The sequence below is a fragment of the Rhinatrema bivittatum genome, chromosome 2 (genome assembly GCF_901001135.1).
Source record: "Rhinatrema bivittatum chromosome 2, aRhiBiv1.1, whole genome shotgun sequence".
Classification (NCBI taxonomy): Eukaryota; Metazoa; Chordata; class Amphibia; order Gymnophiona; family Rhinatrematidae; genus Rhinatrema; species Rhinatrema bivittatum.
The window spans coordinates 62,669,711-62,741,799 of NC_042616.1; the positions used below are offsets into that span (position 1 = coordinate 62,669,711).

The 72,089-nt window shown below is 43.7% G+C and overlaps 1 protein-coding gene across 1 annotated transcript; it reads right to left on the bottom strand.

The window, feature by feature from the left end:
- Positions 1–3,619: 3,619 nt before the first annotated feature.
- LOC115086024 (myosin light chain 1, cardiac muscle-like) lies at positions 3,620–53,187 on the bottom strand. The gene is made up of 3 exons (XM_029592605.1): positions 52,976–53,187; positions 30,511–30,538; positions 3,620–3,774 (listed from the first exon to the last, which is right to left on the bottom strand). Exons 1-3 carry the CDS (start codon positions 53,084–53,086, stop codon positions 3,620–3,622), a joined length of 294 nt encoding a protein of 97 aa, XP_029448465.1. The 5' UTR covers positions 53,087–53,187.
- Positions 53,188–72,089: the final 18,902 nt, after the last annotated feature.

The window sequence follows — 72,089 nt, forward strand, 5'->3', positions numbered from 1 at the left end:
GATCCTCCAACACAGCAGCAATGGCCGCTGTGTTGAAGGCCTCTGGCCCTGCCCCCGCCCCATCCCAGGGCTTTACACGTGTCGCCGGGCCTTTTTTAAATAAGCCCAGTGCGTGTAGGGCTTTTAAAATCTGGCCCCTTGTTTTGAAAATTCACCTTTAATTGTGCATCAAATCCAGATGCCTTGCTGAGAAAACTCATAATATACATAATGTAGTGTAAAAACATTGGAAAGCTTAACTGGGTCCAATGGCATCATTTTGGAGAGTAACTAGAATTTAAAATAAAGCTATATGCGGCAAACCATGAAGCAAAGTGACCTTCCTCCTCAAGAAGACCTGCCTAGCTATCACAGAACACTGCAGAATATCACAGGAGAATTCCTGGAATGAATATTCACATCCATTCTATCACTCATTTTCTGTATATCTCTTGAGTGAGTTTTTCATCTTCCTATGGCCTAGTTTACCACATTGTAATTGGGTAATAACTTTTCCCTTTCCTTCTTTGCAAGCTGAACACCAGATATGTACTTCTATGGCACACTTCCTAGAGGTGATTGTCTTTTTCTGATGAACTAGAATCCTGCGATGATGGCCCTATATTAATCCAAATTATCATTATGATTATTTTATTACTTTGGAATTTACTCATATTATTATTGCACCTTGAGATGAAGAACATTAGAACACAAATGTGTTAGATAAAATATATGAAACAAATATTTTCCAGTTGTAGGGATCCTGTCAGCACCTTATTAGAGTATAGTTAGGAAATAGTGTGGGAAGAGACATGATGGTAACCTTGTGGGTTTGCAGCTCTCCCATGTGGAAGCAAGCAATGTGTGTGTGTCTCTAGTTCATAAAGCCAGATCACCATTTTACTTTGTGGATTCCCTGTTTTCAGTTGTTGAGGTAACATGCCTTGGCTGTCCTCTGAATTTTCTAATGTTTGAGTTTATGCCTCCATAGCTTTTTATTTGGATGGGAATTTCCTTCCACCCTCCCAATATACTCTTACTTACATTACTTACATTATTTAAGTTAGGAGTACCCAGTAACTTGGAACTCAGTTAACTTAATTTAATTTCTGCTCTATAATTCAATGGGTCAATGGGAGAGTTTCCCTTCAGCAAGAGGAATCTGAGATCATCAAGATTCAAGCGTAAGGAGATACCAGATGTTCTTCCACTGTATGCAAAAAAAAAAAAAAAAAGAATTTTACCTTCTATAAATACTGACCTCAGAGGGACATAGACTTTATAATAATGGATGTTGACATGTAAGTCTCAGCAGAGAAAGACAAGAAGGAACTTTGACCAGTACAACCAGACTGCCCAGCTTATAAGATATGCTTATTTGATTTAGGAGCTTTAAGCTTCTTACCTCAAATAATGAAGTAAGCTGAGAAAACCAAGTATGCCTGAAGACAAGAAATATCTAATCCAAGAAGGGGGCTCACAGAAGAACTCAAAACAACAACTCACCAGAGCAGTGAAACAGCCTATCCAAGGACAGCATGATGCGGGAACAGTGACTTCCCCACCATGAGAAAGAGAGAGAGGAGTCAGCAATCTGAAATGAAGAGAAGCGCTGACTCTGCTGGTCAAGAGTTTACCGGACTGGACAGTACTAGACCCTGCTCTGGAATCACCACATAGCAGGAGCAGATAGCCCCCCCTCTCCCCCCCCCCCCCCCAGATGGGAGAGGGAAGCAGCATTCTGAAATGAAGAAATGACCCCTTTTTGTGCATTGATTAACTATGCATATACTTTTGCATATTCATGTCCTGACTGTTAAAAAGCTGCAGGGGAGAGAGACTTGGGGAGGCAGCTGGTGGAGAGAGTCAATAAATGATGATGTGGAGGCATCAACCCTGCCACTCCCTGTGTCGAAGTAGTAGAGGATTGGGGATGTCTGCTGAGATTGGAGAAAGGAAAGTCCTGGCTGATATCTGGAGGCCTGTTGAAGCCAGAGGTGGCCCCAGAGCTGAGAGATACCTCCTCAGCCCAGCGAGTACCAGGACCAAGGAAGCAAGCTCTTTCCCTTGAGACAGTCCCCGAGATCTCCAACCAGTGACTGTTCTAGAGGTAAACAAAAGGGAATCTCTGAAAGTTGGGTGGGGCTTACAAGCTAGTTATCTTTATTAATGCTCTTAGCAGGCTAAGATCTAGCATGTTTCAATTCACTAATGATGCAGAGCTTTATTTAGTAAAAACTGATGCAAAATAGGAAGGACTTTAGAGACATGTACTGTTTATTTTATTCTAAATGCTAATCCTACAAAGTATGACAAATAAAAGTCTAATTCTGTGGATAAAACACATAGACTTTCCTGAACTATTTGGATTGTGTAGGTATAGGAGGTAATAACGAGAACTGTCTGTAGCACTGCTGGCGCGATAGGGATGGGGGAAGGGGAAGCGAGGAACACAGTAGCAGATAGGTTCCCAAACCTCTAATGCCACTTATACAAGGAGAAGGATGACTTCAAGCCATCTAGTTGAGAGGAAGAAGGAGAAAGGGAAGAGAGGAGAGGAGATGGATCTCATCCAAGGTCCATCTACATCTACTGGAGATTTGGAGGAGCAGAAAGGTATTACTCTGATAATTAAAAGGAGATGAGGAGAAGGACTTGTGCCATTCAGGTACAGTTAGGAATTTAAAGAGAGAGAAGGAGGCAACATGGAGGAGGTAGAAAATAAATGTATAAAATGAATTTCATTTTTAATACTTCACCAACATGGGGAGGGAAGTCATTAACGTGCCCTGTATCCCATGGAAGGGAAGAAATGAATAACTTAAAGAAACGAATCAATTGGCAATAACATCATGGGCTTTATTAAAGACAATAAGAAGTCACAAATTTATTTGGAAACATTTGTACCATCTAAAAATAAATCAATCAGTTATCAAGATATAAAGTTTTAAGTTGTTTATCTCGTTACTACTCACTATCAGTAAAGAGAAATGTTGGAAACCCCCAAAACTCTCATGTGTTTCCTTGAATAATGACCTTAATGCACCCCTATGCTTTTAACATCACTGTAGTGATCAAAAACTTTAAATTGGGAATTAACAGAAAATGCAATGTAAAGGGCCTCAAAAGAGATCTTTCCCACTGAGCTGGAAACCCTGGAAAATGACATCTCCTGGCATAATGACAGTTCATCTAAAATATAAATGTGAGATGTGACCTCTGGAACTAACATGCGGGTTCAGCTGTCACAGGGGATATTCAGTAAAATATTTTTGTTAAAATGAAACTTTTAGAATATCCAGGCAGGATATGTTGGAAATAAGACCTTTTCAAACCACCTATCTGAAACTAAGCTTATAAATGTGTAACTTTGTTAGTCTTTCCCCCTGCTGTGTCTGAAAATATTAGTGTGGTTCATGTGGTATGCTATTTCCAGCTAAAAGAGAAGCAATATGTAACATTTTTTCAGATCATGTTATTACTACATGCTTTAACATCTAGAGTCATCTTTAAGATCAACATAATTCTGACATGTTCCCATATTTTTTAAACCATGCGCTTTCCACTGGTTGAAATTCCTAAAAAACAAGTCTGTTTGCAAACCACCATATTTCTGGAAGAGTGTCATTAAAAACATGGACTAACCTTCTGGTCTGGGCCTGCCAAGGACTTTCAGAACTTCGGCATTGGTTGGATTTTGTCCCAGAGCCCTCAAGACATCGCCACACTGTGCGTAGGTGATTTTTAGCTCATTCTTTGGGGTCCGATCAAAGAGGGAAAAGGCTTCCTTGAACTCTGGCAGAAAGAAAAACAGAGGCAAATACTGATGTGCACACTTCGTAGCTGATTCTTAAACCATTTAACTTCCTGCTCTAATGCAGCTTCATATGAATACCTGTTTGAAAATCATTTTTGCTAGGAATGGAAAGATTATTCAAAAACATATTTTGTCATCAACCAAATGTACAGAGTACAGGGGTGTCTGCAAATTTTTATTTATTTAAAAAAAAAATAAATCTTATATTCCGCAACTTCCAGAAACAAATTCTATCCAATGCATACATTTGAGAGAGACTGAAAGACCGAGAAGCCTTAATGTTGTTTTGAAATGCACTGAAAGAAAACCTGTAATTCTAAGAATAAAGTAATTAAAATGGAAAAAAAAAAAGTTGTTTGGCTAATTAACCGTAACAAGAGGCAAAGTTTGTTCTATATCTGTGCATTAAGCCATATGTGACCTAATTTGTTTCCTGGCTCATGCTCCTAGACTTTCCTTGGATCTGATCTCTCGTTGGAAAAAAGGAACTGGTAAGGTAAAGCATGTTCTAAAGAAGACAAAGGGGTCTGAAAAACAACACAACGTGGTGTAAAGAGAAAATCTCAAAAACTAGTATCGGAACTGCAGTGATAACGCTGTAAATTTCAGTCTGCTGTCTCTTGCCCTCTACAGGGCTCAAGCAGTGCAAGTTCCCAAAACACTTTGAAACACTGCAGAGCATACAAAAGTCTAAAACTGTACCTAACAACTCTCAACAAAAAAACTCGACAAGGGTGCTCCCGCTTACAAAATCGCCCTACACTGCTAGCATTTTAACAACTCCTTTATCTTCATCGGGGACAAGTAAATGTGCATCCTTCCATAGTATCACTCGATCTCACATTTTCAAGTCATGGAGTGAGTTCAATACGTGAGCTCAGACGATACTAAGGAGGATGTGTGCCTGTTATAAAATTCCCTCACGTACGTGGCAGAAACCTGACTTAGGCTGCTGAGCACACACAAGCTTAAAATTAGGTGCATATATATATACACGTGCCTGGGCTACTTTATAACATGCCTGGGTAGGCACGTGCTGACATACGCACGGATATGTGCATCCGCATGCCCCCTTTGAAAGTTACTGTCTAATACCTTAATATGCATGTTAAAATGGTCCGGAAAGATGTTTGCATGAGTGTGCTAAAATTAGGATGTCCATACATGTAAATGAAAAGTTGTCATATGCAAATGACACAGCCAAAGAATATGTTTGAGGGAAATCTTACGCAAGTAAGGGATATCTCTCTGAACCTAATTCTTGGAACTGTTCTCTCTCTCTCTGAACTAACATGGAGTAGGAAGCAAAATAATCTGAGATGCTTGACAATGTTAATTTTCAAAGCCTGGACCTTGGCTTACTAAACTGTCTGTGTCGCATAACAGGCACAGCACCAGCTATTTTCATTAAGTCTTCTAAAAACAACCCACCCTATCAGAAACTGTGTCCTTATCTATAAGACATCTCTAGCAGTCAGGTGTTGTGTCCATCTGACCACAAGTTAAACTGACTTGTAGGAGAGAAAAAAACCCCAATGATTTGAACCAATCATATTGTTCATCTTGTAACCTATTAATTTGCCTTAATGAAACTGACTAATGCAAAGTGAGGCCTTTGAAAAGAGAACATTTGACCATAGAAAGTCTCCTAATACTGGTTCCATTTTCTCTGACTGCCACCTTGCTCAGCTGTACAAGACTGTTGCTGCTCTAGTTGAATGTCACAGATGCTGATCTTAAAGAAACACAGACTAGAGTTTCCTGACTGCTTCTACTATGGTCTGAAAGATTGCTCTAATCTATAACAGGGATTAGTAAACCTGTAATATCTTTGAACTGACAAGATTTTATTTAAGTGATTTAAGTGCCCATTTAGGCATGGTGAAATGTGGAAATTATCTACCATATAAATGGGCTTGGACCGATGTGCCGCAAATGCGCAGTAGAGAGCAGCTCTACTGCGCATGCGCAAGAGCTCGTCGATCAGAGGGGAGCCCAGCAGACGGCTGTCTTGGAAACGGCGAGCAGGAGCAGCAGCGGCAGTACAGAAGGTCTCCGGGGGGGTCTCTCTCTCTCGCGCGGGGAGAAGCAGCAGCACAGACACAGAAATGGGAGGTCGCCATGAGTCTCTCTCTCACGCGCGCGCCTCATCACCGAGCCCGGTGGAGCCGGGTGATGAGGTGCGTGCGAGAGAGAGACTCCCGGCGACCTCCAATGGAGGAGCAGCGGCGGCAGCACAGAAGGTCTCCGGGGGGGGTCTCTCTTGCGCGCGGGGAGAAGCAGCGGCGGCGGCACAGATACAGAAATGGGAGGTCGCCGGGAGTCTCTCTCTTGCAAGCCAGGTGGAGCGTCGCGCGCGCGCGAGATCCCCGGAGACCTCCCATTTCTGTGTCTGTGCCGCCGTCGCTGCTTCTCCCTGCACGTGAGAGAGAGACCCCCCCCCCCCGGAGACCTCCAATGGAGGAGCAGCGGCGGCGGTTAAGTGTCAGGCGGGCCAGAGAGAAGAAGAGGGAGTGGAGGAGGGCTGGGAGAGGGAAGGGGTTGTGGAGGAAGTGGGAGGGGAAGGAAGAGGATGTAAGTGGGGAGGGTAAAGTTGTGGAATACAGAAAAAGGGAGTGGAGGAGGGCTGAGGGAGAGGGAAGGGGTTGAGGAGGTGGGAGGGATAGGGAAGATGAGAAGGGATGGAAGGAAGAGGATGTAAGTGGGAAGGGTAAAGTGGAATACAGAAAAAGGGAGTGGAGGAGGGCTGAGGGAGAGGGAAGGGGTTGAGGTGGGAGGGGAAGGAAAGGGAAGATGAGAAGGGACGGAAGGAAGAGGATGTGAGTAAGTGGGGAGGGTAAAGTTGTGGAGTACAGAAAAAGGGAGTGAAGGAGGGCTGAGGGAGAGGAGAGAAGGGGAAGGAAAGGGAAGGTGAGAGGGGAAGGAAAAGGGAAGAGGATATGACTGAACAAGTGGGAAGGGTAAGAAGTTCTGGAGAAGAGAAAAAGAGTGGAGGAGGAGGGCTGGGTGAGGGAAGGGGTTGTGGAGGAGGTGGGAGGGGAATGAAGGAAAAGGGAAGTTGTGGAGAACAGAGCGGCTCTAACCATGCCGGTCTGAACGATGGAATCTCGCCCGTTTTAACGGGCTTAACGGCTAGTATATATATATATATATACAGTATATGTATGCTGTATTCAAACAATTGCTATATTAATCTGTTAGGTTTAATGGCTAAAAGCCCTAATTAAAATCTCTAATGTTTGATAAATTGAATTAATTCTTGTTCTAAATATAATGAAATCTGATCTATGACTGAGGAACAATTCTCAATACTGCAGTTACTCCAAATTCCATAAATGCAGTCACACCATAGTCTTCTCAAACAAAACAGTTACACATCAAAAAGGCTTCTTCAAGCACTGCTCCGCAACTCACAATGTGGATGGCTCAGACCATCCAGAGAGGGATGCAAACAAATTGTTAGTTAATTTATCTTGATTGATTGCATTTCTTCCATATGCAAATTGGAGCAATGTATAATTTATAAAATAGGTTAATAACAATAAAAGCATATAAAATAAACCAATTACAGTAGGTTAACCAACATAATTTAATTAGGTTAAAAATTTAGGTTTATTATTTAAATAGAACATAGTGCTCAACAAAAAATAATCGCACAGAAAGTGGTGGAGAAAAGCTAGCGGGTGTATGCTTGTGCAAAAACGTAGTGTTATTAAAAACTCACTGAAATTTGAGAAGTCTTTACATAGATGCAAAGTAAGGGGAAGTGAAATTCCAAGGCCATGGGGCTGGGTAGGAGACGTTCGAGTTCTTTCTAGGCTTATTGCTGTCCTTGCTGTTGTAGGTCAGTCCAAAGAGCACGCCAGGGGTTGTGAGGCTTCTATCTGAACAGCGGTTTTTGAAGGGGCACAGCCCCAAGCACTATCTAGTCACAAAAGCAGGGGGCTTCTTTCTAGGGAGACAAGAAGTTAGCCAGTGGACCCCCCCCCCCCCCCAGTTCTTCCCCCAAATATAAAATAAAAGTTTTCACAAGGTACCATCAAGATAGGAGGGACATGGAAGTGGGAAAGAGAAAGACACAAAAGAAGTAGGTGACGAAGAGGACTCACCAACACACTCTAAAGCATTAAAAAAAATAAATCCACCTTTATTTCTCCATGACAAAGCAATACGTTATTAGAGGACAAAGGTTTCCTGTGAAATTCCCATTCTTTACATGGGGAGGGGAGGGGCACTTTTCAGATTGATAATTATGATTCCCATAACAGGGATATTGTGATACTGGACTATAAACTTTGCAGGAAGGACCTAGTTGGCAGAAAAAAAGGGAGCAGTAATAGATTCTGTTTAAAAATGATTAAACAAATAAAATACAAGGGGGAAGGAAGGAGGCACTATATGTTAACTTGGAAAGACGAGGTGACACTTCCATTAATAGCTTGGTAATGTACAGATCTTCAGTACTGCCAAGAAAATTAGAGAGTGAATTAATCAAAGACAGAAATAGGACAACAGTGAAGAGACAGGTGTTGCTGGTGGGAGATTTTAACCTCACCTACACAAAAAAAGGAGATGCAGAACGAGTATATAGTCCAAAAGTTAAATGGTATTATCAAATATCTTCTTTATAACTTTGTAAATGGCTACTCCAAAAGCTCAATACAGTGTAGAACAGTCATCAACCAGGTCCCTCGACATTGACCGTGTTTCGCCCAGAGCTGCGTCAAGAAGGACTAACAAAGTGTTTAATTTCAACCACTGAAAATAAAACAAAAAGTTACATATAAAGTATAATGGACTGTATCAAAAGGGCAAGATTACACATTGCGCCGGGACACATACCTTAACAGATAGTCCATATTTAAGTCAAGGGAGAGCGCGCAGCACTAGCAGACGCACCAATTTAAAGGGATAAATTTTGGTGCGAAACACTGCACCAATAGAACAGCACCAACACAGAACAAGTAAACCAATCAAAAAGAACCATACAGAAAAAATGTTAAATGAAACATTCTATCTCATTATTGAGTCCCTTAGGAGATAGACAATCTGATTTGAAAATCCATTTTTATTCCCTGCATATCAAGATTTCTGAGAAGTTACCCCCCGCCATGGGGGGGGGGGGGGGAACAACATCAATTACCAAAAATGTAAGATCGGCTTCTGTTTTCATAAAACAACCAATCACAATACCTTGCTAAAATATGATACTCATCACCCCTCTCATTTAAGAATGAATATACCTATGGCATAGCTATTCAGACTTTATTGCCTTTGGTCATCCAAATCAGATTTTTTTGTTCCAAGCTAAGCAGATGATATCCCGGTTTAAAGAGAGAAGGTACCCTCGCCAGGTACTTCAGAAGGCTTTTAAATGTGCTCGTTTTGTAAATCGGGATCTTTTGTTTTCCCTCAAACTCGGTCTTCTGAAAGATGTATAAATTGCATTTTGCCATTCTCTACTCACACTCAGGATCTTACGACCATTATCAGCCATCATTGGTCCATTTTAGCACTATATAAATGTTTTGACTTTCCTCTGAGATTTACTTTTCGACGGGGCCGTAATCTTAGGGATATACTGGTTCATTCCAAACTTAATGACACTGTTTCCTTAAATTCTTCTATTCCCTCCAGTTTTTTACCCTGTGGACACTGTTCAGTGGGTCCCCATGCCCTTCCCAGTACCATATTTAAACATCCTGTTTTACAGCAGTCTTACAATCTTACGTTTTCTACAACTTGTGCTTCGTGGGGAGTCATCTAAGTGATCATTTGCCCATGTCCTAAATTGTATGTGGGCAAAACCACCCGGTCGGTAAGGACTAGGATCATTGAACATCGGTCTAATATTCGGACCGGCCGAGAAACAATGCCCTTGGTTCCCCATTGGGCTTCTTTTGCACATACAGAAGCCGATCTTAAGTTTTTGGTAATTGATGTTGTTCCCCCCCCATCGTGGGGGGGGGGGGGTGGTAACTTCTCAGAAATCTTGATATGAAGGGAACAAAAATGGATTTTCAAATCGGATTGTCTATCTCCTAAGGGACTCAATAATGAGATAGAATAGTTTTGTTTCATTTAACATTTTTTCTGTATGGTTCTTTTTGATTGGTTTACTTGTTCTGTGTTGGTGGTGTTCTATTGGTGCAGTGTTTCGTGCCAAAATTTATCCCTTTAAATTGGTGCTTCTGCTAGTGCTGCCCGCTCTCCCTTGACTCAAATATGGACTATCTATTAAGGTATATGTCCCGGCGCAATGTGTAATCTTGCCCTTTTGATACAGTCCATTATACTTTATATGTAACTTTTTGTTTTAGTTTCAGTGGTTGAAATTATACACTTTGTTAGTCCCTCCCGATGCAGCTCTGGGCGAAACACGGTCCATGTCGAGGGACCTGGTTGATGACTATTCTACACTGTATTGAGCTTTTGGAGTAGCCGCTTACAAAGTAATAAAGAAGATATTTGATAATACCATTTAAGTTTTGGACTGTATACTCGTTCTGCATCTCCTTTTTTTGTGTGGATGATTGTTTGGAGTGCAGCTTTTTCTACTGTATTGTTGTTGGGAGATTTTAACCTACCAGATTTTGATTGCTGTATCCGATATTCAGAAATGATTAGATATAGAAAGATTCTGGTGTTGTGGGCGTGAACCCTTGGACCGAGGGGAGTTGATGCAACCTGCAGGGAGGAGCCCTGCAGGTCACCATCATCAGCTCATGGAGCTGGCTGTGGCAGAGGCCCAGTTAGAGCTTCTTCTATACCATCCCTCGTTCCTCTTAGGTTGAGCCCTTGGGTGCTGAGGCCAGCCAGTCTTAGGTGGGGGCCTTTGATGAAGAACTGGAGGTCCATGGAGATGATTGAGTCACAAGCCAGGGTCCAGGGCAGGCTAGTTATAGGTGTAGTCAGAGACAAGCAGTGGTCAAGGCAGCCAGTGTTCAGGCATGGTCATGAGTCAGGCAGTGGTCAGTGGCAGGTAGAGATCATATGTTGTCAAGTTTCAGGGCTGAAGTCAAAACCAGAGATCCATACGAGGAAAGGCAGGCTGGATAGGCAGGCAGGGAGGAGAGGAGCTGCACAGGTGGGCAGGAGAAGACAATGAAGACAGTGACAAACTGAGAACTGACCACGAGATGAAGACTCGACAAAGAACTGAAGATTGATCACAGGACAAAGACAAACACCAGGAACTCAGGAGTAAAAGACCAGGAACACAGGAATAAAGACCAGGAATGCAGGAATTAAGACCAGGAATGAAGACAAGGAATGCTGAGGCAACAGTAGTTGACTATTGCTGAAGCAAGAAGAAGCTGCTGAAGTGGCATTTTATAGGCCTTTGCTGGTGATATCATTAGGCACTTCCGGCATTTTCCCACTGCAGGCCCTTTAAGAGGAGCAACGTCGGGCATGCGTGCACCTTAGGAGAGGCCCAGGGAAACAGCAGCATCGGAGGCAGGCTGAGCATGACAGCCTGCCACACATCCATTCGGGGGTCTTCACTGGAGTCGAGGGTGTCGCTTCGGCCTTGGAACTGGAGGTAAGTACAGTGGTCCACAGGCCTGCCCTTGAACTGGAAACGCAACATCTGGACTATCACCGAGGTATTTTCTTCTCGGAAATGGTAGTAGAACCCAAATGGGAATAGGCATTAACAAAGAAGCTAATGCTCACATTACTCTGTTTTTCAACTTATAGTACCACCCACCCAAATTTCTGCATTATTTTTTATATAATATTTTTTAAATGGACATTTTGTAAGCTTTTTATGTTTGATAAAATGGACCTTGTGTTTGGTTCTGGCATAAAATTTCTAAAATATCAACAATCAGAGGACACTGAATTTTCATATGTACACTATTGTCCGGTATAACTGATTAGGCTATCCCATATGTTGGTGATTGTTGCACTGGGAGTGGACCCTTGGCTTGGTGCAGGATTGGTACGGCCCCCCGGTTGGACCCAGAGAACGCCTGCCACCAGGAGGTGAAGCACAGGTGGAGACAGAGGCTAGCTGAAGTTTCACCAATAGCAACCTGGGGTTCTCTCAGGTTGAGCCCTTGGTTACTTGGGTCGCCTGGTCTTAGGTGGGCCTCGCAGGGTCCCCTAGAGAGAGATTTCAAGGGAGTGCCCACCAAGAACAAGGATGCACGATTGGTGTTCAGGCAAGGAAGTCCGTAGGTCACAGGAGGCCAGAATAGACTGTCCGAGTGTATAGCGAGAAGCAATACCAGAGTCTTGGCGAAAAATGGTCAGCCAGGCAAAGTCGGTAACAGAGGTCTGTCCATGCGTAGTCAGAGTTCCAGGCAGTGGTCAGGTCAGGCAGCAATCAGAGAGTAGTCGGTGTTCCAGGCGGAGGTCAGGTCAGGCAGCGATCAGAGAGTAGTCGGGTTCCAGGCAGTGGTCAGGTCAGGCAGCAGATAAGGAGTAGTCCGTGTTCCAGGCAGAGGTCAGGTCAGGCAGTGATCAGAGAGTAGTCGGGTTCCAGGCAGACGTCAGGTCAGGCAGCAATCAAGGAGTAGTCAAGAACAAGCAAAGGTCAGTACCGTGAGATCAGTCCGAAGGGTACTACCAGGGATGGAGAGATGAAGAAGCAGGAGACGCTGGAACAGGAGACACAGGAGATGCTGGGACTGGAGACCAGGAGACACTGGAACAGAGAGACTGGAACGCAGGTAGGCAAACTTGCTATCAGTAGGTGATTGACCCTATTGCATAGGAAAGGAAGTGAAGTGAGGCACTTCCTTTTATACAAGACTCAATCCCAGCATGCCGCGGAGCTGGGACCTGCCCTTTGCCTTTTAAGAGGGCAGTCATTCCATGCTCGCATGCCTAGGTGCGGGGCCGATGCCACGGAGGACGCCGAGCCCCACCATGATGCCTGGCTGGAGCTGGGAGGTGAAGCATTGGGGAATGCCGCCACGGAATGCCGAGGCTGAGTGGAGCTGGCGGGAGACGTAAGGGAGGCCGACCCAGGACTGGCTGGTGAGGAAGAAGGGTGAGCGGATCTGGGAGAGGGTTGGGTGAGCGGGACGCGCAACAGTACTCCCCCTCCTAGGCCTCCCCCTTACCGGCTTTGGCCTGTCAATATGGTCCCGATAGAAGTCCTGTAGGAGTTGCTTGTCGTAGATGTGGTGGGAGGGCTCCCAGGAGTTCTCTTCCAGCCCGATGCCCTCCCACGATAGGAGATACTCCCAATGGACATATATTTTTCGGAAGTCCAGGACTTCTTTTACTTGGAGTGTCTCCTCTGGTTCAGCAGAGACTTGAGGAGGAGGAGGAGCCCTACATGAAGGCCAGGACAGTATGAGTGACTTCAGCAAGAATATATGAAAGGTATTGTGGATACCGATCAATCTTGGTAACTGGAGTTGGTATGTTACCGCTCCGACATGGCGGAGGACAGGAAATGGCCCGATAAACTTTGGCACCAGTCATTGAGAGGGCAGCCTCAGCCTGATATGTCTTGTGCTTATCCAGGCCTTTTGGCCAGGTTGGAACAAGGGTGCGGAGCGAAGATGAGCGTCGGTAGATCGGTTAGCTCACTCGGCAGCCTGGCCCAGCCTTTCCTTGACTTGTGTCCATAGCCTTTTTATCGTCTGAGCTGTCGACTGGGCTGCAGGCAAAGGAACTGACAGTGGGACTGGTAGAGGCAGACGTGGTTGGTGGCCAAACACCACAGAGAAGGGTGATACATCAGTGGCAGAAGCAACATGCATATTGTGGGATAGCTCAAGCCAGGGTAGCAGGTCGGACCAGTTAATGCTGGTCATTAACATAAGTGCGTAAGAAAGTTTTCAAGGACCTGTTTGTTCTCTCTGCTTGGCCGATTGACTGGGGATGATAAGCGGAAGTCAAACTTAGAGTAATCTCGAACTTCTTACACAACAAAGACCAATATTTGGTGACAAACTGCGGACCTCGGTCCGAGACGATTTCTTTGGGTAGCCCATATAGGTGGAAGATATGTTTGAGGAAGAGTTTGGCCAGTTCAGGAGCTGAGGGAAGCTTCTGGAGTGGGATGAAGTGGCCCATCTTTGAGAACTGATCAATGATGACCCAGATGACTATGTGGCCCTTGGATGGAGGTAAGTCCATGATGAAGTTGGTGGAGATGCTCGACCAAGGTTCTATTGGCGCCGGGAGAGGTTGGAGGCTTCTGTTGCGCACATATGGGACAGGAGTCCACATAGTTGTGGGAGTCCTTGACCATATTAGGCCACCAGTAGTACCTCCTTAGCATTTCATGGGTCCAAGCCCGACCGGGATGGCCAACCAACTTCGAATCGTGGGCCCATCGAAGGACGCGTTTGCGGAGGTGGCATGGGACCACGGTCTTTCCTGCCTGTACAGTATTGGTGACTGTGAGGGTTACGCAGGCTGGGTCGATGATATGCCTGGGGATGTCAGGCATATCCTCAGGTTCCAGAGAGCAGGAAAGAGCATCCGCTCATGTGTTCTTGGCTTCAGGACGCTACCGAAGCTCGAAGTGAATACATTGAAAGAACAATGCCCAGCGGGCTTGTCTGGGGTTCAACAATTGAGCTTCCTTCAGGTGTTCAAGATCTTTGTGATCTGTAAAGATCGTAAATTTGTGCTGTGCTCCCTCTAGCCAAGGACACCATTCTTGGAGTGCTAACTTTACTGCTAAGAATTCACGATCCATGATCGTATAATTCTGCTCCTCAGGGGAAACTTTGTGCAAACAGAAGGAGCAGGGTACTAGGGTTCCTTTGGGGGAATACTGGCTTAGAACTGCCTTTGCCCCAATGGCGGAGGCATCGATGAAGGGGCGATTAGGATCCAGGTGACGTAGGAAAAGTTCAATGCAGAAGGCCTCTTTCAAGGCATGGAATGCGGCTTGAGCCTTGTGGCTCCATTCCTTGTGGGTACTGCCTTTCCTAGTCATGGCAGTAAGTGGAGCAGCTAATGTGGAGTAATTGGCAATGAAGTTCCTGTAATAGTTTGTGAATACAAGGAACTGTTGTAGGGCGCGGAAACCTACAGGTTGACACCAGTCTCGGATTCCTTGGAGCTTTTCAGGATCCATGGTAAAAGCACGATTGGAAATAATGGTCTAGTCTGTTCAAAGGCTAGTCTGTTCGAAGATACACGTCTCTAGTTTTGCATAGAGACGGTTGTCTCTGAGATGTTGAAGGACTGTCTGAACATGAGCATGATGGGGTTTTAGATTCTTGGAAAATATCAGAATATCGTCTAGATATATGAAAAATGAGTATAGTAGATCCTGGAAGATCTCATTCATCAAGCGTTGAAAGACTGCAGAGGCATTACAAAGTCCGAAGGCCATCACTACGTACTCGTAGTGGCCATCTCTGGTATTGAATGCAGACTTCTAAATGTCCTCGGGTTGAATCCTGATGAGGTTGAATGCCCCTCAGAGATCTAGCTTTGTAAAGATCTTGGCTCCCTGGAGATGATCAAAGAGTTTGCTGATGAGTGGTAGAGGATAACGATCCTTGCGGGTTACAGCGTTTAGCCCACAGTAGTCAATGCAAGGACGGAGACTGCCCTCTTTCTTCTTCACAAAGAAGAAACCCGCTCCTGCTTGAGAGTTGGAAGGACTTATGAATCGCTTGTCAAGATTCTCTTTGATGTACTCAGACATTGCCTAAGTCTCGGGTAACGAGAGAGGATAGGTCCTGCCTTTGGGAGGTGTGGTACCTGGTTGAAGTTCTATGGGGCAATTAAACCTCCGGAGTGGAGGTAAAATGTCTGCATTCTGTTTAGAGAATATATCTTGGAAGTCTGTATATGGAACAGGCAACCCAGTGAGGGTTGTGGAGTTCAACATGGTGACTGCTGGAGACACTTGATGTAGGCAGTGGTGTTGGCACTGGGGGTCCCCACTGGACTAGCTGTAGGGATTGCCAGTCAAATTGCGGACCATGCACCTGGAGCCATGGAAGTCTGAGGATTACTGGGTACATGGAACGCTTCAGGATGTATAGTGAGCTCTCTTCTTCATGGAGGGTTCCCACGGAAAGGAAGAAGGTGATGGTGCGATGGGTGATGTGTCCTGGGAGATGCTCTCCCTGGATGGACGCAATCCAAAGTGGGATGTCCAGAGGCTAGAGCGGGATTTGGAGGAGTGTGACGATATCATCCAGGAAGAAATTGCCACTCACCCCGGTGTCCACAAGGGCAGTAGTGGCAAAGGATCATGACTCTTGGGAAAAAGACATGGGAAGGAGTAATTGGGGGCCAGTAACAGTGGCGCTCAAGCTCGGGAACCTGCCGGGCTCAGGCTCTGCAGTTTCCTGAACACACTGGGCAGGCTTGTAAGAGATGACCAGAGCAAAGGCCCTCCTTCTTCTGACGAAGGCGTTCTGTAGGAGACAGGCGCTCGCAGTTGATTTGCATTGGCTTCTCTGTAGAGGGAGGAAGCGCCAGTAGGGCCTTTAGCTGAGGGCTGGTAGCACAAACTGGGTGTATGGCAGAAGGCTGAGAAGCTCTTACCTCCTGATGCCATTGACGAAGGTGATGATCAATTTTGCCAACCAAGGAGATGATATCATCAAGAGATGTGGGAATCTCGCAAATGGCTAGCTCATCCTTGAGGACAGGAGATAAGCCATCCATATAGATTGCCGGTAGGCAGTCCTCTTGCCATCCCAGTTCTGTGGCGAGGGTTCTGAATTCTACCATGAATCCAGTGAGTGAATGCAAACCTTGCCGGAGATGGAGAAGCTGATGGCCTGCAACCGCCTGTCGGCCGAGGTCCTGGAAGGTTCATTTGAAGACTGCGATGAAGTGAGAAAGATGACGGAGGATGTCATCCGAATGTTCCCAAAGTGGGGAAGCCCATGCCAGGGCCTTCCCCTCAAGGCATGAGAAGATGAAAGTGATCTTTGTATTTTCCCTTGGAAATAGTTCAGGCTGCAGGGCGAACTGCATAAAACATTGGTTGAGGAAACCTTGACAGAGGCACAGATCTCCATTGAAGTGAGGTGGAGCAGGAAGGTCCACAGATGCCCGTGAGAAAATAGGATATTCATTCCCTTCTAAGGCAATTGGAGAAACTAGAGCTTTATTTTGCTCAGGTGTATTCTTATCAGCAAGAAATGCTGCTAGTTGATTAGGCATAAAGAAAATATAAGATACATTATTATACTTAAGTATACACTTACAGGGGTATTTTAAAATAAAAAAAAATGCCCCTATCTCCAATGCTCTAGGCCTCAATAGCAAAAATTGCCTCCTTTTCTTTTGAGTAATTTTTGTTAAGTCAGGGTAAATATTAACTTTCAAATCTAAGAAAAGTTCTCCTCTATGACGAAAAAAAGATTGCATAACCCAATTTTGGTCTGATTCTAGTAGGAACAATACAATTAAAGTGGACGGAGTTATTAAATCACTTTGAGTAGACTCTAGTAATTTTGAAACAGCAAATTGTGGGGTATCCAAAGGTGTTATTACATTAAAACCCTCTTGATCTGAAGTTATCTTCTTAAATGGTGATAAATAATAAATTCTAGAAGCCAAAGGTAATATCTGCTCTGGGAGTTTTAAGACTTCCAAGATACTTTTTCCACATATCCTTTGCAGGTTTTTCTCCCTAGTCTTATTCTCCAATTGCTCAATCCTGTTTTGAAGTAACTGGTTTTCTTTAACCAATAAATGGTGGGTCGCAAACATACTTGAGACTTCTACTTTAACTTTCTCCAAGACATCTTGATTGGAAGAAACTTTTTTCTCAATAGTGTCCATCCGTTTTTCATGAGCATTCACAGCCACACAGATAGGGCTCAATTGCTCAGAGATATTTTTATTCAAAGTTTGTATAGTGACCCAAATAGATTCGAGCATTATAGTGCTAGGTCTTACCAGCTCTGGAAATGAAAACTTAGGCTCTACCTCCAGCTGCCGTTGACAGGGCAAACCTGCTCACGCTTCAGCGTCCCGCATGTCTTCTCCTGAGAAAATTGGGGCTGTATTATCCTCTGCTGACCGAGAAGGACTATTCTCGGTTGGCAGAGGATAATGGTCTGCTCCGCGGGGTTTGCTGGAGCAGACCGTTGTTCCGGGGACAGTGATGTCATCAGTTCAGGGAGGGGGTCGGGTTCCTCTGCCTCCTGGCTTGCCTCCAGCAAACTTACTCCCGGATACAGTGTTCCCTCAACACATGGGAGTCCATCGGGCCCAATATTCTTTCAGAATCAGCAGCAGGTAAAGTAGCATGCTCTCTGGCTTGGTGTTTTCTGCCAGAGTGCGGCATCTTGTTCAGGACCCAGACACGGCTCTCTCCAGCGTTTGTGACCGTCGGCCATCTTAGATCTCTCAAGCAGGTTGTTTTATGACAGCTTCTTCTAACTGAGACCGTAGTCTCTCCACTGAAGAAGTCAATGCCTCAATGGTTTGCTTTGTTCTCGGACATGAGCTGCTAAGCCAGGGATGGCTTGTAAGGTGGAGACTCCACTGAGTCCATAGGCTTGGCAAGCTGTTGCACTGGGAGTGTACCCTTGGCCTGGTGCAGGATTGGTACGGCCCTCCAGTCAGACCCGGAGAGCTCTTGCCACCAGGAGGTGGAGCACAGGCAGTAGGGGTGTGCATTCGGATTGACCGCATTAGTAAAACGCAACTCATATTTTTTTTTAACTTAAAAAATTGATTCGACATAAACGATTGGATTTCCCACATATCGAACATAGATATGTTCGATATGTGGGAAATCGCGATTGTTGAGCCAAAATAAAAATATAAACCCCCTCACCCTCCTTAATCCCCCCCCCCCCGACTTACCACAACTCCCTGGTGATGGAGCGAGGAGTGAGGACGCCATTTCTGCAATCCTTGGCGAGAAGCATGTGACGTCGGCGGCACGTCGAGTGACGCCGGCGTCACGTGATTCCCGGCGAGTTCGCGCCGGACGGCTCGTTCGGCCCAAAAAGAACTTTTGGCCAGCTTGAGGGGGTCAGGAGGCCCCCCCAAGCTGGCCAAAAGTTCTTTTTGGGCCGAACGAGCCGTCCGGCGCGAACTCGCCGGGAATCACGTGACGCCGCGTCACTCGACGTGCCGCCGACGTCACATGCTTCTCGCCAAGGATTGCAGAAATGACGTCCTCACTCCTCGCTCGATCACCAGGGAGTTGTGGTAAGTCTGGGGGGGGGGGATTAAGGAGGGTGAGGGGGTTTAAATTTTTTTTTGCACATATGTACATATACCCAACTCATTGGATTTTTTTTATGTCCATATTGGCCGCAAGTGGGACCCCCTTTCGGACATAAGAAATATGAACATAAAATTTTGCTCTGCACATCCCTGACAGGCAGAGACAGAGGCTAGCTGGAGCTTCACCAATAGCAACCCAGGGTTCCCTCAGGTTGAGCCCTTGGTTACCCGGGCTGCCTGGTCTTAGGTGGGCCTCACAGGGTCTCCTAGATAGAGAGTTCAAGGGCGTGCTGACCACGAACAAGGGTGCGTGGTCAGTGTTCAGGCAAGGAAGTCCAGAAGTCACAGGAAGCCAGAATAGACTGTCCAAGTATATAGCGACAAGCAATGCCAGAGTCTTGGCATAGAATAGTCAGCCAGGCAGGGTCGGTAATAGATGTCTGTCCATGCGTAGTCAGAGTTCCAGGCAGTGGTCAGGTCAGGCAGCAATCAGAGAGTAGTTGGGTTCCAGGCAGAGGTCAGGTCAGGCAGCAATCAAGGAGTAGTCAAGAACAAGCAAAGGTCAGTACCATGAAATTAGTCTGAAGGGTACTACCAGGGATGGAGAGATGAAGGAGCGGGAGACACTGGAACAGGAGACACAGGAGACGCTGGAACGGGAGACCAGGAGACACTGGAACAGAGAGACTGGAACGCAGGAAGGCAAACTTGCTATCACTAGGTGATCGACCCGATTGCCAAGGCAAGGAAGTGAAGTGAGGCACTTCCTTTTATACAAGACTCAATCTGGGCGTGCTGCGGAGCTAGGACCCACCCTTGGCGCTTTAAGAGGGAGGTATTTCTGCGCGTGCATGCCTAGGGGTAGGGCCGATGCCACGGAGGATGCAGAGCCCTGCCGTGAGGCCTGGCTGGAGCTGGGAGGTGAAGCATTGGAGAATGCCGTCGCAGAACGCAGAGGCCGAGTGGAGCTGGCGGCAGACGCGAGGGAGGCCGACCTGGGATTGGCTGGTGAGGAAGAAGGGTTAGCGGGCCCGGGAGCGGGTTGGGTGCGAGCGGGATGCACAACAAGATGAGCATTATGGTCCTTATCAACATCATTTTCTATGTTATCCTTAACGGTGCAAGAGAGAGCTACCATTGAGCTTTTAAAGACTAATTTTCAAAAGCATTTCCACAGGTACAACAGTGCCTTAGCTGCAGAAATGACTTGTTATAAAATTACATGCCCAATATGTGGGCAAACATGAATATATATCCTGCATGCAAGTCAGTTTGCCTGGGCTAAGCAGAGGTTCTCCTAGGGGAAGAGTTGGGGAAGGTTTTGCATGCTTTTGGATTTTGAAAAGTGTTTCTGAAAAAAATTCTGCTTTCATTTTAGCAGGTGTAAGTATGTGCAGGCAGTTGTGGTGGGATAATTTTCAAAGCAAACTTGCGTATAAGTTCACTTTGAAAATTGTTACAATTAATACATGCACGTTTTTTTCCAACTATTTATTTTTATGCAGACTATTGCAAAATTACCCCCACATTGCTTAACCAGCAGGAGGACTTCCTTTTACTCTTAAATATTCTGATTTTTACCCTGAGATTGTCCAGTGTGACGCCTGTGTGTTTCGCATTTAGAACCTGTTATTCTATATTCACCACCACAAACATTAGCTACAGCTAGTCAAATACACAGCACAAATAGCCAATTATGATGTGTGGCAGTAAACGTTAGATGTGATCAGTTTGCATTAGTTTTTTTGGCTTTGTGTGTCTGGCTAGAAAAGCGAACTTGCTATTTCCTCCAAAAACACAAGCATTCTTGGAGAGACATCATAGCTGCAATAGATTAAATCCAAATTTTAAAAAGTTTTCCAATGGGAACAGTTTAAAAAATAGCAATACATGTGGTTGACATTCTGGGTCTTTGGTATTTCTAATGAAATAAATATGTTTTGTGTAAAAAAAAACAAACCAGTATTAGCATCAGGGCCCTGCTCCCAGAGATTTGACTTCATTAGAGAATATATTAAAAAACCAAAATGAATTGTCAGGATTCAGATCCTGGTTTCTTAACAGAGTGAGGAAGAATGCAAGACAGGTGTTTAGCATGATCACTCAGTTCTAATGCTGATGTGTGATGTGAAGAGTATTTGATATGACATATTAAATGAATAACCTTCATCACATTCAGATGAATGGTTTCTTCAAATACTATGGTAGAGGGCGATCTCAAAAGTCCAACAAGTAATCCAACAAATAGCATCATAATGTGAAACTTTAAGTGATAATTAATTATAAATCAAGTTTTGATAGCATAAGAATATAAAACCATAAGAAATCTCAAAATGCATCAGACCAAGGTCCACCGAGCTCAGCATCTTGTCTCTGACAATGGCCAGTCCAGATCAAAAGTGCCCAATAGTTGCCCCAAAATAGATTATATTCTTGTTACAAACTTCCAGGGAGAGCAATGACTTTCTCTGTGCTGTCTGACTAATAATGTTTTATAGATTTTCCCTCTAGGAGCTTGTCTGGACCTCTTTTAAACCCCACTATACTAATCACCTTGACTTTGTCTTCGGGCAACAGATTCCACAGCTTGATTGTGTGTTGAGTGAAAAAGCACCTTCTATTTTTTATACCCTCCTTCCACCATGTTCCTGATGCCTTTTAAGTTTCCAGTCTTATAATTCAGACTTCAGGCATTCTTCTACAGACATTTTAATGTATGTTTTTAGATTTGCATTTCTATTTGCCATTCACAATCTGCTTTTTAGCAGAATATAAAGGCAGTTTAGAGTCATTTACAGTACATCTCTGTGTTTTAGCAAGTTAACAATGTACATAACTGTACCAAAGATCCTGCCACTTAAAAGGATTAATTTTCCCCTGAATTTTGTATTTAGCTGCCTATATTATTAATTGACCTGTAAGTTTGACTTGTGACAAAACCCAATCTACTCCATAGTACTTCATTCTAACATTGAGAGTTATATAGATCAAACATTTTAGCCTTCCATTCATTTAGCCTGTGTAACAATGGACTGCTTCTGTTTGTTCATTCTCTTCTAATTCTGCGGCTGATTGCTTGTCAGTTACTGAGCTAGATCTTACTTGGGGACCATCTCTCAACTGAACATAGGTTTCTAACTGAGGCCTAGATTCATCAAAATGTGATACATTTTGCATGAATAATGCCTGTGATAAGGAAAAGGGGACATGACTATGATAATTTTAGAGTTACTGCACTGTACATAGGTATTTATAGCATTTAGCAAAGCATTTTCTGTTTTGGGGAGAGAGGGAGAAGGAAAGAGAGAGACCTTTTATAAGAGTTGCCTAGTAGTCAATTATTTTTATCACGATAAGAGGGCAAGCTAGTAACTCGAGGTGAGGTTTAGGTGCCATCTTGTCTAGGATTTTGGGGCCAGTTTTACATGCACAGTGAGACATATGAACAGCACTGTACATATCAGCGAAGATTTGATGTGATTTTGAATGAGGAAAGTTACACAAAGATGAGATTTCTAGGGATGTGCAGAGGGACCGCATATGTTACATTCAGTATTCGTATTCGTGGGGGGGGGGCAGATACGTTGCATTCGGCAAGGGGGGCCCCCGATCCGTTCATGCGTTCCATTCTTATTCGTTTCCCTGGTAAAATTTAATTTACTACAACCCCCCACCCTCTTGACCCTCCCAAAACTTGCCAAAACTCCCTGGTAGTCCAGCGGGGGTCCGGGAGACATCTACTGCATTCACGCCATTGGCTGCCGGTATTCAAAATTGTGCCGATAGCCTTTTACCTTACTATGTCACAGGGGCTACTGGTGCCATTGGTCGGCCACTGTCACATGGTAGGAGCAATGGATGGCTGGTGCCATCTTGTGCTCCTACCATGTGACAGGGGCCGACCAATGGCACCGGTAGCTCCTGTGACATAGTAAGGGCAAAGGCTATCGGCGCCATTTTGAATACCGGCAGCCGACGGCCTGAGTGTAGGAGATGGCTCCCGGATCCCCGCTGGGGACCCTCCTGACCCCCACAAGACTTGCCAAAAATCCCTGGTGGTCCAGCAGGGGTCCTGGAGCCATCTCCTGCATGCGGGCTGTCAGCTGCTAGTAATCAAAATGGCGCCAATAGCCTTTGCCCTTACTATATCACAGGGGCTACCGGTGCCATTGGTCGGCCCCTGTCACATGGTAGGAGCACAAGATGGCACCAGCCGTCCATTGCTCCTACCATGTGACAGGGGCTGACCAATGGCACCGGTAGCTCCTGTGACAAAGTAAGGTCAAAGGCTATCGGCGCCATTTTAAATACCGGTAGCCAACGGCGTGAGTGCAGTAGATGGCTCCCAGACCCCCTCTGGAACACCAGGGAGTTTTGGCAAGCCTTGGGGGGTTCATGAGGGTGGGGGTTTTGTTTAAATTCACTCCTTTAGACAGCCAAATAATTCGGTGAAGATCCGTTGTATTCGTGGGAATCGCGATACGTTTCGCTTCTCCACGAATACAATAAATATGGCCCTATATGTTGCGGATTGCCAATACGTTGCAAATGAATGCACACCCCTAGAGATTTCTATAATATTCTCTTGCCCTAGCTTGACAGTACCCTGGTAGAGAGCTCATCAAACTAGGGTCAGAGAACATTGTAGAAATCTCATCATTGTGTGACTTTCCTCACTCAAATCATGTCAAATATTCACTGATGTGTACAGTGCTGTTCATATGTCTCACTGTACAACATTGCAGCACTGCCAGAATCTCTGCCGGCACCTGGTTATGAGGAGCAGCACTGCGGCCCTACCGGAATCGCCAGCGGGGCCTGGAGAGGAGGAGCAATGCCATGGTCCTACCAGAATCACCGGCAGGGCCTTAGGAGGAGGAGGATTGGTGCAACCCACTCAGTAGGAAGGATCTCAAAATAGAACTGGGTCAACCCCAAGAAGACGTCCTGTTGGCTATGAGGGATGAAGAAGTAGACTGCTGCTGCTAATTCATTAGGGGGGAAAGTTAAGAATGTGTGTGTGTGGGTTTGTGAGAGAGAAGGGGAACATGTGTATGTGAGGGTGTGTGTGTGAGAGAGAGAAGGGGAGCATAAGTGTGAGAGAGAACATGTGTGTATGTCTGAGATCGTGGGAGAATGGGAGGAACGTGTGTATGTGTGAGAGAATGAGAGAGCATGTTTGTGCATGTGTATGTGTGAGAGAGTGTGGGCCTGTGTGAGAGCATGTGTGAGAGTGAGAGAGCGCATATACGTTTGTGTACACGTGTATGTAGGGGTAAGAGAACATGTGTGTGAGAGAACAGAAAATTTGTGTGCAACAAACCTCTGTCCTCCCTTCCTGCTAATCTATGGCAATCTCAGGGAATCTAGAAATCAAATGTTCCCAGGTATGGAAAGCAGGGGATATTTAAAAATCCTTATGTTTTAGTTATTGGGTGTTATTTGATGTGTCTATTTTGAAATATTTTATTGGTGTTCAGAAAATATGTATATGTTTTTAGTTATTAGTTGTTCTATTTTTTAGCTATTTTGAATTATTCTCTTTATTCATGTGGTTTTACTACTTTTGATGTAATTTTTATTTCTTGATTTTATTGTTTTATGAGGAATAGTAATATTTTTTCCATTGTTGCACTGCATACAGAGTCTAGCTTTTTGCGATTTCCAGTTCAGTTTTTGTCTGCACTTTTCCATTTATATTTTATGGTCTCTTTATTCTGTAGTTGGTGAGGGTTTGTCTGTGTTCTGTATGTGTGACCAAGGTGAGGTATTCTGCTAGTGTGTAGTTTCTGTGCAGAGATCTATAGCAGCTTGGCTTATGTTTTCCTAATAGGGGGTGTATTTGTGTTTTAGGGTGCATTATAATGTCTGCATTATTACCTTTTTATAGGTAGGGTTGCTGTTTGAATGCTGGAGGTTAGTACTGCTTTGATATAGAAATTTTACTGTATTGTAATTCTGTTTGATTGTGACTTTCAGAACGCCAAGACCATGCCCATGTTGAGTTACATCTTGGAGAGACATTGAATACATTTATGACTCTGTCGGTGTTAGGCCTGTATCCAGAGATGGGGGAGGGGGGGGGGTTTACACAAATATGCTAAAAGTGAGGAATGAGGACATTTTTGGTTCATTCTGAAAATACCTTGGGGTATTTTTGGTTTTGTGCATATCAATAAAAAGGCATACCCAAGGCCCTCTATCCCCCCTCTTGCCCAGCAAACATAAGTCTGGGCTCTGTGCTTACCCCAAAACAACTGACCCGCACCCCTGCTGGTACAGCCTGGGGTCTTGATTTTTCTGGCTGGGCCTCCCTGGGACCCTCTGATCTCCTCTTCCAACTAATATCTTCCAGGGTTGGGTGCCTCCCCCAGCCCCCACTTATTCTATCTGTGGGGGACTGGCATTATGGAAAGGGAAGGAGCAATGTCCACTCATTCCTGCCCTCACTCTTTGCTCTTTAAAATGGCAGCATTGGCCCATTGGATGGCATTAGCATGACATCACTGGCTGGATTTATCTATATAAGTACTGCTGATATTCTAACTTTGCATTTATCCAGAGAATTTGAATGTTATCAGATAAATAGCTTTGAATATCAGCCATTTAATGGTTATACAAATTTTTAGTTACCATCTAAACATACAATATAGCATTCTACATAATCATTGGCTTTTCCAGAACCCATTGCAGGAAATCCACCACAGCAGTCCCATTTCTGCAATGATTTATATCATCATATGCCAATTTAGTCTTGGTTTTATCTTATTGCATTCATGGAGACGAGGGTTTTTTTCCCCCCTCTTTTTGACCTGGCAATTTTTTCCTTCTCCTTAGCACCTCTAGCTCAGTCAGAACCAAGACTAGGTTTTAGGCAGCAATCTTCATTTGCAGCTATTCATGGACTTTCCGCCCTATTTATAACTCCCTCTAACCCTCCCCCCCCCCCCAAAAAAAAGTATCTAGGCTGTTTTTTGCAGCAATGGTTCTGGTCAGGGGCCATACCTCAGGGTTTCTTCTGGAGCCCTGCAATCATGGATCTTGAATCTGGCCCCTTGGTGTCACCTTTAAGCAATGACCACAAAGTCCCTAGAGGGTGCTGTGAGCAAAGGTCCCAATTTAGGTTTCAAATCATGGACATTCCTCATGGAAATGCACAGAACAGCCACTAAGCCACAGACCAGGCCCATATAAATGTGGTTTTGATTTCTCTAAGAAAAACAAGACTAGATCTCCATTCATACGATAGACTAGCCCACCTTATTCCTTTTTTCATGGTCATCATAGCAAAGATCCAAACCCTTTTAATAAAATGTTAAAAAAAAATAAAGTTGAATGTACTTTAGTTCTGTATGCAGATAACACTGTTGCCTTTTTTTAAAATACTGCATTGGTTTACCAAGTCTGTATAAACCAAACTGCAAGCCAAGCTTAAGCACTGTTCCTTGGTAACAGAAATAAATTAGGTAAATTCTCAGAGAAGGATGTCAGAGCAGTGTATGGGTCCCAGCTCGGAAATTTTAAATATCATGGGGTCTAGATTAACTAGACCATAAACTTTGATTACCTTCTTTCTCAGCTGGTGAAGCAATAAATATTAGACTTGGTACACTATTTTTAGTTAAAGAGTCTGCACAGATGCAGTCTCACAGCTATTGCTTTCAGTAATTGAGAATGGTGTAAATGTTAACAGTGGACCACCTCATTTCCAAAGTTTCTTTATCCAAAACACCTATTAGCTGCAAAAAATCATGGGCTTTAGCCTGTATTCCATTATCTAGAGAAACTTCTATATGCCAAAAATTGGTTGGCTTCATATGTTCCATTATCCAGAAAATCTTCTATGATATGAAAAGTGATTAATTTCATTTGTTCTAGTATCTGGAAAAACTCCCATTATTCAACATTGTTTTTATCAGAAAACATCCATTATCTAGTACTTCCATTATCCAGAAAAAAATGATTATTTGGAACAAGCCTGACCTCAGCCATTCCAGATAAAATGTGCACTGCTTTATCGCATGACTACCACATCAAAGTCTGAGGCAGTAAGGCTTCTATGCAACAGATCTTTAGATTCACAGTTTAGTCAGTGCTCCGAAATCCACACACCAATCCTTGTTCTGTACAATGAGGTAGATTTTAAAAGCCTTGCATGGGCAAAAACGGCCACGTACGCATGTACGTGGGCCGCACAGGAGCTATGTGAATTTTAAATAGCTGGGAAGGGCACATGTACATTGATGTGCGTGCGCCCAAAAAAATAGGCAGAAAAGGGGCATAACCCTTAATTTTCCTCTGCAGGCGCGCTTATGTTAAAATCTACCCGAATGCACATAAATTTGAATGCATAAAAAGAGGCATTCTGGAGGTGTTTTGAGTAGCTGTTATGAATGTACATGCATAACCTACCTTTTCAAAACCATCATGTCAATAATGCACATAATGTAGTCCATTGTTTTGAAATGGATAAAGTTATGCGCATATTCTTGCACAATTCATACAGTCACCTTATCCATGCTTAAAAGTGCATGCACAATTTTACAGTGAGGAACACTACTGAAATATTAAATGGAAATAGGTGACATAAATTGTAGACAAGAAGTTCCATCCAGAATTAAAGGAAACAATTTGGGGATTTGCATGTGCATGCTTCTCTGATTTATGGATAGGGGTGGATCAAAAAAGAAATCCCACTCCTCTTAAAGTCCTCACATCTCCCTTGACATGTTCTGAAAATTTGGTGTGGATAGGACATCAAACCCAAAACATACCCACACACATACACAAAAGTAGGCTAATTAAAAAGTGGTAAAAACACTGTCTTGAGTTGGTGTGCTAAAGTTACTTTGGCCTTTCTATTCCCAGCTTCAGAAACATTATTCTAAACAAGGTTTATTCACTGATGTCAACTGATGCAGGAAAACCAAACCTTTCCAAAAGAAACACTGAGGAGCCTATGTACCAAAAGCATGTTAATTTTAACATGCATGTAAACATGCCAGATTCTGAGCATATATGACCTGTCCTGGGGATTCCTCAGCCAGCTGGGTTTTCAGAATGTCTACAATAAATATAAATGAGCTATATTGGCGTGTACTGGAGACTCCATATATGCAAATATATTGCTTACATATTCTTTCTGGATAGCCTGAAAACCTGACTGGCTTTTGGGTCCTCAAGACAGATTTGGGAAGCTCAGCCATAGGAGAAACGATATTCTCCTTCTGCTGGCCTGTTACAGTTTTTCTATTTCTGTACTTCTAATGTCTTCCATTCACCACTTTCCAGAACCAAACAGAAAACATGGGTTTTGCTTTACTTAGTTTTATGGTCAATACATTAAAAAATATAAATACTGGAATATCCAGTCAGTAAGATGATCAACCTTTTGAAATGTTTAGTGTTAGGGAAGGAAGGCCATAGTACAAAGACTAAATGATTTCTTTGCTTCAGTGTTTACTGAAATGGATGTTGAGAAGATACCTATGGATTGTAGAGCACCACATCAACAATTAAATTATTAAATTTTTCAAAAGTGCCATTATTCATCACAATACCCCATCACTCACATACCAGGTGTGTTTATATTATAGACCTTCATAACATCCCGCGGTGTTTGGGGCTTATCTGCTCCTTGCTTAAACCGCTTGTGGGATCATCTTTAATCATCGGTCTTTCCACCACTGGTGCCAAATGTCTTTTTTGTATTTTTCCCAAACGTTTTTTCTAAAATTAACATGCTTTTGGTACATAGGCTCCTCAGTGTTTCTGAAGCTGGGAATAGAAAAAACTTTAGGAAAAATACAAAAAAGCAATTTGGCACCAGTGGTGGAAAGACCGATGATTAAAGATGATCCCACAAGTGATTTAAGCAAGAAGCAGATAAGCCCCAAACACCGCAGGATGTTATGAAGGTCTATAATATAAACACACCTGGTATGTGAGGGCAAGATTCAATAAAGTCCATTTTTATATCAATCCAACTATTTGTGTTTGTTGCTAGATCCATGGTGCGACCACACCCCTGAGCATTGTGTGCCTTTCTGGTTGCCCATCTCAAAAAAGACATAGAAAAGGTACAGAGAAGGGTGACAAAAATGATAAAGTGGGTGGAAAAGCTCCCTTACGGAGAAAGGCTAAACAGACGACTGAAAGGGGATCTGATTGATATTTATAACATCATGAACAGAGTGGAACGGGTAAGTAGGGAACTGTTATTTAACCTTTCAAACAACACTAGGAGTAGGGGACACTCTAGGAAACTTGCAACCGACAGGCTCTTCCACCAGGCCTTCCCAGACTAGCCTACACCCCCTCTTTCCCCTACTCCATTGCCCCCTTTCCCTTCTCGCTGTAAACATGTTCATTTCTTATCCAATTCTGTAAATATGTTCATATCTTATTCCTCCTCCCCTTTCGTTTTGTTTGATTCTCTGGCTCTCCCCTAGAGCCCCCATTTCTCTTGTTCTCTGTACTCATTGTCCTTCCCCTCGCCCCCCCCCCGTTCATTGTAATTTCAACCTTTTGTTATGATGTAAACCAATATGATGTGTATTTTAATGTCGGTATAAAAAAGATGCTAAATAAATAAATAAATAGATAAATAAATAAATGTAAAACAAATCCTTGGAAGTATTTTTTTTCACTCTGCACAATTAAGCCATGGAATCTGTTGCTGCAGGACAAGGTCAAGGCAACTAACAAAGTGGATTCAAACAGGCATTGGACAAGTTCTTGAGGGAAAAGTTCATAAACAGTTCTTAGTCAGGCATGCTGGGGAAAGCCAGTGCTTATTTCTTTAGAGCGTGATGCAAGAAATAGAGCAACTATTTGGAATCTGATGGGAACTTGTGTCCCAGACTGGCCACTGGCGGAGACAGAATGCTAGGCTTGATGGACCTTGGTCTGACCCAATATGGCATTTCCTATGTTCTTTTATTCACAGATAATCAAAGAATGGTATAATAACATTAAAAAAAAATCATACTAAGGGACTACCTAATATTAAAAGGTAGATGGTGATCAACCACATGATGCTGAATGTAATGGATCCAAAAGAACCAAATCAGAATAAAGAACTTCTGTATTATAACAATGCATAGAGCCATACAAGATGTGAGGTTTATATTACATTAGATTGTTAAATTCCACTTTCCTCAGGTAGTTTGTTTTCTTGTCCTAGGGAAGGGCACTGTAATTTTCAATAGGACCTCACAGCTTGAAGGTCTCTCCTCAATGGAGCAGTGGCAGCAGGTTGCAGCCACTAAGGAGATTCCAAATATAGATTTAGAGGTGTCCTACCGAGTACTTGTGTGGTTCAAATATTTTATAATTAAATTCTACTTGAATAAATAAATGAATGCATCCTAACATGCCTGCATGCACAAGTAGATGATGTCCTGTCAATTTCATTTTTACTTTTTAGATTTTCCTTAAAAGAAAAGAAAATAGATCCACTTGTTCACATCTCTGTGCCAGCCTGTTTTCTGACAGTATGTGGAATGTTGAGTTAGAGTTCTCTCCACTGTAAAATAAGTAAGATATCTTCAAAATAAATGAGCAAATTGAATCCTTACCGTCAATCTGATCTTTTGTGAATTCAATCTGAAAATAAAAAGAAATATTTTATAATCTATAATAGCAACTCTACTGTTTCTGAAGTAATATGATGTATTTTGTACTAAAACTCGCTGTGCATTAGTTACTATATGGTTTGAGAGCATCATATATTATTACTTTTGGAGGAATTGTATACTTTTCCAATTTCCAACATCTTGCTAGTCTCCAACATTTTCAATCAAGCAGTGTGCATGTTTCTAGTACCTTTAGTCCACCAAATATATGTTTCTATCAAAACTGGTAGAATTCTAGTGAATTTCTTAGGAATGCTATAGCTCTGAAGGTTCTTGGAGGATACAGAATCGGGGAAGGGGCAGGATGGACAAAGTGGAGGTGCACTACAAAGCCCACATTCAGAGAAAATGGGTTTATGAATCCATCATTATTTTGTTGAATTCTCTCAACTGAGTATACAACAGCCTCAGGGCCGGATGTTCAAAGCCCTACGCGCGCCGGGCCTATTTTATAAAGGCCCAGCGGCGCGTGTAAAGCCCCGAGACGTGTCTAAGTTTCAGGGCTTTACAAAAGGGGCAGTCCGGGGGCGGTCCGGGGTGGGGCCAGAGGTCTCCGGCACAGCGGCCATTTGCCGCTGGGTCAGAGGATCGCATGCCGGCAGGCTGCCAGAGCGCATAAAAGGTATAACAATTTGGGGGGATTAGAGTAAGGCTAGGGGGGAAAGGTTAAGGGAAGGGGTGGGAAGGTTAGTTTAGGGGGTGGGAATGGGGGAAGCCTGCAGGTATTGGCACACCCAAGGTGCACTAGTGTGCACCCCCTTGCGCGCGCTGACCTCCGATTTTATAACATGCGCACGCCTGTCCGTGCTTGTTATAAAATTGAGCATACATGTGTGCGTGCCGGGTAGCACGCGCACACATGAACGTCTGCGCGTATTTTTGAAAATCTACCCTTCAGTGTTTACAGTTCAAGTAATAGAGGATATTGGCAAGGTTTGCTGGTAGTTTGGAGAGCTTTTCGGGCCGATTCAGTAAAGTCGGGCCGATTCAGTAAAGTCCGCGCACAGGCACTCACACTAGCCCGTCCCTAGCGCCTCCTTTTGGCCCGGAGCGGCGGCTGTCAGCGGGTTTGACAGCCGACGCTCAATTTTGCCGGCGTCGGTTCTCGAGCCCACTGACAGCCACGGGCTCGGAAACCGGACGCCGGCAAAATTGAGCATCCGGTTTTCGACCCGACAGCTGCTGTCCAACTTCAAAATTTTTTTTTTTTTAACTTTTTTTACTCTTTGGGACCTCCAACTTAATATCGCCATGATATTAAGTCAGAGGTGCACAGAAAAGCAGTTTTTACTGCTTTTCTGTGCACTTTCCCGGTGCCCGAAGAAATTAGTGCCTACCTTTGGGTAGGCTCTAATTTCTGAAAGTAAAATGTGCGGCTTGGCTGCACATTTTACTTACTGAATCGCGCGGAAATACCTAATAGGGCCCTCAACATGCATTTGCATGTTGAGGGCACTATTAAGTTTGGCAGGTTGGACGCTTGTTTTCCGCCCCTTACTGAATAAGGGGTAAGGGAAAACGCGCGTCCAATGGCAGGTTAACAGTGTACTGTATTGGCCCGTTTGTGAGCATACATCAAGAAGCCAGGACTGTTGTAGGGAAGAAGCCTAGATCAGATCCTAGTATTTCTCCTTGTCTTGACATATTACTAAGAAAATAACCATTTCTCAATAGTTAACAGGGAATAGGAAATCAGTTTTTATTTTGCCTTTCATTTGAAAGAGATATTTTTTGTATATCTAATACATAGCTTTCATAGGCAGTTGTAATTTTTATATTCTACACATACAGTACACATCTAAGGTTTTTCCAGTTCCAAGGAAAAACATCAGTCCAAACCACATTCCTTTTTCCTCATGCATCATCAGAAAGTTCACTGCTACTGTGGTCAAAATTTGAAACTGGCACTTAGCTGAGTATCTGCACTTCGACATTCTCTCCCACTACCATAATCTCTTCCTGCCTTCCTCTTCCTCAATGATAACCCATGCATCAATGGGCCAGTTCTCAAAAGCTCTCTGCTTTGGGACAACGTTTGTTGGTGCTATTCACCTGCAGACTTTACAGCCAGTTTTAAAGAGGATGTTCACACTTTCATTTTTAAGCTTGCCACATTTGCACCTGTTTTTCATGCACCATATATTTTCTATGGAAAACAGTGAACACATCAAAGGTCAAGGTACTTTAGAAGTAATGAAACAGTTAAGTAACATGGTTATAAAAAAAAGCCTTCTGTTTTCATAACTTAGGGATTAAATCATCATATACGTTTACAAAGCGGTGATAAGGTCAATTGATGCTAAAAACTTTACTCCCCAGTCATCCTTTCTGTTCTTATTTTGCTACATGTAAAGCAAAGGCAAATAATATGGGGTAGATTTTATAACATGGATGCGCCAATTGTATAACATGCACGCGCGATGCAATCGGGCCTTCCCCAGTTCCCTGCCAGTGCGCTCCAATTAAGGAGTGGACTGGGAGGAAACTTCCCTAACCCCCTGCCTAACCTTCCTTCCCCTTCCCCTATCCTCCCCATCTCTAAAACTAACCTACCTTACCTAGCGCCTCTTTTTTGACGGAAGCGGCGGCTGTCAGCGGGTTTGACAGCCGATGCTCAATTTTGCCGTCGTCGGTTCTCGAGCTCGCTGACAGCCACGGATTTGGAAACCGGATGCCAGCAAAATTGAGCATCCGGTTTTTGACCCGCCAGCCGCGGAGCCATTTAACTTTTTTTTTTTTATTATTTTTGACTTTTTTAAACTTTCGGGACCTCCAACTTAATATCGCCGTGATATTAAGTTGGAGGGTGCACAGAAAAGCAGTTTTTACTGCTTTTCTGTGCACTTTCCCGGTGCCCGGAGAAATTAGCCTTTGGGTAGGTGTTAATTTCTGAAAGCAAAATGTGCGGCTTGGCTGCACATTTTGCTTTCTGAATCGCGCGGTAATACGTATAGGGCCATCAACATGCATTTGCATGTTGCAGGCGCTATTAGGTTCAGGGGGGTTGGACGCGCATTTTGGGCTCACTATTACCCCTTACTGAATAAGGGGTAAAGCTAGCGCATCCAAAATGTGCGTCCAAATGCCGGCTAACAGTGCGCTCCGTCAGATGATATTCAGATTGTCCACTGGGTAAAAGTAGTTTAACATCTCTAGTCACCTCAAAGGATCCAAGTAAACTATTTCAAATTGGTTATTGCATAATAAGTTGGTCTTAAATGAACTGAAAACAGAAGTTTTGGAACTGAGGGGGAGTCAGGGGGCTTGTTACCAGATACATTTGTGGTGGATATTGGTGCTAGTAAGGTGGATCAAGAGAAGTCTCTAGGGGTGAGGTTTGATTCATCTTTGATGTTAGAAGGCCAGGAGTCTCAACTAGTATAGTCTGCATTCCATAAACTTCTCTCAGTGCATTGTCTCTGTCCCATTTTGGATTTGAGTTCTTTTAAGGTTGTAATGCAGTCATTCATGTTGTTTCATCTGGACGAACATAATGGCCTGTGCTCTTCTTTGATTTCCCTCTGAGGTTGATACACAGGCTTCAATTGGTGCAAAATGTGGCAGTAAGAATAATTTTGGAATGTCCTTGGAGGACATTGGCACAGCTACTGCTGTGATAGATGCAATGGTTGTTTGTTAGTATCAGGTAGGATGCAATATATGATCCTGTATTTGGTTTTCAGAGTCGTGAGAAGAAATGATCCTTCTTATCTAAAGAATAGGTTAAGTTAGCATGCTTTTACTAGGAATTTGTGTTCCTCCCAGACCTTGATGCTAGTAGTTCCAACTTTCAAAGCAGTCAAGAAATCTAGACTGTATAGCAGATTGTTTCCCACTGTTGCTCTTCAAATCTGGAAACCATTACCCCTTCACATAAAGGTTAAGCTCAATTACTTGACCTTTGGGAATAAAACTCAGAAACTAAAGGATGAAGGTTAGATGTGATTGCTAGGTTTTCTGCCTTTTAGATATTATTTTTGTATGTCTGTACAGTTTATTTGATTTTATTGGATTGAGATTTTATTGTACACAGCTAAGAATCGCCAAGATTGGACAGATAGGTGGTTTACAAATGTTTTAAATAAATAAAATAAATGCATTTACAATATGCCATCTGAATCACAACCAAAACATGTGATTCTAATGTAAGAGTAGATTCTAATTTGACCCCGAAGTTCCCAAGTTCTATGATGGGTGTCACATTAACTTCCTTCAACCTTATCCACAAATTCACTATGCTTGTGACTGATGTTCTTCATTTTCTTTTCTTAGTGTTAATAGCCATCTAATTCCCCTTAAATCAGTTATTTAAAACCATCAGATTTCTGTTTAGCTGTTCTAAAGCCCCCACCAGAATCTTTCCCAAAGGAACGATCAATTGGACATCATCAGCATCTAAATGTCTAGTATTGTCAAGTGAATGGATCCAACACCCTAATGAAGACATAAAAATGTTAAACAAAAAGGGTAAAAGAGATGAACCCTGAAGGACACCACAATGGACATGTGTTCAAAACAGAATTGTTAAATTTCACCATGAAAGATCTATCCCTATGGAAAGAATAAAGCTAGCTATAATTGACCCAACCAGTTCAACTGTCTACATATGTCAATTAAAATGTTATTACCATATCAACTAGATCGAATGCACTTGACAGGTCTTGAATAATCCATCTTCATCCATTCAAAATAAAACATCATTTATTACAGCCACCACTTTGATTCTATTCTATAGCCTGAGTGAATCCCACCTGTCTATAATCAACTCTTTACTTTCATGGGTACTATTGAAAAGTATTTAAACCCAAAACAGTAACTTAAAATATAGTTAGAAATATAGGGGGCAATAATCTCAAATTTTTATGCGTGCTGACATACTTTTACCCACATTACAACACAATTAGAATACTGCCTCCCGCCAGTACTGGTAAAAGTACATAAAGCACATGTAGTTTTGCTGGCTGTTAAAAGGGCTGGGACAAGCTGGAATAGTGAAATTACATGACAAGATTTAATTTTGAAATGGCTGCATGTACTTTCATGCACATGCTTTGAACCTTCTTCAAGGTAGGGGTGAAGTACATGGGTACAAAAGTACCCGTGTTTCCCTGTCGGCCCTTCATTTTCAATTGGATATATTGCATGGAGTTTCTCTTTGACATTGAGCTTGCAGGCCCACTGGTACAAAGTACAAGGCACTCACTTCCTATAAGTGATGCATGAAGTTTAATTACTGTTCTCCTGTAGCTGTGTTTAAAAAAAGGATTGGATAAGTTCTTGGAGGAGAAGTCTATTACCTGCTATTGATTAAGTTGATTTAGAGAATAGCCACTGCTATTATTAGCAACAGTAGCATGGAATAGACTTAGTGTTTGGGAACTTGCCATGTTCTTATGGCCTGGATTGGCCACTGTTGGAAACAGGAAGCTGGGCTTGATGGACCCTTGGTATGGCATGTTCTTATGTTCTTCTAAAGTTCAAGTAACCATATTGGTCAAAGAGAAGAACAGATTCTGCAGCTCAGGATGGGCTTCTTTTGGGTTAGTATAAGAATTATCTAAACATTGTTCAACATGAGTTTTCTGGATCTCATAGGTTGCTTCTTCAGAAACAACTTTCAAAAATGGGACTTTAATGGTCCCAAAAACTCATGTCCTACAATATTTGTGGATAATTCTAGTACTAGTCCAATTAAAGGTATCGTAATCTACAAAACCATCTAGAAAACACCCAAAATTGGTTTCAAATTGGTTCCATATGCATTTATTGGAGAAGTAAAGAAGCACTGTACAAAAGCTATGGAAGTTTGTGTCCACATTCTGGTGTAGTTCTTTAGCAGAGGAAGGCAACAAAATTCAGATGCACTTCATTCCTTGGATCAGTAGTTGTCAATTAGGATCCTATCAAATATGAACACCCAGTAAATTAATTTTGTTTTAGACCATCTATTGGTGAAGTAGCATTGTTTTGCACTGATCTTGAAAGACATGAATTTGATTTCTGGACCTGACTTCTATTCATTGGTCCAGTAGAAACTAGAGATGCTGCTCAAGAAAAGTTCACAAGTCCTTAGGTGAGGGGATTGCAGCCATCGTGCAACAGTGGACCTATAAGAAATATTTAGGGTGCACATATTCTGAGTTCCAAAATGTGTCCATCTATGGCCTCTGGCCAAGCAATATCACTGAGCTGACTGGGCTACATGGAAGAAGGTTGAAAAAAACAGGGGAGAAATCCAATTTGCATATAAAGCTCATGGCACCATAGCCCTAGTAATGGTTAACTCTGATTAAGCTAAAAACACAGAGAAGCAGGAAAAAGCTTCTCAGCCAAAACAAATTTTAAATAAATAAAAGATCATATATTTTGGGGCAGATTTTAAAACCTGTGCACGGGTGCAGATTTGTTCACGCAACCCGGCACTAACAAATCTACGCCCGATTTTATAACATGTGCGCGCAGCCCTGTGCATATTATAAAATCCAGGGTCAGCACGTGCAAGGGAGTGCACAGTTGTGCAACTTGCGCCCGCCGAGCCGCGCAGCCTGCCTTCGTTCCCCCGCACCTTCCCCTCCCTTCCCCTACCTAGAACCCCCCCTTACCTTTGTTGAAGAAGTTATGCGGGCTCGGCACGCGCAGGGGCAGGCAGGGGCAGCTTTTCGGGGGTTATGCTCATATCTTAAGCACTTAACCCTTTGAAAATCTGCCCCTTTATTTTTAAAAGTCTACAGTAACAGGTTTGAGGACAGTTCCAGGACAAGTATAGTCTGTAGCTTAAACAATCACAAAATAAAGAACCCTTTCTTCTATAACAGAGATGTGTCATATCTTTAGTTGCATAGTTTTCCATCTAATACAAATATTTAAATTAATCATTAACTGGAAAATCTGTGTACAAATATATTCTAGAATATTCATAATGAACATGCTAAAAAAAACCCAGACCTCAGGGAATGGAATTTGGTGATATTCCTGCTGTTCACTTTTTTAGGGCCTGAAGTACTAAAGGATTTTTCCTATTTTATGTCTGTTGGGAAATGCTTACTACTTAGGCCCCCAGAAACATCCTTCTTCTGAACTTAATGGGTCGTTATTTGTTCTATCCATATTTGCATAAAACATAGATGATGTCAGCAGACACAGACCTATTGGTTCATCCAATTTGTCCATTTGTTTCTTCCTACAGATGGTTTCTTAATCAGCTTATGGTGTTCTCCCTTCTTCTCCCACTAAGGTTCCTTTGGGTCTCTTCCATGCGTGCTTGAATTGGGTCTGTCTGGAGGTTGCAAGTACAGTAGTAACTACAAGTCCTAATAGATGCCCAGGCACTCAAATAGCCATGACTGTCTGGCCGGCTCCATGCTTCTTGTATTAACTGATTGGCATGGTGGGTCTGTGTTGGTGGGGTGCTAGCTGAAAAGGATATGGGGACCTGTTTGTACAATAGTCAAGTTGGTGTTAGTTGCTATTGGATTATTGTGAGAACTTGTGGTTGGACGTGGAAGGGAAGAGTTCTGAATGTTAATTGAAAAGGACATCTTCACATGCTCAGCTACCCATTATTATAATGCAGAAGGATGACAGGCATGATATCACACAGGTGGTCATATTCTACAGCTTGCAGCTGGGCTATAGTCTTAGCAATGTGGACAAGAAATCCTGGACAGAATGGATGGTCCAATTGATCATTTTCTGCTGATATCAACTGTGACTATATTATTATTGTCCCTGTCCTTTTTATTCTTTCTTTCTTTATTTATGCTATGGAAAAGAGCTAACTTATGATGCTTTATTAAGGCCTGTTAGATATTTGAATGATTGTGTCATGTCCTAATTTCCCCTTCTTTCTTCTACTACAGAGTACATCTTAGCTCACTCTCTCTATATATTTTGTACTGTATATGGCTTATGGTGCAGGCTAACCATTGTTTGGGTGTTCCTCCTTTGAACCACTCCTACCTTCTCAATATCATTTTGTAGATTTGGTCTCCAGAATTGGATAAAGCAATCCAGGTGGGGTCTCACAGAAATTAATGCAAAGATAATATTACTTCCCTCTTTTCACTAGTGACACTTTTGTTTATGCACTCAAGTATACTGGTAGATTTCCCAGCTACCAAGTGTTTTTTTTTGTTTGGTGACTGTTAGTTCTCCCTCTCCAAAAATGGTTTTTGACCTTTAGATTTCAATACTCTAAAAGAATGATTTTGCTGGTTTTAAAGTCCTTCCAGTCTTTATTAGAATGTATTTCATTTTATCTATTTCATTTATCTATTCTGTTGCAGGTTTTCATTATAATCTGAAATTTTCATTATAATCTGAAATTTAATGTGGACAATAGCAAAGTGTTGCATATAGGGAAAAATAACCATTGCTGTAGTTACACGATGTTAGGTTCCATAATAGGAGCTACCACCCAGCAAAAAGATCTAGGCATCATAGTGGATAATACTTTAAAATCGTCGGCTCAGTGTGCTGCAGCAGTCAAAAAGGTAAACAGAATGTTTGGAATTATTAGGAAGGGAATGGTTAATAAAACGGAAAATGTCATAATGCCTCTGTATCACTCCATGGTGAGACTGTACCTTGAATACTGTGTACAACCAAAATTATAAAGGGATGGAACAGCTCCCCTATGAGGAAATACTGAAGAGGTTAGGGCTGTTCAGCTTGGAGAAGAGACGGCTGAGGGGGGATATGATAGAGGTCTTTAAGATCATGAGAGGTCTTGAACGAGTAGATGTGACTCAGTTATTTACACTTTCGAATAATAGAAGGACTAGGGGGCATTCCATGAAGTTAGCAAGTAGCACATTTAAGACTAATCGGAGAAAATTCTTTTTCACTCAACGCATAGTTAAGCTCTGGAATTTGTTGCCAGAGGATGTGGTTAGTAGAGATGTGAATCGTGTCCTCGATCGTCTTAACGATCGATTTCGGCTGGGAGGGGGAGGGAATCGTATTGTTGCCGTTTGGGTTTTAAAAATATCGTGAAAAATCGTTAAAATCGTGAGCCAACCCCCTAAAACCCACCCCGACCCTTTAAATTAAATCCCCCCCCCAAATGCTTTAAATTACCTGGGGATCCAGCGGTGGTCCAGAACGGCGGCGGTCCGGAACGGCCCCCTCAATTGAATCCTTTTGTCTTCAGCCGGCGCCATTTTGCAAAATGGCCGCCGCAAAATGGCGGCGGCCATAGACAAAAACGATTCGACGGAGGAGGTCGTTCCGGACCCCCGCTGGACTTTTGGCAAGTCTTGTGGGGGTCAGGAGGCCCCCCCAAGCTGGCCAAAAGTTTCTGGGAGTCCAGCAGGGTTCAGGAAGCGATTTCTTGCCGCAAATCGTTTTCCGTATGGAAAATGGCGCCGGCAGGAGATTGACTGCAGGAGGTCGTTCAGCGGCGGTCCGGAACCCCCACTGAATGACCTCCTGTAGTCGATCTCCTGCCGGCGCCATTTTCCGTACGGAAAACGATTCGCGGCAAGAAATCGCTTCCTGAACCCCGCTGGACTCCCAGAAACTTTTGGCCAGCTTGGGGGGGCCTCCTGACCCCCACAAGACTTGCCAAAAGTCCAGCGGGGGTCCGGAACGACCTCCTGCGTCGAATCGTTTTTGTCTATGGCCGCCGCCATTTTGCGGCGGCCATTTTGCAAAATGGCGCCGGCTGAAGACAAAAGGATTCAATTGAGGGGGCCATTCCGGACCGCCGCCGTTCTGGACCACCGCTGGATCCCCAGGTAATTTAAAGCATTTGGGGGGGTTCGGGAGGGTGGGGGATTTAATTTAAAGGGTCGGGGGTGGGTTTTAGGGGGTTTTAGTGTGCCGGTTTTCCTGCCCTCCCCTTCCCCCGATTTACGATTTTTTAACGATAAATCGGGGGAATTGGTATTGTATCGTGGCCCTAACGATTTTTGACGATTTAAAATATATCGGACGATATTTTAAATCGTCAAAAAACGATTCACATCCCTAGTGGTTAGTGCAGTTAGTGTAGCTGGGTTCACAAAAGGTTTGGATATGTTCTTGGAGGAGAAGTCCATTAACTGCTACTAATCAAGTTTACTTAGTTAATAGCCACTGCTATTAATTGCATCAGTAGCATGGGATCTCCTTAGTGTTTGGGTAATTGCCAGGTTCTTGTGGCCTGATTTGGCCTCTGTTGGAAACAGGATGCTGAGCTTGATGGACCCTTGGACCCATGGCAATTTCTTATATTCTTAAACAGACACCCTTTCCCTTCTAGCCCTTCCTCAATGCCACTTTTGAAGACATTGTCAGGAACTGAGTCCAGCACTGATCCCTGAGGTACCCTACTGATCTCTTTCCCTTCACTAGAATGAGCCTCATTGATTAACACATTCTGAATCCTGTTGATCAACCAGCATATCACCCAGTTTATACCTTTTTCTCCAGCTTCTAAACTAGCTAGCTTGATCACCAGTCTTCTAGGTAGAATAGTGTCAAATGCTTTACTGAAAGCTAGATAGACCACTAATACTATATTTCTCTGATCTACTGCTTAGGTCACCTCATCAAAGAAATTAATAATATTTGTTTGATAAGATTTTCTCCTCGTTAAACTCTTATCTAGGATCTTGTAACCCAATGGCTTCAATGTACTGCACTATTCTATCCCTCAGTACTGATTGCATTGCTTTGCCCATCACTGATGTCAAACTAACAAGTCTGTAATTGTCTGCTTTCTCCTTGTTCTCACCTTCGTGGAATGATATCAGTTTCTTGGAATCTCTCCTATTTCAAGTGATAAACTAAACAGAGCTGTGGTGGGTACAGTCAGTATTTCATTTAGCTGTTTCAGAGAGCAATAATGAAATCCATTTTCACAGATAAAACACTGTTTTACTCTCTGAAATGGACTAAAACCTCAGATCCCTTACTATTATTGTCTGGTGGTCTAACAGTGGAGCGCCCCTTAGGCCTCTGTGTGCTGTGATGCCATTTCTAAAATGGCACATGCTGGCCTCGGTCACCCTTTTGCCTCTGCGGGTAGACTAGGGGAAATAGTGAAGAACAAGAAATAGATCTCCTTTTTTTTGGGATCTGCTGGGCACTTGAGACCTGGACTGGCTGCTATCAGAGACAGGATACTGAGCTTGATGGACCTTGATCTGACCCAGCATGCCATTTTTTATGTTCTTATGTAGGTCTCTAAGTCATATCCTGCTGAGCTTCAAGGTGTGTGTAGTCAAACAGTAGAATACAAACAGTTGCCAGCCTCAAGTAGTACCTGGATTCCTGTTTCTATAAGACTGAAGACCCTGATGCCAGTAAACACTTTTGAGTCTGATTTGTCCTCTAGTTTGTGCCCAGGGAAAAATGATTTTTGGAAGACCTTAAACGCTAGTGCCCATGATGTCCTGGGGCCTTTACTTCCTTCTCCATAAGGTCATTGAAGCAAATGGGCTCTTCCTTGGTTAAACATGGCCATGCTATACATTCTTTATCAAGAACATGCTTCCCAGAGGTTTGAGCACAAAGCTTTTTTTTTTTCCATAATGAGTAGCAATGTGAAGCATCAGCAAGCAGAGTGAAAATTGCTTTAGAGAATATGGCTGGTTTCTGGCAACATTCAGAAATGTAAAACACTTACAGACTGGCTATTACCCGATATATATATTTTAGCAACATGATATTTGAGTTTCAAACCGCATATTATAAGCTGACTCCCCTAAGCCTCAAAGCATATGTTTGTTCAGATGTTTCTATACCAATCTGAAAAAAGTCAATAAATACTGTGAGCACTCAGGTGGTTAGAGGAGAGATTGAATCCTGTGTTAGTTAAATGCAAAAGAAGAGAACATAGGAGCTAGTGGGAGAACAGCAATACTTGAACGCTAATGAAACCTACAAGATAATAGCTTCTAACTAGTAATGCAGTTATTTTTCTGAATTGTTGCAGGGAATGGTGATTGAACAATTTACTCTAAGGCAACGTGTAATGAGACTGAAATTTGCTATTTTTCCTGTATTAGTAAATTTTGTAGATGCCATTGAATTTTGCCTTAAAAAGACAATGATTTTGAAAAGACAATGATTTTGAAGGAGAAAAGAGCATAAATGTTTGCTTCTGTATTTCTCCAGGGAAGGAAAAGATACTACAGAGGTTGGCATATGTTTTTATCTGGACCAGCAAAAAAAAAAAAAAAATTATATTGTACATAAACTTTCGGAGCTCATTGGTCCCTTCTTCAGAAGTCTCTGCAATTCTGAAAAAGCTGCAGTTTTATAGATTTTGGGCTTGATTTATCCAATATCATTTTGGCATCTGGAGGCCAAACTGTAAGAGACAGCCAGGTTTTGTCAAACAGCAACTGTGATAAAAACAGTCAGATATTCCCATTAATAGGGAGCACAAACACCAAAAGGAATTGCGATCATGAGTTGCGAGGTTTGTCAATCAAAAGGCCTGGATCAGGGATTTCAATTCACGTTTCCTGAAAATGCCATTCTGAGAAAGTCAGAATGAGTAATGCTTCAACCCCTTTCCTTTTTTGCTTGCTGCACATCTACTATAGAGACGTTCAAACACTTGCTACTCATTAAATTTGTCCTACATACACTTGGATAGCAGAAAAGCAGACTAGCTTCAGTAAAGCTACGCTGCTAGGAAGCCTCTGCCCCACATTTATAGGAATATCAGAACCAACCAGAATATGTGCTGTGGACCACAGATGGAATTGTTTTGCATCGCAGTTATTTTGGACTTTTAGGGCTCATTGAAATAGCACCAGAAAAGTAAGAAACCCTCCCCCCCCCCCATAAACTGCACTGGCAATACTGAAAAGGCACAACTATTTAGTTTATCCAGCAGTTAATAGGCTGTTAGCCCTTTATTTATTCTTCACTCTTAAAGTATTTGTAATTGCATTGTAGGACCTTACTGTATTTAGAACATTGCATCAAAGTTTCTCTCTCAGCCTCAGCAGATACGCAAGAGATACCTCTTTATACTTCATAGAACAAGCTGTATAAATTGACAAACATAATCAATTCGTGCATCCAATAGAAAGGTATCACTTGCAACTCCTTTTCGCACCCACATGATGTCGTTCTTGACATAAGTTGTTTGAAAACTGTTCTTGAATGATTCCAAACTCAGGGAGAAATGTTGCTGGTTGTGTTGTCTGATGCAAGTGAACATGCCGGAATATGCCCCACAAGTGACGCATCTTACCTGTTGGAAGATATGGGCCAGAAGACAAGGATGGTATCATATGGAGACCTGCCAGTATTGCAAGTAGTAGAGCAGGCCTGCCTGCAGTGGTCTTATCCTCTCTTCTGTCATATTAACCATTAGGATGTGCATTTGTTTTTCACAAATTAGACAATCTCTATGAAACTGTCTAATTCATTGTTGTTCGGTAGCCCCGAAAAGCAAAGCGTATTTTGCCGAAATTTCGGCAAAGTTCATATTTAGTGTCAGTATGCACTAACGGAGTTACTGCGCACTGCATGTCACTTAGGGCCGGATTGTAAAATTATGCGTGAGCGTAGATTTGTGCGCGCAACCCGGTGCTCACAAATCTACGCACGATTTTATAACATGCGCACGCAGCGGCGTGCATGTTATAAAATCCAGGGTCGGCGCATGCATGGGGGTGCACAATTGTGCAACTTGTGTGTGCCAAGCTGCGCAGCCTTCCTCCTTCTGCCTCCCCCCACCTTTCCTTCTGCCTCCCTCCAACTTACTTTCTGCCTCCCCCCACCTTCCCCTCCCTTCCTCTACCTAACCCACCCCCCAGCCCTACCTAAAACCCCCCCTTACCTTTAACTTATAAGTTGCACCTGCCGCCGGGCAGGTGCAACTTATTAGTTGCAACTTATAAGGTGCAAAATAGGCTCGGCGCATGTAGGAAGGTTTTAAAAGGGTTACGCACATATATTACGCATGTAACCCTTTTAAAATCCGCCCCCTAGTGTGCAGTAATACCAATTAGTGTGCCCTGTTTTTCTAGCTAATGAACTTCTCTGAATTGATACTTTTAAAGTTTTAAGTTGCATTTTGTTTTTAGTGCGCACTAACATTAGTTACAGTGCACTACTATATACTTAGTGCGCTGTAAGTTCTATTAGGACGCACTAACTAACCTGTTAGTGTGCCCTAACGCAGCTTAATGCACATTAATATCTAGCTAGTGCACACTGTCTCGGTCAGTGTACTGCGCACTAATGCTGAGATAGTGCGCACTAACTGGTTGTTAGTGTGTAGTAAGGCCCATTAGTGCACACTAATGCACTTCGTCAAAAATTGCCGGAAAAAAAAAACGACCCAAGGGAAAACAAAATTTTCCAAGGAGCGCCCGATCCGAAGCCCAACCCGAAAGCGTTAAATGAAGCACATCTCTATTTAATAACATTGCTCGTCAGCAAGCATGGGGGGTATCACACCACACATGTGCAGAACAGAAAAAAAAAATCCTGCCCCACACCAATCTGTAATCTGTTTTTGAAACCCACCCCCCCCCCCCCACTACTTAAACTATGGATTCATTGGAATTTTTAAAAAAAATGTTAATTTATCAAGTTCATCTTAACTTATTGCTTTGTGAAAATACAGCTACAGTATTCTTCTTAGCATTGAGGATTTTTTTTTTCCACCTTAACTTTTAATGCTGCCATTATGACCCAAATAAATCAAGTTCTTCAAGCGAACTGACATTTCATGGCAGAATTATCATAAATGACTGTGCTGTGATGTAATGGAATAGGAAGCCCTTGTTCGCTGGTAAAAAAAAAAGAACTTCCAGTAAGCCGAGCTAACATGCGAAATCACAGAGGTATCCCAATTCTGGAAGCACATAAATATACTATTACATTCAGGTGTCTGCTTCATAACAGGTGCTACAGTGCTGAGACTTGGGAGCCACAGGTCTGGATTTTTTACACTTTTACCCCAATGACATTGTATTTAAAGCAGGGTATATCTGAAATAATACTTACATTTTAAAGTGGCTACCAACCTGATCCCACAAAATATCAACTTGCCTGCTCCTGTCTTGCTTACAGTTATTATTGGGTCACTTTTCTTGTGACCCTTATGTTTTATTTTGTACCTTTTTTTTTTTTTTAATAAAATCTTTTATTATGCCCATAAGAACCTCCCTTCCCCAGTTCCCTCTTTAGTTGCTCATTCTATTTTCATGTTTCACACGGGTGTCATGCCTCTGTGAAACTATGGCGGGATTAGTACAGCACTGCCTCTGATATACTTTGATCCCTAATGGTGGGAGTATCTTAGTAGCAGAAACTTAAAAACTTGTGCTTCAACCACCAATTTAGTCCCTGGAATGGAATGAAGTTCAAAAGGAATGGTGGAGGTGGAGGGTGAGATCTTAACGATTTTGTTGTGACTGCCGACTGATGTATTTAAATATGTGATCCTAATAACTGATTGTAAATTCTTCGGAGCAGAGACCGTCTTTTGTGTGTATCTATACCAGTGGTTCTCAACCCTGTCCTGGGGACCCCCCCAGCCAGTCGGGTTTTCAGGATATCCACAATGAATATGCATGAGAGAAAATTTGCATGTTATGGAGGCAGTGTATGCAAATTTTCTCTCATGCATATTCATTGTGGATATCCTGAAAACCCGACTGGCTGGGGGGTCCCCAGGACAGGGTTGAGAACCACTGATCTATACAGTGCTGGTTATATCTAATAGCAGTAAGGAAACAATAAGTAATAGAAGTCTTAAGACAAGGTAGCATGAGAAGGTGGTTATTTGATATTTGGCTCCTGCTACGATGTGGCTGGCTAAACTGGCGGGCCACTGGCTTGGAGTGTTATTTTCCTACTATTCAGGAATAGAGTTGGATGGATTTTCATGACAATCTAATCTGCACCACAGCATCAGACTTTACATGGCTGTCTCCATACAATATGCTCCTTCTAAAGGGATCAATGATTCTCAACCTGGCCCTAAGGTCCAGCCTGACCAGTTTATCTTTATCAGCAATAAATATGCATCAAATATAGGAGCATTCATCACCTCTATTGTATGGAAATATATGCAGATTTATTGTGGACAACATGAAAACAGGACTGACCGGGGGTGGTCCCCAAGGACTGATTTGAGAACCAGTGGAGTAGAGTGACTAGTTCGTTCCATATTGAAAGGAACATAAAAACATAAGAACATAAGAAAATGCCATACTGGGTCAGACCAAGGGTCCATCAAGCCCAGCATCCTGTTTCCAACAGTGGCCAATCCAGGCCTCAAGAACCTGGCAAGTACCCAAAAACTAAGTCTATTCCATGTTACCATTGCTAATGGCAGTGGCTATTCTCTAAGTGAACTTAATAGCAGGTAATGGACTTCTCCTCCAAGAACTTATCCAATCTTTTTTTAAACACAGATATACTAACTGCACTAACCACATCCTCTGGCAACAAATTCCAGAGTTTAATTGTGCGTTGAGTAAAAAAGAACTTTCTCCGATGAGTTTTAAATGTGCCCCATGCTAACTTCATGGAGTGCCCCCTAGTCTTTCTATTATCCGAAAGAGTAAATAACCGATTCACATCTACCCATTCTAGACCTCTCATGATTTTAAACACCTCTATCATATCCCCCCTCAGCCATCTCTTCTCCAAGCTGAAAAGTCCTAACCTCTTTAGTCTTTCCTCATAGGGGAGCTGTTCCATTCCCCTTATCATTTTGGTAGCCCTTCTCTGTACCTTCTCCATCGCAATTATATCTTTTTTGAGATGCGGCGACCAGAATTGTACACAGTATTCAAGGTGCGGTCTCACCATGGAGCGATACAGAGGCATTATGACATTTTCCGTTTTATTCACCATTCCCTTTCTAATAATTCCCAACATTCTGTTTGCTTTTTTGACTGCTGCAGCTCACTGAACCAACGATTTCAATGTGTTATCCACTATGACGCCTAGATCTATTTCTTGGGTTGTAGCACCAAATATGGAACCCAACATTGTGTAATTATAGCATGGGTTATTTTTCCCTATATGCATCACCTTGCACTTATCCACTTTAAATTTCATCTGCCATTTGGAAGCCGAATTTTCCAGTCTCACAAGGTCTTCCTGCAATTTATCACAATCTGCTTGTGATTTAACTACTCTGAACAATTTTGTGTCATCTGCAAATTTGATAATCTCACTCGTCGTATTTCTTTCCAGATCATTTATAAATATATTAAAAAGTAAGGGTCCCAATACAGATCCCTGAGGCACTCCACTGTCCACTCCCTTCCATTGGGAAAATTGTCCATTTAATCCTACTGTCTGTTTCCTGTCTTTTAGCCAGTTTGCAATCCACGAAAGGACATCGCCACCTATCCCATGACTTTTTACTTTTCCTAGAAGCCTCTCATGAGGAACTTTGTCAAACGCCTTCTGAAAATCCTTCTGAAAATCCAGGCTGAGCCTGTCTTGCTTTTAATTTTGTTCAACTATGGGCTTGTAGTTGCAGTTTGCATTATCCCTTTGGATTAAGGAGTGATCTGTTGTTTGCCTTCTGGAGATCTGTAGTTCCAATCTTTCTCAACAGTCACAGCATGAGCTTGAGTAGGGCAATTGCGCTCCTGTAGTATATAGAGTGCAAGCCCTTTCTCGCATGGCAATATTTCAAAGCTGTTGTGAGGAAGGCATAGACCCTATATGATCTCAATTAAATTCACTGGAGTAAGAAGCCTTTTGGGAAAGAGAAAGTGGAAATATATGTTATATTTTTAAGCAAGACAGAGGAAATATTGGCAGCAATGAAGGACGGCTGAGGGGGTATATGATAGAGATGTTTAAAATCATGAGAGGTCTAGAACGGGTAGATGTGAATCGGTTATTTACTCTTTCGGATAATAGAAGGACTAGGGGGCACTCCATGAAGTTAGCATGTGGCACATTTAAAACTAATCAGAGAAAGTTCTTTTTCACTCAGTGCATAATTAAACTCTGGAATTTGTTGCCAGAGGATGTAGTTAGTGCAGTTAGTGTAGCTGTGTTTAAAAAAAGGATTGGATAAGTTTTTGGAGGAGAAGTCCATTACCTGCTATTAATTAAGTTGACTTAGAAAATAGCCACTGCTATTACTGGCATCAGTAACATGGAATAGACTTAGATTTGGGTAATTGCCAGGTTCTTATGGCCTGGATGAAAACAGGATGCTTTCTGTGCCTGATGGACCCTTGTCTGACCCAGTATGGCATGTTCTTATGTTCTTAAAGATCTTTGCTGAGAAGTATGTGATTATGGCATGCCATTTCTCTATATCTCTGTGGTAAATGGGGTGATGAGAAAGCTTAGCCACTGCTTTGCAAAGTGCAGCAATGTTTTATTCTTATGCATTGCATACTGACCACTTTATACATTAGAGCTGACTAGAGGATGGGAAAACCGTCCTACAAACCAGTGCAGATTCCAGCTCTGTAGGGCTCATCCTGACTTTTTCCATGTTTCTGAGTCAATTTAAAAGCTCCATTTCGAAATACCAGACAAAATTAGATTGATAAACATCTCTAAGGCACCTCCTGTAAAGGAGTGGTTTGCCAGAACGCTACTCGATGGAAGCTTAAATTAGTCAAAAGCCTTCCTTTCTTAAGAAACCGTATAAAGCATGGCTATTTCCAACTGCTTTATGGAATTCTAAAGCTGTTTTTTGTTAAAGATTTTTTTTAACTGTTTTCATATTTTTTATTTTGCTGGCTAAAGTTGCCCTAATATGTTTTTATTATATTATTGTCCCAATTGGTTTTATTTCTTTTTGTCAGAAATTTGAGATTTTTTTTACATTTTATTCAGTTTTTGTTGCTCATTAAGTTGCTGTGATGTGCTTGAATTATACTGTAGACCAAATCAAATTCAATAATATTGTTTTGCTGTTGCATATTGCTCTTCAGTCTACTTGGAAGGAGCAGTCTAACAATGTGAGAAATAAATAAAGCTACAGTTCAATTCTGCTTAAAATCCATATTTTTACAATCAGTGTGGATTTGCCCTGCCTTGCTCAGTTCATTTTTGTAAGCATGCCATCTTAGAACGCTCTGCATGCTCCATCCTGGATTTTGACATGAGCCAACTCAGATATCTCGCCAGTAGAGGAGGGGGCAGGATGATTTCCCTTCGTCTAACCAGCCCTCCCATCTCAGCTTTGGCTCCCATAGTAATCTTATAGCAGTTGCATGTCAGAAAAGTATCTAATGAAACTCAAAACCACCCTTGTTCCATTTCAGCCAGCTGGCTCAGAAGTGGGAATCTAAGTCACCATCGGTTTAGATTTTGGTGAACTAAGGCCTGGATTTTCTAAGGTCACAGACCTTAGAGAATCTGGCAGTAACGGGGGGTGGTGGGTGAAGCGGGGGGCGGACCTGCGAAAGCCAGCAGCGATCGCACCACCGCGGGGTTATCGCTGCTGGCTTTTGCACCCAATAGCGCCACCGTGAAAAGTGGTCCTATTGGGCACGCCACTGGCGGCGATAAGGAGTCTTACCTTTCGCTCAGAGAAGTCGTTGCAGAGTCCGCCCCGCCACCACCCCGACTTCTCCCCTTCTGGTGTGGACTCCGCCCCGATTTAGCTATCGCACGTGAAAAGTCCCTTTTCGTGTGCGATCCCTTCAGAAAATGATCCCCTAAGCCACATAAGTTAAAATTCAGCCTGAGCTATATTGGGTTATTTGGTTGAAACCAACAGTGGCTTGCAGTGTAGGTTCCAGGGTGCAAATGTACCATCAAAAATAAAGAGACCAGAGGAGAAGCATGATGGAGGAGAGGTAGAGAAGTGCAAGGAGGGAAGGGGCAATGAAGGAGGAGTATTGGGTGGTTTGTTAGGAGGGAAGAGGGCAAATAGAAGGGGAATACTACTTGTCATACCATGTATTTTTTGACCCACTAGTTGACACTCATGTTATGCAAAGTGAACTAATATCCCCCCTATCTCTTGTCAAGGTTTTGAATCTAACTGAATTAGACTTCGCAATCCCATTGTTTTATTTAACTCTAGGTTCACAGCACTTTCTGAGCTAAAGATGTTCTCATGTTAATGGGTATGGTTATTTAGTGTTTTCTTTATTTTATGACATTTGTATACTTTCGATTATTGGAATTGTTTGGTGGAATTTTTGTGCCAATTTTATTTCTTTTTGTACTACTTTGTGAGCCACCATAGGCCATAATTTGGGATATGGTGGGTCATAAATGTAAATAAATAAATGCTATGTTGACTCTGCTCAGCAATCACATGACTTTGCTGATGTGACTAAGGAAAATCCACCACTGGCCCTACATTTGCTGTCTCGTTTAATAACAGATCATTTTCTGCTGTAATGTCTGTTAGCCGCAGGCTGTGATATCTTGTGGCCTCCTTGAAGATTTCAGGGTATAATTCCTCACATTTCCTTTTTGCAGTGGAATTTCATCTTAAAGGGGCACTTAGAAACATAGAAACAGAGAATCTGATGGCAGATAAGGACTGTGAGGCCCATTAACCTGCTCACTTTTATTCTTGGTGCAATGTCAAACAGCAGAGTTCATCTCTGACTTTCCCTTCACAACTAAGGATCCTCCTCTGTGCCTAGCACATGCTTTCTTGAATTCTGTTCCTGTTCTTGCCTCCGTCACCTCCACAGGAACGATGCTCCATGCATCCACCATTCTTTCTCTAATTCATTCGCCCTAACCCAATATTGTCGTCAACATGTATTTTTCAGCAGATTGCATTACTTTTAGCTTTACTAGAAACTTGCTGTTAGGTTGCTGTGTTCCCTGTAGTAAAGTTAGTTTATTTGTATTTAATTTAACATTTTTTATCGTTCTGATTTAAAAAAAAAAAATCTAAAATAATTCATTTATAAGATTAAAAATATAGTCTCCCCTTTTTCTCGTCAAGTGTCTCAGTTTCCATGGAGAAATACCATAAATCTATGACGTGTTTATAAAAGCTTCCCTTTCTCAGGCAGTTCAACTGTTAGAAATCTAGGTTCCTCTGCGTGTCACTCTACTGTTTATCATCAAACCATATTGTATGCTCCAAAAGAGGCTATTCAAATTACCAATTGCACAATTATCTGCACAGCCTGTGCTCAGATCTCCCTCCAAAGAATTTGAAATGTGTCCCATGGTTCATATGATAATTCTTTGCTAGTTCCACCTTAATTCACTTCATGTCATCAAGGGTGCTGTCTCCTGCCAACAGTAGCTCGTTCTACATTTATCTGGTAATTCATCTCATGCTTTATAGTTCACAGTTGAACTAGTCCAGCAAAGGTGAACTCCTGCCCTAGAGTGCCACAACAGGATCTGGTTTTCAGGTTGGCTCAATCATGCAAATCAGCCTGGTTCTTGGACCAAATGTATGCAGATACATCTCATGAGTATTTATGGTGGAAACTGTGAAAACCGGATCCATTGATGATACTTAAGGGCTGGTGTTCACCATTCCCACTCTTGCATGATCCTGGGCTGGCAAATTAAGGAAGATGAATAGACATGTATACATGTTACTGCAGTACACCAGGAAATTCACCACATGTTCCTGGATTTATTACCAACTATCAATGGGCATTCTTCATATCTTCCAATTGAGTTCTAAATGTATTAAAGTAAATATATTTGAAAATTCAAATAGAATAAATTTGAAACTCATTGAAGGAAGAATCCAAATGAAGATTTACTGTAGCTAAAGTATATTCCAGGAGAATACATTAAAAAATACCCCAAAACAAAACAAGAAAGAATGTATCCATAACTAAAGGCGTACACTTACTTTCCACCTTGCCCTTCCCTCCAAATGAAATTAGGAATAAAAGACCATCGTTTTGGGGGGAATAGAAAGGGGAACTATGAAGAAGTTTAACAGTAGGCACAAATTAACAGGGTGACTGATTTTGTTTTAAATATACAGAACATTAGCTGGGCTTTCTTGCTTGACTGTGCTCACTATGTGATCTACAAATAACTGGGAGAGATGGAATTGTCCAAATTTACATGATCTTAGCTACACTAATATTAGTTGGCACTGTCTACCATCCTCGTTTAACTTTTTCCTTTAGTGAGAATGCGAACCAGTCTCAAATCGGTTTCCGTCAGTAAACTGCATTGTTTTCATCCCTCAACGAGAACATTTAAAACCAGTCTGAGGCCGGTTTCCAAGTCATCACCAGAAAGTTAAATGACTCTTCTGTATTCTGCAAGCACGGCTCTGCCATAGCATTTCTTTTCTCCAAATTTCTCCCGAGAGGGCTCTTCCTGAAGTCTTTTAGACCGGCATCAAGCAGGATCTCCTGACACTTGCTTACATGAAATGAGAGCACTGGCTGCAGAAGAGCTCCAGTTGTCTCTCTCTCTCCCGGCAACATATGATGCCACTCAGTCACGGATTATTATGGCTGCACCCAAACAGCCCCATAGAATGTGTGCAATAGATACATACTGTGATCTTGGACGGGTCAAAGGCGACTTCCTTGGGAGGCTCGGGTTCTGGAGGGGGCTTTGGGGGTGCCTTAGGTTCCTCTTTCTTGGGCTCAGGCTTCTTGGGCGGCATGTTGCTTCTCCCAGGCACAGAGGAAGGGGGGAAGGAGAGAGAAAGACAGAGAGACAGGGAAGCAGGAAGAAAGTGGAGCTCACTTTTTTTTTTTTCTCTCCGAGCTGGTCTTTATCACTGTTCGGTCCCTTAATGTCACGCATTGTATCGCTCAGCCACCCTATCACATGCCAGAGCTCACAATAGGGGAACATCTATAAAAGGATGAAACATTTTGCCTTGCTATTTTAGAGCAGGTGGACATAGCGGCATCATGAATTAGTACTTAAATAGAAAGACAGTTTAGGGATTTTGTGTATGGGGTTGGACCAGTGTCAAATATTTCTCTTTCTTCCCTTTGTATGTCTTGTGCAGGTCTCTGCCTATTGTTCTGTCTGTGTTCGTCTCTCTGCCAAATATTGTTTTATTCCAATATCTGTTCTCTATTAATGGAATAATGAGATAAGCTGTTTGATTGAACTCTGTGCTGCAGATTAGTCCAGATTGTGCACTGTGGGAAATACTGATCTTTCATCCAATCCTGCTTTCTAGATAATAGGGTTTCAGAAAAACATGCATGCAGTCACCGTAGAAGTGGAAGCGCATTTCTGACACCCGGCCTGTGTGGTAGCTTTCAAAAGAAAGAAATAGCATCCGCTTACAGATTGGAAAATGAAGGCATTGAGGGATAATATTTGACTTGTCTTTACTCATAGTGAGAGATATGCAGCAGAGCAGAGATAAAAATGCAAAAACAAGGATTTCCCTGGCTTACAGGTTTACATTATAACCTCTAGACCACATCTTTTCTTCCCTGCAGTAAGGCCGCTGGCAGATTTATGCAGACTTTGACAAATATGGTCAGGTGCCTATGACACTTAGCAGCTGGGAGTTCAAAGCCAGACTCATGTCATAAATGAAGTTTAATTCCACAAGATCCCCAAATGGGAAAAAATTCTGACGATCACTGATCCCGATCAAAGTTCCCTACTAGCTGTACACCAGACATTTGATCACAATTATAATGAGCTTAGGAAATCATAGAAAAAAGTCACAGCTAAGCATAAACATTGAGAGGAAGAAAAAAATATTGTTTTATAATGACAATACTGATTTTCTCTTTTTTCAGTCGTACATTTGGATGGAATTGCCAATACTGGAAAATGAGTCAAGTTTATTTATTTATTTATTTATTTATTTATTTATTTATTTAGATTCTTTCGATATACCAATACTCAAGACTAGGGTCTTATCGTACCGGTTTACAGCGAAACAAGGGGTAACCAATTAACTAGAAAGATAAAGTTACAATGAACAGGGATTTACAGAGTGGGAGAGTTGAGAGCAAAAGGAATAAGTTTAACATAACAAAGTTTAACATAACAAAGTTCTAACAAAAGGAACGAATGTAGCAAGCTTTGACAATACAGTACACCTGACATGGCCATATGAAGGGCATCCTATTATGAGAGTGGATCCTTGGGCCGGCGGGAGTGGAAGCCAATGGGGAGGAGCCCCAGAGGTAGCATCCGTCGGCAGGCAAGGCTGGAGAGATCTGAGATCCCACTGGGGCTTCATCACTACCAGCCCTCGTTCCCCGCAGGTTGAGCCCTTGGGTACCAGGGCTGGCTGGACGTACGTGGGATCTCAGGCAAGCGACGATTCTCATAGTCAGGCAGGCAAGGGTCTTGGCAGGCGAAGTCAAAGTCAGGTGAAGCAAGGGTCTAGAAACGGAGCAGACAGAAGACAGAAGACAGGAACCAGGAAACCAGGCAACAGGGATTCCAACAGGAACAGGAGCCATGAGTAGCCAAGGCAAGGCCTGAGAAGCAGGGTTGGGAGGAGGAGGGTTGCAGGGTTGGGAGGAGGAGTCCTGGCCCCTCCCGCAGTGAACCCTGAAAAGGGTTCAGGTGGCACACACGCATGCCTGGGAAACCGGGGGTCAGGAGGAAGGCCAGAGCAGGAGCTGGCAGCATGCTGTCCTGCACGCAGTGTTGGCATGGGTGCTGGAGAGGAAGTCTGTGGTAGAGTGCGCTGACCACGGCTTCTGGTTGCAGTGAGGCTCCCGGGCCGAGGAGGTGGGACCGGCCATGCAGGTAGGTGGGGGAGTCCAACTGCGGGTCTCTGTGGCCGGTTCTCACAATAGTACCCCCTCCTCTAAGCCCCCTCCCCGGGGATCTGGGTTTCTTGGGATGATCCTGGTGGAACTGCTTGATTAAGTTCTTGTCGAAAATATTGGTAGAGGGCTCCCAGGAGTTCTCTTCTGGACCAAAATCCTCCCAAGCAAGCAGGTACTCTCTCTTACGTCCCTGCTTGCGCACATCGAGGACTTCTCATACTTGATAGGTGGTCTCCTCTTCAGCAGTGGCTAGTGGGGTCTCAGGTATCTTCCTGGAGGGGCACATCAAAACCAAGGGCTTCAGCAGGGAGGTGTGGAAAGTGTTGTGGATCTTAAGGGAGGACGGTAAGTGGAGCTGGTAGGTCACCGTCCCCAGTTGCTGGAGAATGGAAAACGGTCCTATGTAGTGGGGTGCGAGCCACATAGATGTCACCCTTAGCTGGATAAAACAGGTGCTGAGCCAGACCTTTTGGCCCGGTCGGTAGTGGGGATCAGGACGACAATGGCAATCTGCAAATTTCTTGGCCGAGCTGCTAGCTTTTAGAAACATTTTGCGTACCTGGGACCACAGGTTCTTCAGATTCTCAGCAGTCATCGGGGCAATGGGAAATGAAACAGGAAGAAGCAGCAGTACTGGAGGAAGTGGTTGCTTGCCATAGATAATTTGGAATGGGGAAGCCCCCGTGGCAGTGCAAGGATGGGAGTTGTGAGAGAATTTGGCCCATGGGAGAAACTTGGCCCAATCATCTTGGCGAGCATTGATATACATTTGCAGAAATTGTTTGAGGGACCAGTTAGTCCATTCTGCTTGGCCATTTGCTTGTGGGTGATAGGCTGAGATAAGATCCAGGGTAACGCAAAACTTCTTACAGAAACTTTCCCAATATTTGGCAGTAAATTGAGAACCACGGTCCGAGGTAATGTCTGCAGTAGTCCGTGGAGTCGGAAGATGAGTTGAGTGAAGAGCTGTGCTGGTCAAGGAGCTGATGGAAGGGTGGGAAGAGTCACAAAGTTGGCCATCTTGAAAAAACGATCAACAGTGACCCAAATAACGGTGTTTCCCCCAGAGGGCGGTAGGTCTACCAGGAAGTCCATTGAAAGATATGTCCAAGGTTCAATAGGAGGTTGCAGAGGCTGTAGCATGCCCCAGGGTTTAACCGTAAGCAGTTTTTGTTGGACAGGAGGCCACATATGCGTGAACATCTGAGCGCATACCAGGCCACCAATAATAGTGCTGTAGTCGAGCCAGTTTTCTTGCCCATCCCGGGTGTCTGGCAGAAGGGGAATCATGTCCCAGGCCAAAACTTGATTTTGGAGCTTGTGGGACACCACTGTCTTCCCTGCTGGGACTGTTTGGGTTGCCACAACAATCACCCGTGCAGGGATAATTATGTGTTTTATAGTATCAGGTAGCTCTTCAGTTGAGAAGGATTGTGAGAAGCTGGTTTTTGGAGGCAGGATGGTAGCGTAACTCAAAATTGAAGCGTGTGAAGAAGAGGGCCCAGCGGGCCTGGTAGAGGTTGAGATGTTGCGCTTGTTGCAGAAGATATAAATTCTTATGGTCTGTGTAAACCGTTATATGGTGCTGGCACCCTCGAGCCATGGCACCATTCTTCAAATGCCATTTTGATGGCCAAGAGTTCTTGATTTTCCGATGGTGTAGTTCCGTTGGGCTGGGGTGAATTTCTTGGAGAAGAATGCATTAGGGTGTAAAGACCCGCCGGGTCAAGTTGGCTTAGTACTATCCCGACTCCTTCTGAGGAGGCATCTACTTCGATAATAAAGGGAAGCCGGGGATCCGGGTGGCAAAGGCAGGAACGGTGTAGAAAGACATGTTTAGCACCTGGAAGGTTCCCTTGCGAGTCAAATTAGTCAGCGGGACAGCCAGATGGGAATAGTTTTTTATGAAGCTCCAATAGTAGTTGGCAAAGCAAAAGAAGCATTGAAGGCTGACTAGCCAGTGGGTCGAGGCCAGCTCAGAATGCTTTTACATTTGGCAGGATCCATTCTGAATCCTTGATTGGTTACTATATAGCCCAGAAAGTGCAGCAAGGTTTTTCCAGAGACATTTTTCCAGCTTAGCATAGAGATTATTCTCTCTCAAAAGCTGCAGGACTTGAAAGTCATGTTGACAGTGAGTTTGCAAGTTCTTCAAGTATATCAGGATGTCGTCTAGTTATACAACTATGTAGACATATAGGAGATCAAGAAGGATTTCATTCATCAAGTTCTGGAAGACATCGGGTGCATTACAAAGGCCAAATGGCATGACCTGATATTCGTAATGGCCATCCCTAGTGTTAAATGCTGTATTGCATTCATCGCTTTCCTTGATTCTGATGAGGTTATAAGCACCTTGAAGGTCCAATTTTGAGAAGACCTGAGCCCCTTGGAGGCAGTCAAAAAGCTATGTTATCAGTGGCAAAGGGTAGCAGTCCTTGACTGTAATCACATTCAAGCCACGGTAATCAATACAGGGCCGGAGAGAACCGTCCTTTTTCCCACGAAAAAGAAGCAGGCCCCAGCCGATGAGTTGGAATGACTGATGAAGCCACTCTGGAGGTTCTCCTGGATATAAACGGACATGGCTTGGGTCTCAGGTGCCGACAGCGGATACACCCTGCCACGAGGAGGAGTGGAGCCCGGAATCAGGTTGATGGTGCAGTCCGACTGCTGGTGGGGCAGCAAGGTGTTGGCTGCCTTCGTGGAAAATACGTCCAAGTATTGGGCGTATTGCGGAGGCAATCCCACAAGAGCTTCTGGGCTTTGGTTGAGAGACACTTCGACGGAGGCCAAAAAGTATCTTGGGTAACAAGAGGAACCCAAGTGGTCAAATCAGAGAGAAGTCCAGTTAATCTGCGGGTTATGATGCTGCAACCAGGGGATACCCAGAACCAAGGGGTGAATGGCCCTCTGGATAATGTAGAAGGTAATAGGGATGTGAATCGTTTTAGGACGATTAAAATTATCGTCCGATAATTTTAATATCGTCTTAAACCGTTATGGAACACAATACAATACAGATTCTAACGATTTATCGTTATAAATCGTTAGAATCGTGAGCCGGCACACTAAAACCCCCTAAAACCCACCCCCGACCCTTTAAATTAAATCCCCCACCCTCCCGAACCCCCCCCCCCAATAACTTAAATAACCTGCGGGTCCAGCGGCGGTCCGGAACGGCAGCGGTCCGGAACGGGCTCCTGCTCCTGAATCTTGTCGTCTTCAGCCGGCGCCATTTTCCAAAATGGCGCCGAAAAATGGCGGCGGCCATAGACGAAAAAGATTGGACGGCAGGAGGTCCTTCCGGACCCCCGCTGGACTTTTGGCAAGTCTCGTGGGGTCAGGAGGCCCCCCACAAGCTGGCCAAAAGTTCCTGGAGGTCCAGCGGGGGTCAGGGAGCGATTTCCCGCCGCGAATCGTTTTCGTACGGAAAATGGCGCCGGCCATACGCGTATGGCCGGCGCCATTTTCCGTACGGAAAATGGCGCCGGCAGGAGATCGACTGCAGGAGGTCGTTCAGCGAGGGTTCCGGCGCCTCGCTGAACGACCTCCTGCAGTCGATCTCCTGCCGGCGCCATTTTCCGTACGGAAAATGGCGCCGGCCATACGCGTATGGCAGGCGCCATTTTCCGTACGAAAACGATTCGCGGCGGGAAATCGCTCCCTGACCCCCGCTGGACCTCCAGGAACTTTTGGCCAGCTTGTGGGGGGCCTCCTGACCCCCACGAGACTTGCCAAAAGTCCAGCGGGGGTCCGGAAGGACCTCCTGCCGTCCAATCTTTTTCGTCTATGGCCGCCGCCATTTTTCGGCGCCATTTTGGAAAATGGCGCCGGCTGAAGACGACAAGATTCAGGAGCAGGAGCCCGTTCCGGACCGCTGCCGTTCCGGACCGCCGCTGGACCCGCAGGTTATTTAAGTTATTTGGGGGGGGGGTTCGGGAGGGTGGGGGATTTAATTTAAAGGGTCGGGGGTGGGTTTTAGGGGGTTTTAATGTGCCGGTTTTTCGATTTTTTGATTTTTTGATTTTTAACGATTTTTAATGATTTTTCACGATATTTTACCCCCCCAAACGGCAACAATACGATTCCCTCCCCCTCCCAGCCGAAATCGATCGTTAAGACGATCGAGGACACGATTCACATCCCTAGAAGGTAATATGTTCATGATGACCAGGTTCAATGTGTCACTCCAGAGGAACGGTCATGTGGGTGATACTTCCTGACAGCGGGTCCCCGTGGATCGAGTACAGAACTAATGGAACAGGACAAGGCTGAGTGGGAATTGATAGCTGGTCAACGATCTCCTGCATGAGAAAATTCCCACCAGCCCCTGAATCCAAGGTAGGAAAGTTGCAGTTTTGTATGACTAGAGTCACTGACAAGGTTAGTGGAGGGACAGGTGAAGTCAGGCCTAGGGTTACCCCTACGGAGAACCCTAGGCCCTGGAGTTTAATGGCCTCACCGAACATTGGGCCAGGAGGTGTCCAGAAGCTCCACAGTAGAGTCAGAGACCAGGAGGAGTGTGGTCTCTGACTCTACTGTGGAGCTTGAAGGGAAAGCTCTGGCTTGGGCTTCAACTTTAAGGGAATGATCAGACCCCCTACTTCTGGACCTCTCAGGCTTCTTGGAATGCTTCTGAGCTGTCTTTGAGACTCCTAAGTGGTAGACCCAAGTCAGCACAGAGCTCCTTCACATCAGGCAGGGTGGTCGCTCTTTGATAGATTATACTCTGGAGTTCCGCACATTGTCCACAGAGCTCCATTGGGAAGAACCAAGCCTTCGTGCTATCTTCTTGGATGGTCTCTCACCTAAAATTAAAAATGAACTGGCAGCCCATGATCTTCCGGTGTCCCTGGACATGTTGATTGGCCTAGCTGGGAGAATCGACCGCTGCCTCCGGGAGAGGTCCCTTGAGCTAACAGGCTCTAGATGACACCCCAGCAGGCCCACTCGCCCATGACCCGCCTTGCTGGGCTCTCATCCACAGTGCTCTGCAGAGGCCTCAACCGAGGAGCCGATGCAGTTGGGCCGAGGTCCAGGTGACAACGGACCTCGGCCCAACTGCATCGGCTCCTCGGTTGAGGCCTCTGCAGAGCACTGCGGATGAGAGCCCAGCAAGGCGGGTCATGGGCGAGTGGGCCTGCTGGGGTGTCATCTAGAGCCTGTTATCTAAGGGACCTCTCCCGGAGGCAGCGGTCGATTCTCCCAGCTAGGCCAATCAACATGTCCAGGAACACCGGAAGATCATGGGCTGCCAGTTCATTTTTAATTTTAGGTGAGAGACCATCCAAGAAGATAGCACGAAGGCTTGGTTCTTCCCAATGGAGCTCTGTGGACAATGTGCGGAACTCCAGAGTATAATCTATCAAAGAGCGACCACCCTGCCTGATGTGAAGGAGCTCTGTGCTGACTTGGGTCTACCACTTAGGAGTCTCAAAGACAGCTCAGAAGCATTCCAAGAAGCCTGAGAGGTCCAGAAGTAGGGGGTCCGATCATTCCCTTAAAGTTGAAGCCCAAGCCAGAGCTTTCCCTTCAAGCAGTGACAGGATGTAAGTCGTCTTGGTCAGGTCATCGGGGAAAAGAGCTGACTGTAGGCAGAAATGCATATTGCATTGGTTGAGGAACCCATGACACTGTTGTGGGTCACCCTTATAGTGGTGTGGAACCGGTATGAAGGATTACAGGGTGAGGGACCAAAGCTGCCATCATAGAGCTGGGAGGAGGAGAAGCATGAGCTGAGGTGGAGGCCACTGAGTCCAACCAGGCATTGAGGTGCTCCATCAAAGCCGGTAAGGATTCCAGTGCCTTCTGCTGTTCCAAGAGTCTTTGTGCAAGTCCCAGGATTGCCTGCAAGGTAGCAGCCTTGGCCGGATACGAGAATGGGTCCTTGGGCCGGCGGGAGTGGAAGCCAATGGGAAGGAGCCCCAGAGGTACCCTCCACTGGCATGTGAGGCTGGAGTGACCTGAGACCCCGCTGGGGCTTCACCACTACCAGCCCTTGTTCCCCGCAGGTTGAGCGCTTGGGTACAGGGGCTGGCTGGACTTAAGTGGAGTCTCAGGCAAGTGAAGAATCTCAAAGTCAGGCAGGCAAGAGTCTTGGCAGGCAGCATAGTTCGTAGTCAGGCAGGCAAGTGTCTTGGCAGGTGAATTCGAAGTCAGGTGAAGCAAGGGTCCAGAAACAGAGCAGATGGACGAGAGGAACCAGGAAACCAGGCGACAGGAATTCCAACAGGAATAGGAGCCAGGAGTAGCCAAGGCAAAGCCTGAGAAGCAGGCCATGCCTTAAATAGTTGCAGGGCTGGGAGGAGGAATCCTGGCCCCTCCCTTGGTGACCCCTGAAAAGTGGTCAGGTGGCGCGTGCGCGCGTGGCTGGGAAACCGGAAGTCAGGAGGAAGGCCAGAGCAGGAGCTGGCGGTGTGCCACCCTGCATGCGGCGTCGGTGTGGGTGCTGGAGAGGAAAGCCGTGGTGGAGTGCACTGACTGCGGCTGCCAGTCGCAGCGAGACTCCAGAGGCCGAGGAGGCGGGACCGGCTGTGCAAGTAAATGGGAGAGTCCGGCTGCAGGACTCCGCGGCCAGCTTTCGCAACACATCCTGACTTTGTATGGGTGAACAAATGTACAAGCTAGATAAGAACATGAGGGAGAAAATGCAGGGAGCACCACTTCATGTTGTTCTGAGGTCTTGGGATTAATGGCAGGCGGTACATGCCCTCAGTAAGCAGTGAACCAGGCACCATCTCAAGCTACCTGAATGGCCAGATAACATAATTTGCAAGAACAGAAGACAGACAATACATCATGATCAGGCTTTGTTGGAGGATACTGGACTATCTCAAGCACAAAATATATCCATAAGACATAGGAAGTACAATGTAATAAGACTTGTAAACTTTCTTAGGCTAGGCTACAGGTTATTTCTTGATTGGGTGCTGGGGTACATTTGCAGCTATTCCAGACCTGTGGCAAGGTACCCATGCCAAATCGGAGTGACTGAAAATAGGTACAGTATGACACAGTATCTTATCATTGAAAGAATGCACTTGCTAAAGCCAAGCCAGTAGAGGTCATCCTTGCTTTGAGATCTGGCATGAGTCTGATGGGCATGTGCTGGGTGCAACCATGATTGCAAGAGGATTTCCCACTTGGGAGCTTGGTGGGAGCCTGGGAGCATGCACAGGGTGCAGTCACAAAAGCAGAGGCCATCCTATTTGATGACATGTCAGGAGCTCATTGGCTACATAAGTCAGCCTAGTTACTAAAACAGTAGGCATAGTGTGAGAGAACTCTAGGCTGCCCAACTGACACAGCAGGCAATCAGTGGTTAGAGAGAGGTATGTGTTATGGGTATACATGAAATGATTGTTTCTTTGAAAATAAAGCTGTGGCCTTTAACTTTGAAAAATCTGACTGGTTCTTGACTCTAGATATAAAAGGGGAGGGAAGGCACTATGAGTAGTCACGATTGCAATATTGTTCAAAGGTCCTATGCTCCAGTAGATATTTGCAAGGCACCAGTGTCTGGTGAGCCACCCCCACCACCTCAGCCCATATGTTGTCTGGGTCTCCAACAGGAAAAATTCCTATTGGAGCTCATAGAACTAGAAGGCATGTAGGAAGGAGGCAGAGGAGTATGGTCAGGTTATTCAAAAAGGCTGGTAAAGGCAGGGGTATGCAAAGCAGCTGACTCCCCTGATGTGAGAAGCACCCACCCACCCGACCCCACTTTTTTTATACAGCAAGCCAGAATATTATGACTATTTTATGCTATTGCATAAAATGACTATTGCACATGACTATTGCACATTGTTTAATTTCATTTTAACTAAGATACTACTTCACTGAACTTTTTTCCAGCTTTGTTTTCTATCAAATATATTGTCGCAGCTGGAAAAGGACAGGGCCAAATAAGAGGAGCAAATATGGACTAATGAGACAAGCTTCTTTTCATTCAGGTCATGGTCCCTATCCCAATTGGGGCACTCTCTTTCAGAACACTGTCCCTCAGAAATGCACCGTGATTCATAGGAGATAGTGCCATGGAAACCAACAAATAGTCAGATGCATGGTGCTGACCATGGACCTGAATGAAACCTGATGAAAGTATAGTAAGTGCAGACATACTGATGGAAGGCATCCTCACTCTCAGCTTTGACAGAAGTCTGATGGGCATGCACTGGGTGCAGGCATGACCAGTAGAGGACATCCCAGCATTGGAGCTCAGTGGGATCCTTACAGGTGTGTATTGGGTGCTTTCATATTGCAAAGGGTATCCTAGCTTGGAAGCATGGTTAGAACCCTAGAGGACGTGCAATGGATGAAGCCATGCCAGTAAACAGCATCCTTATCTTGATCCTTAGTGGGAATCTATTGGATGTGCTTTGGGTGTAGCCACAAATTGTTATGCGTGCCGGCTGTGGCAGACCCGCGGCTCAGACCTCTCACCTCTCTCAAAGTGATCCAGAACCTGGTCCCTTGTCTCTGGCGGCTGTGGGCAACTGGTTCCATCCTCAGGCCGCCCCTGGGGCCTCCGGCTATGCGTCAGCTCCTGATGCTCCATGTCAGGCCTCTCTGAGTGGCCCGCGGAGAGACGCCATCCCAACCAGCGCCGCGCCCCTCCCTAGGCGCACGCGCGCACAGCTGATCCTTTAATAGGGCCCGCGGTGGGAACCTGGCCGCGGCCCCGGATGATGACATTGGCTTAGCTCTGGTATATGAGCCTAGGCTCCGCTCTCTCAAATTACCTTTTATTTATTTATTTATTTTTGGTTTTTATATACCGGAAGTTCCTGTATACAATACATATCACTCCGGTTCACATTTAACAGAGATAACTATCGCCGGGGAGGCGGTTTACATGGAACATATCGAAATAATGAACGGATAATATATAATAAAGTACAATCTATTGGGAAAACAACTAAGATCTACTTAGAACAACTAAGATCAACTTAGAACACAACTTGGAAACATATAACTGAAGCAATATAAACCTTTGCAACAGGTCCCCTCGCTAGTCGAGTACTTGTTGCTTCTCCTGTTCCTGGTTCCTGATCCTGATTGCCTTCGTTCCTGTTTCCTTGTTCCTGAGTTCCTGTTCCTCATCCCTCCTTTGGATTGCTAACCTGGTTTGACCTCTGCATCGCCTGACTATGCCGTTGCCTCTCTCCAGCCCCGGACCTCTGCATCGCCTGACTACTCTGTTGCCTCTCTCCAGCCCTGGACCTCTACATTGCCTGACTACTCCGTTGCCTCTCTCCAGCCCTGGACCTTTGCATCGCTTGACTACGCCGTTGCTTCTCTCCAGCCTAGACTGCTTCATCTGACCATCCTTCTGACTTTCTCCTCGTTTAGACCTCAGCCTTACTTGCCACTGCTTCCAGACTGCTGCCAGCCCTGATCCCAGCTTGCTTCAAGACGCCTCTTCAGCCTTTGTCCTGGACGTGGTTCACTCAGGCTTCGGCCTGCTATTGCTCGGATTTAGGCGGATTTAGGCGAGCAGGGCTCTTAAAATCCGCCCCATAAAGTTCTTCATAAGAATTCCAATGATTTTTTGTTATGCAAAACAGTTAAATGAAAACAATAAATTATTCTTGTGGATTCTCATTCTTTTTCCCATTTCCAACACAGGCCCAGGTTTCACCCAATGAAAGGCTTCATCGGGAGAATATTATGAAAACCAAGTTTCGACCAAATGGTGCACATGAAGTTAACAACCCAGCAAATCCTATTGTTGGTCAAATATACTTTTGCATTTTTTAACAGAGTCCAAACTCCATCCTTACTTGCTTAAACTTTGATGAATATCTCCAGATAATTCCTTCTGCTATGAAGATATGCGTTTCATGCTGGCACGATGAACTAACACCATAGCCTTCCTCATTGATATGATTTTCCATAGCATGGACTTCTGGGATATGGGGAAGGCCGGAAGTCTGGTTAGAGGATTTAATTACCATGCTTATCCAGTAACCCTTTGGGGTTGCAACAGAGTATTTGGATGCTAAAACGATTTGTGTGAAATTTTAAGAGACAATATGCGGTAAACTTTTGACCATGCCAGGGGAATACATAAAGCATCACAGAGCACTGGGGAAGGCTATGGTGTTATTTCATCGTGCCAACACAAAATGCATATCTTCATAGCAGAAGGAATTATGTGGAGATATTCATCAAAGTATAAGCAAGTAACGATGGAGTTTGACTCTTTTAAAAAATGCAAAAGCATATTTAGGCTACAATAGGATTTGCTGGGTTATTAACTTCATGTGCACCTTTTGGTCAAAACTTGGTTTTCATACTATTCCCCCAATGAAGCCTTTCATTGGGTAAATCTAGTCCTATGTTGGGAATTGGGAAAAGAATGAGAATCCACAAGAAGAGTTTATTGTTTGCATTTAACTGTTTTGCATAACAAAAATCATTAGAATTGTATGAAGAACTTTCTGTTTGTATTTAATTAATAAACAATATGAGAAATATTGTGAGCAGGAATAAGTATATTTAGAAGAAGCACTTATTGTTTGTATTTGATTGGCATGCAATATAAGAATTAGTAGGAGAGGATGCTAGAACCATTTTATGAATGTGATGATTTTTAGAGTATGGGGAAGTATTAATGTTATGTATGCAGTGTGAGTGATTTTTAATATGCTGGGGTAGTCTAACTCTAATTGCAATACATTTATAAAAAAATAATAAACGTATTCTATATTTAAATTTGTTAAAATTGTTTTGGGATTGTACAATATTATTATTATTTTTTTTTTTTTGTAACCTTTATTTATAAAGTTTTCGCAATACAACCAATGAGCAGAACATATGGTAGAGGTACATGATGCTCAAACCCCCCCCCATCCCCCCTCCACCCCCCCCCCCCGCCATGGCCCCTTCGACCAGTCTATTTACTATATGCATAGGCAATCAGCTGAGAAAGTACATATTTTCAAACCATGGAATACCATTTCTTCTAGATAATGGACAACAGCAAAAAACAATACGGTAGATATGAGAACCCCAAAATATTCCATACTGCACAATGAGTACAAAAAACAAATGGCAAAAAAAGAAGGGATGTAAAAATGCCCAGACTCTGCAAATACTGCAAAACATGTCTCCCAGCAACCCCTCAAGTGGAAAAATCCAATATCTTACTCCGTGCCCTTTGATTCAGTGTGTTGAGGTATGGAGTCCAGATATCCAGAAACTGATCTTGTTTATTAGCCGACAACGCAGCCTTCGCTGTCATCTGTTCATAAATCACCATCTGATGCAGTTTAATACGCCATTGGGTAAGAGTGGGCGGGTCTTTATCCATCCAGTGCGACAAGATGGTCTGCTTGGCTAACAGAAAGCCCTTGCGCAGGAAACGGCCCAGGGCACTGGTCTTGGTACCCAACCGGGAGTCCGGTGTGATATGGAGTAGGCAAAGCCGGGGGTCTTGTGGAATAACACAGTCTCGTAGTCTCCCCATATAAGCTAACACCTTCATCCAGAAAGAACTGATAAACCTGCAGTCCCAAAAATTATGCCAGAGATTTGCCCCGTCATAGCCACATTTGAAACACGCAGCCGAAGTAGACATCTTCCAACGGCAGGCTTTATCTGGCGTAATATAAATTCTGTGGAGCAATTTGAATTGGACCTCCCGTAATTGGACATTGTCAGTATACAAACCAATGGTGCGAAAACACTCTTCCAGTTGTGTCGGAGAGATCTGACTTTGCAAATCCCTATTCCAGCTGTCCGTCAATTTTCGCAAGTGTGTAGCCGTGTTCAAGGTGGCCATCTTCTGGATCATAGTAGCACAAGACGTCCGTCGTGGAAGGACTGGGAAAAACATCTCCAAACGCTCTCCCGAAGACCCCGAGGACCCCAAAGCCCCTGTCCTCGTTTCCCTGTCCCAGGTTGTGATAAAGTGTCGGATCTGTAGGTATGCATAAAAGTGGTTCTTTGGAATCCCATAAAGCGCCTGTAATTCAGCAAAAGGCAACAGTCCGGAGCCAGCGGGATTTAAAAGCTGTTCGATATGAGTCAGACCGAACTCAGTCCATTGCTGAAGAATCGATGGGTCCCAGCTGGAAGGAAAGTGCGGAAGACCCCATATGGAAGCCAGACATAACGTCCTCCAGGGTAGAGACAGTTGAGCACATAACTTTTTCCAGGCCATTCTACAAGCCCCAATGTAGGGGAAGTCTCGCACTTGTTCAGGCAGCGCTGAATTGGGGGCAATCAGAAGATTACAGATATCGAGTGGGTGACACCAGTCGCGGAGTATATCCCTAGGAATGAAAAGACCAGTGCCCCTTAGCCAATCCTGTAGGTGACAGAGCAATATGGCCATGTTGTACATCTGAATATTGGGACACGCAAGACCCCCTTCCCGCTGAGGGCGCATAAGCGTAGACAGACCAATTCTGGCCTTTTTATTGCGCCAAATAAAATTCCTAAGGGAAGCATTCAGTTCCTGGATATGACGCTTTCGGATCCACACCGGTAGCATTTGCATAATATACAGCCATTTGGGCAACTCTATCATTTTAAACAACTGTATCCGCCCTGAGATGGACAAAGGCAAGTTCATCCAGTCCAACAGTTTCCGTTTCGTATTGGTCAATAATGGCTTAATATTTGCCTCATATAAATTATGAACATTAACTGGTATGCGGATACCCAGATATTTCATCTCGGAGGTTACCCACCGTAGTGGGAAATTATTTTTTAATATATATAGGTAGTGGCCACTTGGCTCTTCTTGGCTTGTCTCTTGTATTCATTAAATGGAACATCTCTTGTCACTGTCCAGCAATAGCCTGAAAGCATTGATCAGCTTCATTTGCCCTGATACCATTTTTCCATTGCTGCATTGTCCTGGTGAAATCGCTCGCCAGTCACCATTCGCATTGCTCACTACTCCACTGTTTAGTGGCAAAAAATCTAGGTGAGAGTACAAAAAATATATCTTTAGTGACATCTTGCAGCGAAGGCTTTTGAATGCCTTGAAGAGGTTTTCCACCAACTCCTTTTATCTGTCTGCCTTGTTGTTTCTAAGAAAATTTGTTACCACAAAATGGAAGGTTTTCCACTGCATCTTTTACTTGTCACACAGTGCATGGTATTAGTTTATGCACCTCAAAAGTTGTTTCATGTTGTCATAGGTTTCCTTCATATAGACTGCATGACCAACTGGAATTGATGGCAAAACATTGCCATTATGCAGTAAAACAATTTAAAGACTCGTCTTTGATGAATCAATGAACAGTCTCTGCTCATCTGGACCATAAATGATGTTGAGGGCTGCCATCAGACCATTGAAGTTGTTGTAGATACAAGATCACCTTCCATGAAGAAGAATGGAACAGCTCTTTTTGACAGTCACAAAACTTGGAAGCCCTAACATCACCTGACAGGAGATTCCATTGCTGTAGACTGGAACCCAACAACTCTGCCTTACTCTTGGGTAGTTCCAAATCCATGACAAGGTAATTAAGTTCACTTTGTATTATGAGGTGTGGTTCAGTGGAGGAGAATGGAAGAAAATCTGGGTCATATGACATCGATGATTCAGGACTACAAGTTTCATCCTCTTCCTCAGCTGACTGAAATGAGTGATTATGGTGCTTCAGGAACCAGCAATACTTCTCCATGGAGTACAGGGTATATAGCAGAGGGAATGTTTGGATACCTACAGTCCACTTTTTCTTGTTTGACAAAACTTTCCCAACTGGAGGCACTATACAGAAGTAATAATTGTAGATATGAACTATTTGGTCTCTCAAATCATTAGTGCTACTAAAGGCATAGGTTTTATTTTCCTGTTCAAACACTGGCACAGATTTTTTGCACAAGGTTTACATCATATATGTGGCACCCAGCTCTTGGCATGATCTCTAATTTTGCAGCCAAAATACAGATGGTAGGCTTTTCTTAACCACCTGAGGGGATTGAGGGCTGATATAGGCGAACACCCTGCTGGGTCTCTGCTTCATCCAGGTCCAACTGCCAATGGTGGTAACCTGCCTTGGCCCAAGATTCCACAGACTCAACACAAACAGCACAGAGGTATCAAAGTCCCAAAGCACAGAGTGATAGGTAAGACAGCCAGCGCAGTAGCATCAACCTCAGTTCATTCTGTGATGGAAAATACTGAGCTGTTTCTGTGGTGGCCACAAGAGGAGGTGTGGAATAAAGATGGAGAAGGAAATGGTGGCTTCCAAGGTGCTACTCATGTTGACACTGCTGCCCGCTGTTTTCTGCTCTGCATTCCCACTGTTGCTCTGTCTCTGGCACTCTCATTCCCATACCTTATCCACCAGCATCTTCTTCCAGTGAATTAGATTTTTGGACTGGAGTGTGATACCCCATGTTACCTGTGGGCCACCCACTGTGGCTAGCTTGTATGTGTACATTTTGGTTCAGCCTAACTTGCACCTGCTACTGCAAGAAGTCTGTGAATAGCAACACCTCTGGTGCAAGTCCTTACAGGAAACCAATCCAGGATGTTGACTATGAGGATGAGCTTCCCTTGTTGGCTCTTTGGAATCTCAGATCCTCCATTGCATCCTTGAAGAGCTTTGAGCCTTCTATCATTTTATTTTATGTGTAGTCAATCATGATGCCCCACGTGGTGAGCCACACGTATCACTTTTCAGAGATAAGTCATAAAGAGTTGTCTGTTGCTCTGCAGCATTAGATAGGTGAAATTCCACCTGATACATACATTCAGAATGAGCCAGTGAAGAGGTACACCCCACTGCTTCCTGCTTTTTATGGAGTTACTACCCACTCTTCACACTTCATTGAAAATGCCCTGTCTTTTTCTTGTACCTCTCTTAGTTATATCATGACTAAACTGCTATATGGCTCCTTAGCCCCAGGGTGTCCCTTATTGCCAGGTGCAGCAAGTGTGCAAAGCAACAGATTTCCTCATAGCCCCATCTTCCTTTGCCTTTTTCATGTTTGCACTGCTGTCTGTAACAATAAAACCAGAAGCAACACTCTTATTGTTCTCCTAAGTCTCCTAAGTCAGTGACAAATGTACGACATCTAGAGCTGCTACATGTCCCTCCGAGGCCGCTCCGAAATCGGAGCGGCCTCGGAGGGAACAGGCAGGCTACGCTGGGCTCGGCGCGTGCAGGTTGCACAAATGTGCACCCCCTTGCGCGCGCCGACCCCGGATTTTATAAGATACGCGCGGCTACGCACGTATGTTATAAAATCTGGTGTACTTTTGTTCGCGCCGGTGGCGCGAACAAAAGTACCCACGCGCGTAGTGTTTGAAAATCCGCCCCTTAGATCTCTTTCCTGGGTGGTAACTCCTAAGACAGAACCTAACATTGTGTAACTAAAGCAAGGGTTATTTTTCCATTTATGCATAACTTTGCATTTGTCCACATTTAATTTCATCTGCCATTTAGAAGCCCAAACTTCCAGTCTTGCAAGGGCCTTCTGCAATTTATCACAATCTGCTTGAGATTTAACTACTCTGCATAATTTTGTGTCATCCGCAAATCTGATCACCTCATACCTCTTTCAAGATCATTTATAAATATATTAAGAAGCACAGGTTCAAGCACAGATCCCTGAGACACTCCACTGTTTACCTTTTTCCACTGTGAAAACAGACCATTTAATCCTACTCTTTGTTTTCTGTATTTTAACCAGCTTACAATCCACAAAAAGATATCACCTCCTATCCATTGACTTTTTAGTTTTCTTAGAAGCCGCTCATAAGGACTTTGTCAAATGCCTTCTGAAAATCCAAATACACCACATCTACTGGTTCACCTTTGTCTAAGTTTATTCACCCTTTCAAAAAAATGCAGATTTGTGAGGCAAGTCTATAAATCCAAATTGTCTGTATCCCATCAAACCATGTCTATTTAAATGTTTTGTGATTTTATTCTTTATAACAGTTTCTAAGATTTTTCCCAGCACTGAAGTCAGACTCACCTATCTATAGTTTCCTAGATCACCCCTGGATCCCTTTTTAAATATAGGGGTTTGGCTATCTTCCTTTCTTTAGGTACATCAAATGATTTTAATGATAAATTACAAATTAATTGAAATAGTTCTGAAATTTCATTTTTCAGTTTTTTTCAGATCCCAGGGTTTACCATCCGGTCCAGGTGATTTACTACTCTTCAGTTGGTCAATCAGGTATGCCACATCTTATAGGTTCACCATGATTTGGTTCAGTTGATCTGAATCATCAGCCATGAAAACCTCCTGAACGGCTATCTCTCCAACATCTTCTTCAGTAAACACTGAAGAAAGGCTAAACAGGTTGCAACTCTTCAGCCTGGAAAAGAAATGCTTGAATGGAGATATGATGGAGGCTTTTAAAATTTCGAGTGAGTGGAAACTGGCAAACAAGGAATAGTACTAGAACAAGGGGACACTCCATGATTCTAAAACAAATTGTTGAAATTATTTTTTTTCACTTAGCATACAAATAAACTGTTGAATTTGTTGCCAATGTATGTGGTCAAAGAAATCAGCATAGCTGGGTTTTAAAAAGGGTTTACACACGTTCTGGGAGGAAATGTCCCTAAACCATTATTATCCATGTAAACTTGGGAAAAACCATGGTTATGAGCAAGAATGATTGGATCTATTGTGACCTGGATCAGTCTCTGTCAGAGAAAGGATACAGTGCTTGATGGACTTTTGGTGTAACCTAGCATGACATTTCTTATGTTTCTTATGTAAAGTCAGGGAGAACAAAACATAATGCAGGATGGCGTTCAATCTGGCTAGTGTGTGGTCACTGGACAGAGACTTTGCAGCTGTTAAAATAAATCTCTCTCTGTGCAATCTGCAGTGCATAAATGGACTCACTGCACATGGAGAGAGACTCACTGTCTCTTGCTTTTTCTTGTTCAATGATATAGCACAACACAGTAT

Excerpts from the sequence above, each read along its gene's own strand:
- LOC115086024 (XM_029592605.1), bottom strand. The coding sequence starts at position 53,086 with ATGCCGCCCAAGAAGCCTGAGCCCAAGAAAGAGGAACCTAAGGCACCC. Across the intron at positions 30,539-52,975 it reads TTGACCCGTCCAAGATCACA|ATTGAATTCACAAAAGATCA; the intron begins GTATGTATCTAT and ends TTTTATTTTCAG. Across the intron at positions 3,775-30,510 it reads CACAAAAGATCAGATTGACG|AGTTCAAGGAAGCCTTTTCC; the intron begins GTAAGGATTCAA and ends TCTTTCTGCCAG.